Source organism: Copadichromis virginalis, linkage group LG23 (assembly GCF_057382275.1).
Source record: "Copadichromis virginalis isolate Kocher_CV1m ecotype Utaka linkage group LG23, C_Virginalis_male_GT1.1, whole genome shotgun sequence".
Classification (NCBI taxonomy): Eukaryota; Metazoa; Chordata; class Actinopteri; order Cichliformes; family Cichlidae; genus Copadichromis; species Copadichromis virginalis.
The window spans coordinates 22,030,501-22,102,589 of NC_140639.1; the positions used below are offsets into that span (position 1 = coordinate 22,030,501).

A 72,089-nucleotide genomic window follows, 5' to 3' on the forward strand; every position below is an offset into this window, starting at 1 on the left:
GCAGGAGGTGAGCTGGCTTCAAACAAATGATGAACGCACAGAGATGTGGTGCGGAATGTGCCCACTCTAGCGGACAAAAACAGTGCTTTTTACATGGACGCAAACGCGCGTTGCAACTTCTTATATGGTGCGTGTCTTTTATTTTGACAGCGAATGCGCACATGCGGACCACTTATGTGCACCCGTGTAAATAACATAATGTTCTGCCGGGTGTGTTGTTGGTTTTCTCTCAATTTCTGAGTCGACAAGCGCCTTTGTTACTGGGACCAGTCATTTTAAGAAAGGCCCCCATTAGAACCCATGAGAAATGCAAGAAATGCATTATTGCTCAGTCTGCAATATCTTTTCCAGAACAAACACCAATTGCAAATAACATACTAAAAATAAACCTGAAAAATCTGTTTAGAACAGTGTACTACGTAGCAAAGAGTGAATTACCATTGGCAAAATTTAGCAGTCTTTGCAAACTTCAAAAAGCAAATTGTCATGGTCCTGGGCCATGTGGGCCCAGTATTCTCAGTTCCTTGTATTTTTGTATTTCGTTCCTTATTTAGGTCATGTTTCCTGAGTTGTCCTGTTATGTTGTTCCTTATTTGACTTCCCCTTGTGACTCTTATCCCCTGTGTGCCCCTCTATGTATCTGTGAGCCCTCATCTCCTCTCGTGTTTCATTTCCATGTTTCCCCAGCCCACTATGCCCGTGCTCTCTCTCTCCTCCTGTTTGCACCTCTGTGTACTTCCTGTTTTACTTTGACAGTCTCCCGTCAGTGTTGTTTACTCCTGCCATGTCTTGTTATGTTTATCTGTGTCAGCTGTGTTCCCATGTGTGGCCACTTCCCCTGATCATCCCTCTTGTGTATTTAGTCTCTGTGTTTCAGGTAGTCTGTGTCGCGTCGTCTGTGTTCCCACCCTCCATGTTTCCATGCCCGGTCTGTTGTATTCATAGCCTTACCTTAGTTCATTCCCAGTTTAGGTTTCTGTTTAGTTATTGCGTTTGAGCTGCCCTTATTCTTGTTTGTTTCTCTTGCGTTACCAGCCACAATAAAAGGCTCGCTTTTGTTTAAAGTTTACTCCCGTGTCACTCGTGTCTGCACCTGAGTCCTCCACGCACTCTCCACACGGTCTGCCCCGGCGGTCCGTGACAGTACGACGCGACCATGCCGGACCCAGCGACACAAGGACTGGAGATTAGGAGGCTGTGGAGGTAATGGATTTCGACCTCGAGGAGCGGCAGAGCGCCGCATGCGCGCAACTGGAGGAGGAGCTACGGGGGAAGCCAGGGCTCGCTCCTCACTACGGTGAGATTTTCCGCGGGACACGCCTGGCCTTTGGGGGCCCTCGGAGTTGCCAGGAGCTCCCGCCTGACGCTCCGCCAACACTCGCCTCCTCAGCCTCTGCGTCACCGCAGGAGGCTCCACTTTCCACGTTAACGGGGCCCACGGCCAAGAAAAAACGGCGTTCGCGTCGTCACCGCATCACCCGATGCTCGGAGGTGAGTGAACCTGTTCTGTCAAGCCAAGTTTCCTCTGAGCGGGCGGCATGTGAAGTAACTACAGACTTAGCCGGTGATATGGCTAGCAATGAGCTATTCACCAAGCCACAGGCTAGGGACAGTCCTTCTCAGCCGATCATGACTGCTTCACTCAATCCTGCAGGGACCACAAAATCTACACATAGACTGAAAGAGACTTCCACTGATTCTCAGGGTAATAGTGTGAGTAGTGGGGTGAAGGTGTTTCCTTTTGTGTCTTTTACCATGTCTGAGGTTCCATCCAAGTCTGAGCTATCTGTTTCTGAGCCTGACCTCAAGAACTGTGTTTCCTCAGCTCCTAGTCCAGCCAGGGGCCTACATAACTGTTTGTCCTGCATCTGCTGTTGGACTCCCAGGTGTGCCTATCCGGCACCCTGCGGCGACACCACCGCTTCACGTCACGTTAGCTGGAGGGTCCGAGGGGCCCGTTCAGCCTCCTGTCTCCGCTGGAGGGTCCGAGGGGCCCGTTCAGCCTCCTGTCTCCGCTGGAGGGTCCGAGGGGCCCGTTCAGCCTCCTGTCTCCGCTGGAGGGTCCGAGGGGCCCGTTCAGCCTCATGCCTCGTCAGCTGGAGGGCCCGAGGAGCCCATCCAGCCTCCTGTCTCCGCTGGAGGGTCCGAGGGGCCCGTTCAGCCTCCTGTCTCCGCTGGAGGGTCCGAGGGGCCCGTTCAGTCTCCTGTCTCCGCTGGAGGGTCCGAGGGGCCCGTTCAGCCTCATGCCTCGTCAGCTGGAGGGCCCGAGGAGCCTGTCCAGCCGCCACCTGCGGCCGCCTCGTCGTCGCCTGGTCCTGCTTCAGCCTGTGCTTCTGCTACGCCTGGTCCAGCCTCTGCTTCAGCGTCGCCTGGTCCAGCCTCTGCTTCAGCGTCGCCTGGGCCAGCCTCTGCTTCAGCGTCGCCTGGTCCTGTGCTCTCCAAGCCTCGGCCGGTATGCCTGACACTTGGGAGCCGCCGCTGCCTTCCGCGCGGCCGGCCCCCTGAACTGCTCCGTCGTCTCCTTCGCCGCCGCCGCTGCCTTCCGCGCGGCCGGCCTCCGGACCGGCTCTGTCACCTGTGCCACCCGCCTGGTCGGCCCCCCGACCGTGTGACCCGTGAACTCTTGTGCCTGTGGGCTCTGGGTCGGCCCCCTGAACTGTATTTGGACTGTGGTCATGTGCTCCTGTGTTTTCTGTTGTTTGTTTTGTTTCCCGTTCTGGTCCCTCCGTCCTGGTCCCCCGCCTCCCGCCCTGGGTGGGTTGTTTTCTGTTTTTGTTTTGTTTCTCGCGTTTGGGCTGTCGGGAGCCAGCCCTTTAGGGGGGGGGTGATGTCATGGTCCTGGGCCATGTGGGCCCAGTATTCTCAGTTCCTTGTATTTTTGTATTTCGTTCCTTATTTAGGTCATGTTTCCTGAGTTGTCCTGTTATGTTGTTCCTTATTTGACTTCCCCTTGTGACTCTTATCCCCTGTGTGCCCCTCTATGTATCTGTGAGCCCTCATCTCCCCTCGTGTTTCATTTCCATGTTTCCCCAGCCCACTATGCCCGTGCTCTCTCTCTCCTCCTGTTTGCACCTCTGTGTACTTCCTGTTTTACTTTGACAGTCTCCCGTCAGTGTTGTTTACTCCTGCCATGTCTTGTTATGTTTATCTGTGTCAGCTGTGTTCCCATGTGTGGCCACTTCCCCTGATCATCCCTCTTGTGTATTTAGTCTCTGTGTTTCAGGTAGTCTGTGTCGCGTCGTCTGTGTTCCCACCCTCCATGTTTCCATGCCCGGTCTGTTGTATTCATAGCCTTACCTTAGTTCATTCCCAGTTTAGGTTTCTGTTTAGTTATTGCTTTTGAGCTGCCCTTATTCTTGTTTGTTTCTCTTGCGTTACCAGCCACAATAAAAGGCTCGCTTTTGTTTAAAGTTTACTCCCGTGTCACTCGTGTCTGCACCTGAGTCCTCCACGCACTCTCCACACGGTCTGCCCCGGCGGTCCGTGACACAAATGGCCTAGGTCTTGGTTCCACTTGCCTCTTACCCGTGACTTCAGTGGAAATTTCAAATTCAGGATCTGACACAGACTGATTCATGTCCTACACAGTTCTTACAAGTTCATAGAAATTTCTGTTGAATTAGAACCAAGTATTTGAGTTGATTGTAATTTTTATACAATGTTGTGATTTGTGTTTCAACAATTTTTTGATTAATGTTTTGTTTCCGTTACCATATTATACATTAAAGTATAATATGGTAACGGAAACAAAACAGGAAACAAAACATCAATCAAAAAACTGCTGTCTTTTTTATTCAGGCTACTTAAATTTATTTTGGGCTACCAAAAACTGAAGAGTCCCTGTTCGAAGGGCTACCAGCGATTTTGAAATTTTGCGAGCCTTGTACTAATATAGCTCTGCAGATTTTTTTTTTTTTTCTTTTCTTTTAACCTATGTCGCCTCACCTTGAGGTTGGCAAATCTGTCTATCACATTTTGGTGGTCAAGTCTCTCAAGCATCTCTTTCTCAACTGACATCACAGCCAGATGCTGGAGTCTGCTTTGACCCATGGCCCTTCTCAGCCAGGTATGGAGCTGACTTAAGACACTAAAAGACCTCTCACAGCTACAGCTGGTAACTGGGTTTGTTAGGGCAACCTGAATAACAGTTTTCAGTCTGGGGAAGATCTGATTATCCAGAAGATTGTACAATGTTAACATATCTGGGATGGCACCAGCCTCACTCTTGAGCTTCAAAAAGTTTTTGGCAACCGTGACTTCCTCTGACTGAAGTTCAATATGGTAATGCAGTGCCAGGGCTGACAACCCAGTTTGTTTAGCAGATTCTGTATAGCAGCTTTAATATAGGGAGGACACAACTTACAGATTGTATGAGTAAAATTAGTTGTTGTTTTTTCTTTGCCAGTTTCTTTTTTGCCTGTTAGTATTTCCTGTCTGTTTCCTTACCTGGTTCTTCCTGACCTTGTACTTTCTCCTCATGTTCCCCTCTTTTCTCTCTCCATCTTTGGACTGACAATCATACACAAATAGATTGTATTCAATTAGATTAAAAAAAATTCTATTAAGATCACTAACAAGTCCTCTCTCAGTCTACTTTCAACCAAAAGGCAAATAACCAAACCACATGAACATCTAATAAAAGTTATAAATATTGAAACACTGATCCAACATTATTCTTTATTGACGGATCATTTGATTTTACACTTTTACCTGAATGTGGTTCCTGTTTTTGAAAAAACTTATATCCATTATGAACCTGGCTGTCTCTCTGTATACACACACACACACACACACCAGGAGTTATAAGGTTAATGGGCATCCAGTCAGTTAACAGGTTAGTACCTTGGGTTCAATATCGGCACATGGACATATGACAAAATAACCAGTTTCTCTCACTACATTTCAAACAGGACAGTGGTAACAACAGCAGGCTACGGACAATTTAAAGTTTTAGATTTTAAATAGGCTGTACACATTTCAATGGGAGCAACAGGACAGTCAGATGCCGCTGATTTTACTACAGAGTAGGACGGATTGTAGGGTAGCAAATATAGTCAAGAAAACGTTTTCAACACAGCAGGTTACCTGGGTGTAATGTTTTTCAGTTAAAAAGAAACATGGTCTGACTCCTACCTAACTATATAAAAAGTAACTGAAGGTTAAATGCAGCTAATATGTCCTGTTTTAAGCCAACCACTTACACCTCTGATCTGCTGCATCTCAGCCACCATCGCTCTGGCAGCAACGGCGCTAGAGCCAGAGAAGGGGAGAGCTGGAACAAACCATTTTGGGAGGGGGGGTATCTATACTTTTGTTGTTAAAATGTTACGTCTCAAACAAGTACTGAATGCTTTTTATATTGTCGATCTGTCGGAGTTTTCTCTGGTTCTCGGTATTATTGTAAGGTCTTTACCTTACATTATAAACTGCCTTGAGATAACTGTTTTTGTGATCTGGTGTGATAAAAATTAAATTTAACTGAAAACAGAATTCTAAGATAAAATACACGTTAGCTAGAGATGCCTGCAAAAAAGTCATCTGAACAATCATATATGAGATATTTGTGCTCTTCACTTCTGTTCTTCCTCCTCTTAATATTTGGTTCGATCAGGCAGAGCTGCAGAAACTGGAGCAGCAGAAGCAGCAGTCTGTTGATGAAATGAGGGACAGGAAGACGTACATGGAGAGAACGGTAGAGATGAAAAGAGCAAAAGAAGCAGCAAGAGCTGAAAAACATCACAGAAGAGCTGCAACGACTGCAGGATTCATGTAGTCGACTGCAAGAGCTGGAAAATAAACTGGCTGAAGTGGTGAGAATGCGCACACACACACGGATCATGATGTTTTTGAGGTTGTGAAATCGTCACAGGTTGATTTCTTTGATATTCTCTTTTTCTGGATCAGAGACTGGATATATCATGTGTGTCTCTTACACTAGATTGATCCTACTCTTTTACAGCTTGATGTATTTAACCACTGACTCTGTTACAGCTGCTTTGTATGAATCACAGTTCAAAAGCGTCCTTCTTTGTCTGACACTTGTCTCCTCTTGTGCCAGACACAGCCAGAACCTGCACACATCTGTCCTTTTTTCATGAATCAAGTTTAGAAAGTACTTAAAAAGTGATGAGATCTGGATTTCCTTCTCTGTAGAGAAACTTGAAGAGGTGGAAAGGAAAATTGATCAGCAGGCATCCAAACTCCAGGAAGTAAACCTGGACAACACATTTCAGCAGCTCAGTCAGGACAAACATGAAACTCAGGACCAGCTCGACACCAGTAAGACAACCAGCTCTGTTTCCAGCCCTGATTTTAACTCCGACCCTTGATTTCTCCCATGAAACCCATGACAATCCAAACTGTGTAAAAACTGGACTTACTTCATATCTTTTATATCTGCGTCTCTGCATTGCAGCATGATTTCCTTTCCTTTGGCCTTTTGTGTCCTTGCAGCTTACAGCACAATTGTGCGTAAACATAAACAGATCCAGGACCAGCAGGAGCAGATTCAGAGGCTGAAAAGTGCAGCGATAGAGATGAGAGACGAGCAGCTTCAGCTGATCAGAGACAAACAGAAGCAGCAGCACCTGGAGGAGCTGAGTGCAGAGATCACTGCTAGGATGGAGGCCTTAACCACAGAGATCAGGGTGCTGTTTATTTATTTATTATTATTATTCATTTACCTATTTTTATTTCTCTGTAAGTGGAAACAAATATTTAACGTTGCATTTTTTCCTCTGACTTTGTGGTCGAACAGGAGGGAAATGAAGAACTGTGCCCTCTATCAGCTGCTCTGGAGAAGCTGCAGCAGGAAAAGCAAAAGCTGGTGGAGCAGAAGAAGCAGAGAGAGGAAGAAGAGCAGAAGAAGGTGGATGCATACATGCTCTTTTAGTGGGAACGTGTCCTTCTTTCTATCTGCTGCACATTGTCAGGTTCCTTTGCTCATAACCAAAACCAATGAATCAACACAGTTCAAATAACACACAGTTATAAAATACATTTGCACGTAGAACCGTGTTTAACATAACATCATGTGTGCAATGTTCTTAGAGCATTTCTATCAAACAGAGTTGTGATTGTTTATGAGGTAACTGCTGTAACTGTTACTGACAGATTCGTAACACTGAGGAGAGACTGAAGGAAATCACTGCTTTGCAAAGAGACGTCACTAAATATGTTGATGAGGGAAGAGACAAATTCAAAGAGGTAACGTGATGATCGCTGCTGGATAAACTGGATTTGATGTTTCTGTTTAAACAAAGGAAGCACTGAAGCACCTTTCCTGAGTGTTTAGAGGGTTTCACCAGTTTCCTAACTAATATGCACTTCAGTTAGGACTATCTCACCACAACTGTATACATTTATTTTAAATGTGGACTGTAATCATGCTGATTTCTTATTTTTTTATACTATCTGTCTGCCAATGTTGCAGGACAAAGAGTCAGAGTATCGAGCAGCAATGACTCAGCTCCAAGAGGCTGAGAGGAATAAAGAGAGGATCAGCACAGAGATGGGAAACATCCAGCAGGACATAGACACTCAAAAGGTCGGTGTTTTGATTCAAACTTAGGGTTATTTACTCTCATTGCTGATGTCACACCCACCTTTGCATCTATTTAAAAGTTAAACCACAAACTGTATATACAAGATGGTTTTAGCCCCATGAAATCAGTCCAGAAGTGACTTAAACCTGCATTGCTTCTAATGAACAGCAGGGGGCGACTCTTTCCTGATTGAGTTTATCGTTTAAACCTTATTGAATAGAATCTTATTTGAAATATTTTTTGTAAATTATGGTCTTCATTAGGCTGATAAAGCAGGGAATGCATTAGGGCGGGTCTACCTTTTGATTGACAGGTCGCTGCTGTTTCTCAGCCAGATCCACAGCTTGCTCGTCACTCTTGCTTGTTGCTAAAAAAGGGAGATGCCAGGAGTTTAATAACTCTACTGAAGCCTTTAAAACTTTGATTTCTTTACTAAATCGTGACGTCACAGTGGCTACATTCATCTTTTATATACAGTCTATGAGGAAACTCTGGGCTCGTTGTCCTTTAATTGCAGAAAAACTTCTTCAACATCCAAATTCTTGTGAAGAATGTAGCATAAAAAAGTCTATTTTATTATCACACTGACACTTTGTGTGCTCACTGACTTCAATGCTGCCATTATTGAAATGTTCCTTAGGTCAAAGAGCGCTGCTTATGGGACAACCTGACCTTGAGAAAGCACGTTAATAAGCTGAAGAACATGGCGGCCAAACGTGAAGATCTAAGCTACATGCAAGTCTCGCTGCTTCAGCGGTGAGAGTGCTGCACTGTCAGCCCCAGCCTCTGCTAAAGCAGCAGTGTCACACCTCAAGTGGTAAAGATTACTCAGGGCCAAGTCAGACTCAGTTTTTTACCCTCATGTGTCTTTCTGTGTGTGTCCAGACAACATGAGGAAGAGGAAAGCAAGCTGGCCGAACTGAGGAGCGAGCGCAGTCGGGAGCAGGGCGCACAGAAACCCCTGGAGGAGCAGATACTGGAATACAGGTTTGTTACGCTGCTCTTTCTTCGGCTCTCACCATATCAGGTTAAAGCAGATTGCTGCACACCCTCAGCCTGCTTCTGCTGGACTTTTCTTCCTCTTAAGGGCTTTTTTCCTTGCTGTCACCAAATGCTGCACAAAGGGAATCGCTGGCTTTGCCTCTACAGTACTGCTAGGTTGTGTACTGGCTGCGATCCACCACCTTCTGCTCCACATTTAATCTGTCTGCCCACTTATTTTCATACCCAGTCACATTTTCTGCTAAGCAATCACTTCTACTTTGACACAGACATACAGCACTGTGCAAAAGTCTTGAGCCACCTGTCATTTCTTTATATTTTACTTCTAAGGAGCAAAGCTTGTGTAATGTGTTAACGTGCTCCGGAGCAACAGTGACCTTAAGGTCTTTCAGAGTGTTTCTTTGGACAGTGGCTCAAGACTTTTTCACAGGCCTGTACCTAAAATAAGATCATTTCAGTGATCGATGTTAAAACAACAATGAAATCAATAAAATTCCTTTGACTTTGTGCTCATGACTTAACCCTTCGGTTGTGTTCACCCCCCCCTTACTTTAGTGTTCCCAGTCAAAATTGACTGGTCAGTTTTAACAGCTCTTAAATTGACACAAGAAACATTTTTCACCACCAAATTCAGTTCAGTGGGTGGGTCAATGGGTCGTTCATTTTGTCATTCAGTGGCCCATTCAGGGGGTCAGAGGCCAACATGGGGGGGGTAGATTCCCATTCATTTTCTATGGTGGGCTTTTGACCGGGAACACCACAGATGTCACAAAGTTGATTAAAACACCAACGAAAGAGGTGCTCATCACTTTTATATGTTCAAGTGCATAGTGTGGAGGATGTCATAAGGCCTCCAGGCAATCGGATGTGTTATGACCCGGGTCATTTGTTGCGGTACAGTGTTGTTATTGTTTGTATTTGTATTCAGTGACGCTTGTTATGCAAGTTTCCAGGTGGAGGCCGCCCATTGGTGGAGGAAGGAAAGAGACCAGCTACAAAAGGGGTTGGACTGGGCCGGCGAGGAGACTTCCTGGTTTCCCGTGAGCTGTGTGTCTGGGGACTGTCGTGGCGTGTGACTGCACGGGGCTGCAATATAAATGTTGAGAAAGGGTTGTACCTGGGCTTGGTAGCTGTAGGGGTGGGAAGCCGTTTTCTTTTATTCCCCTCTTTTCTCCTGTTTCGGGTAGGGAGACAGGTTAGAGAATTGTGTTTTGTTTTGGAATCGTGGGAGGTAAGTTAGTTCTGTTTTTCTTTCTAGTGTGTTTTGTTTGTTGTTTTGGCATTGCCCACCCTGAAGCTCGCTACCTGTTCAGTAAATAAATTAACTAATCCTCGTCAATCTGCCGCGGTGTGATTTATTTTGTCGTTACTATGTATAGGGTTTATCTTTTTGTTGTGTTGCACCCCGGCCTTGGGCCGGTGTGTAACAGATGTAAAACACAATATTTATGAGTTTTTTAATTTGTAAACACGACAGGAAGGTTAAACACATTTCCCATAATTCATCGCTGTAACCCAGAGTACTTCGGGTATCTCAGGGTTATACGACATGATTCACACAATAAAGGCGACAATTTTCAGTATTCAACATCACATGTGAAACGTGTGCAAAACACTAGAAAAACTCTTCCTTCCACGCTGAGTGTGGAGCCTGGACAGAGCTGAGAAATTCCCTGATTCTCCCTGAAAGTTCACATGAGCACATGAAACAAGAGCCCTTCACTCACTTTCACTCATCTCTGATCTGAACCTTTGATCGCAGCAAACAGCTGGAGGAAGATCAGTACGGCAAAGCCGAGGAGCTCCACAGAAACAAGATGATTGAGATGAGAACCACACAGCTGCTCAGCAAAGACCTGAAACTCTACGAAGAGGCTCTAGATCAGTAAGTTTACCGCAGGTCGTCGCTTGATCATCAGTGTGGGACAGAAACCATGTGAAGGTCACCAGAGTTTCTGTTTCTCTGTTGCTTCCACAGAGCCATCGTGAAGTTCCACAGCATGAAGATGGATGAGATCAACCAGAACATCAGAGACCTGTGGCGCAGCACTTACAGGGGTCAAGGTGCATCTCACTGACTCCCTCAGACAAAAATCAGCTCAGTGATCGAAGACGTGCTTGTATCTATGAAACTACAGCAGAGTGTGATCCAGACGTCTCAGACACATTTTACACGTCTGATCACCAGAAAACTGCTCAGTGGGTAAATGTGAGTGTTTGGTCTTTACCTCGTGTCTCCTCTGCAGATATCGAGTACATCGAGATCAGGTCTGAGGTGGAGGAGAGGTCGGAGAGGCGGAGGAGCTACAACTACAGAGTAGTGATGATGAGAGGAGACGCAGACGTGAATATGAGAGGGCGCTGCAGTGCCGGTCAGAAGGTATTTAAAAGATTTTCTGTGTCAGCGCCTCCGTCACTTAAACTCTTGTTTAGTTGGATGGATTGATCCTGTGTGTGTTTAGGTGCTGGCATCCCTGATCATCCGGCTCGCTCTGGCAGAGGCCTTCTGTCTTGACTGTGGAATCCTGGCCCTGGATGAGCCCACCACCAACCTGGACCGGGAGAACATCGAGTCCCTGGCAGACGCTCTCGTAGAGTCAGTGCATGCAAACGATGTGTTACCCAGAGAAACCTGATGTTTGTTCAGCCTAAAGCCGAACCTCTGACTTTGTGACTTTCCCTAAAGCAGACGGTGTAAATAAAAGCTCACAGCTTCAAAGTACAAACTTATAATAAATGGATGAAAGATCTCAAAGATAGCCTGACAGGACAAACATTAAACACACTCCAGACCTTACAGAGTCGTAGCTTCATCTGTTGCATTATTCAGGCTGCTTCTTGAATCCTCTCCACTTCTCTGTCTCCTCTGTCCTCTCCAGGATCATCAGGACTCGCTCTCAGCAGCGCCACTTCCAGCTGCTGATCATCACTCATGACGAGGACTTTGTGCAGCTGCTGGTTCGGTCCGGGTGCATCCAGCACTTCTACCGCATCAGCAAGAACCAGGACCAGAACTCAAAGATCACAAAGCAGAGCACAGCCTTCCTCTCTGTGTGACACCTTGTACCTCAACAGCTATGAAATCACTTCATGGTTCACCCTCTCACACACAGCCACGTGAGCTGCTCGCCCGGCATCAAAATTTGATGAAATTTGGATTTGGCGTCTCAGCTGATGACACGTCAGCACGTGAAAGTCTGTGGACTAAAAGACACAACCTGTTCAGCGATCAGAGGCAGCTTCCTCTGAGGGGACAGAGTTCTCTTATGAATATTTTTATGGGACAAAGGTGTGAGTGGTGTGTGCTGTGATTTAGTTTTTTGTTTGTTTTTTAGATCTCCTCTGGTTCCTCTAAAGGGCACCCAGGACAGTTCTGAACATCAGCAGCTGTTATAGAGCCAGAGGTGACCTGCATGCATTAAATTATGTTAATGCATGCAGGAAATCCTTTTTCCTGTTAGGGTGGCTCAATTTTGTAGTTTATTTTTCTTTACTGTTAAATTTGTTTTCCCTACAAATATTTACTGCTGGACTTGGTAGAATAATGCACATTTGTCAGCACTCGCTCACATACGTATGTAGTACCATCGACACTCTATTCGGTGTTTCAGTATTCATGTCTTCTGTTAAAACAGGATGAAGAAACCTTTGTCTGAGAGGTTTTCATGGCAACAAAGATCTGTCTGCTCTTTGGTGAACGCTGTTTGGCTCATGCTGCAGGAGGTGCAGGTGTTTTTATAGGACAGCTGAGGGGTCTTTAAGACATGTTTGATCTGAATGTGACACATCACTTTATTCAGGTTTGTGAGAACATTTATTTATTTTATATTTAACCTCATCATAAATAATGTTGTATACAGCCTGTTTAACAACATAAAAAATATACTGCTATTAAAAAAACAAAGAAACTCATTGTTACTTAATCGGATCTGGTAATAAGATCATTATGAGAACAACGGCCCTCGAGCGGGAGAAGTAGGAACTACAAAAACAGTAAAGGTTTAGAAAAACAACACAAACACTACTTCCTGTTAGCGATTTTAGTGAAGGTTATTGTTTTCGACCAAAGTACTACAGCTTGGCTTTATCTGATACTGTTTTAAACATTAATGTGTGACGATGGGCTGAAGATGTTAATGTGTGAAAATGTTTTCTTTCAGCCGTCTAAGCTAGCTCTCGCTAACTGGCACAAGCTAACCCGAAGACAGTAGGATGACATTTGAAGCTGAGTTGTAACTACCACTAGCTAGCTTCAATGCTACCTCAGATTACTTTCTGTAGAAGTGTTAGTAAAGTTTAAAGAGTAAAACAGCCGCTGATCACGTGAACCACACCGCTGTATCCTCTTTGACTTTATGTCCGTGGATCATAAACTACAGGATTTTCCCTGCCCTCTAGTCCATCGGTCCCCAACCCTTTTTTGCGCCACGGACCGGTTTATGCCCGACAATTTTCATGGACCGGCCTTTAAGGTGTCGCGGATAAATACAACAAAATAAAACTAGTACCGGTACCGAAAAAAAGAAAATTTATTCATAATACACGTGAAAAGACCCAGGAAAACAGAGTAAACGATAAAAACGATAACAACATAACGCTGAAAACCGATAAAAACCCTGAAAACTACACATTTCACACCTGAGCCTCAACTCTCGCGGCCCGATACCGGTCCGAGGCCCAGGGCCGGGGTTGGGGACCGCTGCTCTAATGGACAACTGCATGTGTATAATCAAACTAGAGAAATTACATATGGAAATAACATCCGGTCTGACACTTCAAAATAAAAGGCCCCAATGTGGTTACGCGTTGTGACCACCAGAGGGCGGCATATATCAAACATACTGATTATAAAACTTACTGTAAAGTCTTAAAAAATGTTTGTTAAATGTTTAAAGGTAAGACAAAAGACACACAATTATTCAATTATGGATAAAAATACATTTATAAACCAATAACAGGTACTGTCTACAGGAGATATATATATATAGATATAGATATAGATATAGATATAGATATATAGATATATATATATAGATATATATATATAGATATATATAGAGATATATATCTCTATATATCTCTATATATATCTATATATATATATCTATATATATATATATCTATATATATATATATATATATCTATATATATATCTATATATATATATATATATATATATATATAGATATATATATATATATATATATAGATATATATATAGATATCTATATATAGATATATATAGATATATATATAGATATATATAGATATATAGATATATAGATATATATATAGATATATATATATATATATATAGATATATATATATATATATATATATATAGATATATATATATCTATATATATATATATATATCTATATCTATATATATATCTATATCTATATATATCTATATCTATATATATCTATATCTATATATATCTCAGAATACTTTATTGATCCCTGGGGGAAATGATTTTTTAATTAATTTAATTTATATAATACTAATATCCTACATAATCGCTGATGTGACTGAATTAATTTTTCTGTGTTGTTTAATTTTTCATGTGAAAAGATATCAAAAGTTGACCTTAATATCTATTTGATCATAAGCTGTTTTTTAAGACACACTCTTTCCAGATCACTTTTCTCATGGGCATTTTTTTTTTTTTTACTTTTCACTTCCAGCTACATTATGTTTGACATGTTTGGACACCTTCTTAGAAAAGCTTAAAGTGCTTCTTATCTTTAAGTCTACAAATTCCTAGTCTGCAGCTAATTGAGCTGAAAGTGTCATCTGGAGAGGCTGTCTTTCAGGGTTTATTGTTCTGATCCCTCAAACACAACTGATGGTGCGTTAAATTAAAAGAATTGGAATATTAAAATCAAGTGATCAGACTGATTTACTTCACTGCCAATTGTGCTAATATTTCTCACTGAAAAAAAAGCACCTGCAGCATGCTGCAGAGATTTCAGAGCTCATGTTGGAAGAGTGAGACATTTCTCCACTCCTGTCAGTTTATTTGTAATGTCAAATGAAGATGTGATTAAAAAGATCAAACCACCTGATTCTAAATGCGCTCAGTGGAGTTACAGATGACCTGGAAAATTTCTGGTAAGCTAACAGAAGACTATAAGGAGACAATGCAAAGACAGACAGCATAAATGTATGTGTGGTTGGAATGGGTCCAGTTTTGCTGCAGGCAACTGCAAGTGACAAAACTTCATCACCATCATCAATAAAGTATATTAACAGAAGTAGCCTAATTTGCTTTAGCTTGCCTCTCATTCTGGTTATTCGTTGTAGCAGGTCAGTAAAGTTTACACAGCTGATATCCAGATAAACACAGCTCATTTATGTTAGTATCAAATAAAGTAGGCTTCATGCCAACTATTGGGTACAAGCTGAAAATAAAAAATAAAAATAAAAAATGCTTTTCTGTTTGTTTTGTAATTTAAAAAAAAAAAACAACCCAAAAAAAACCAAACAAACAAAAAAACAAAACAAACAAAAAAAAAAAAACACATCTATGTTTCTGGCAACAGCATGTGGTTTCGCACTTTGACCACCAGAGGGCGGCGGTGGTCGCCAAACATGGGTGAAAAAAAAAACTGTCTGAAAATGTGTTCATGAATAAATGAAGAGGAAAAAGATACACACAATTGTGAATTAGGTTCAAAGTAAATTAATAAACAAATACATGACGACGACAACTATTATAGAAATAAAGATACTGAAGGTTGCCAAAAGAAAAGAAAAAAATCAGTAGAAAGTAGTGATGGCCCGCTTGAAGCTGACGCTCCGGAGCGTGTGTCGAAAAAAACAACACACTGGTTCAGAAGCACTGTCTCGAGGCTTGCTTCGTTTGGCAAAAGTCACGTGACCAGTGACGTCCGAAGCTTCATTACGCACGTAACTGCTTCGGTACCTGATTCAAACGGATATAAGGAAGTGAATCATCCACGGGATTCGTGGAGTGTGTTGATGGTGACAGAGAGCGAAGAGGTGATCATTCCACTGACAGATATGGAGCCAGCGAGGAAGAGAGGACGTTCTGGCGTGTGGGAATATTTTGAGTTGATTTTGCTCAATTCATTTTATCTGCCGAAGTGAAAAACTTGAAATGTCCAAAATCATGTTTTCATAATGTAAATATCATTACAGCATATGACTTTAGGAACACTTCCATGTGATTTAAAGCTGATGAAGACTACAACAATGTATTTGACACTATACGTACATTACATTGCTACACAGTTTAGAAAATCATTTTGTTTATTGTTTTTAGGTGATAGTCTGCAGGACCCAGGAATACCTGCATATCTACCAACTTGCAGTGTAGTTCCTGCACTCCACAGCCTCTTCTGTTCCATGCAAGTGGATTTTCTTCAGGGCAGGAGAAACTATTTCTAAGAAAAGAAACAGACTCAGCCAGCGCACAGTAACACTAATCCTCTTTTTAAATGTAAATAACAAAAGGGCTACCTTACATTGATCATGTTTTTACTTTGCAAGTTCTTGATTAGGGGTGGGTTTTGATTATCGCTTTTCTGATTACAATCCATGCTAAATTGAATAAAGTGATATTGATTCATTAAAATCCCGTGTCGATTTGTAAATTAACGTTATTATGCCTGAAACGCCAGCATCTCAGGTTAAACCTCACAACATGTCGTCAAACACCATGCAGCTAAAACAGTAACTGGGAGCAGGTTTACGGATTCTGCATACAAACGTAAACACAGAGCGCGGACCCGACGCGTCAGAGTCAGATTTTGATGTGTCGGCGGGTCCGCGCTGTGTTTGCCTCTTTTTTTTTTTCGCTGGCTTCTGCAGCTGCAGGTTTCATAACTCTCTGTTTACATCTCTAATTAAGTCTCACATGTGTCAGCTTTCTTTTAATAGATACGAAATTATGGATATATACTGTTAAATGATCAGAATTGTAATATTTCTGACTGAGGCAAAACTTTCCAGATTCCAATCAAATTGAATCGGATCCTGTATCGAATCAAAAATGATTCTACAAATCAGTGACGATGCAGCCGTACTCAGCTCCCTAAGCATTTTCCCTTTCCAGTTCACAATCAATCCCACCCCTAGGTCAAAAATATGTATAGGACAATTGGCCTCGTCTAATATTTTGTATGAACCTGTCCAGCTGTCCAGTGATTAAACGACAAGTAGATGAAGGCAGGACTTCACAGCAGGGGCATACTCCATAATGTGCTGTGCATTCTCATATGTATATTATATATATTGCTCAATTATTGTATTTACCAACATCAAGGAGTTATGAGCAAAGAAAGGCCACACCATAGTGCATGTTTAAATAGGGAAAGTTTATTGATCAAAATGTATTACGCAGATACGCATTACATTTTTTTCAGCCCCCCAATCGAGAAAACAAAACCAATTACATGTTCAAAGCAACGGAACGGTGGCCCAATATCAGAGAGAACTCCACTCTTGAGTGAGCAGTGATAATTGAGCAGTCCGTTTTATTTTGCAGATTCAAGCTGCTCTTCAAAGTTTTCACCACCAGATGTCACCGGAGAGGACTGTGTTGAAAAGCTTCGAGTAATGAACCGTTTTTCAATACAAGCTTCAGTGCTTCGGAAAGCTTCATTTGGCCATCACTAGTAGAAAGTAAGACTGAGTAAAATAAATTGACAATGGATGTTTGTGTCAGCATTTACAGTCTTTTGATTGGGTGGATGGTGAACAGTCTTTGGGTGAGGTAAAAGAAAAAAAGTCCATTTCGCTCATGGACGGATACTGCTGCTCCAAACGGGAAGAGCGACGGCGGCGTGAGCCTAGCTGCTCCCTAGCGGACACAGCTGAGCGGCCGAGCGGGAGAGCCTCCGCTGAGCCAAGGTGGGAGGCGGAGTCGCTGGGCATGGTGAAGTGGAAGAGCCGGAGAATAAAACAGCTGGCTTGCGAGCGAGGAGCGGGGCGGCGGGAGAGCGAGCGGGCGAAGCTTGGCCTTTGACGCCCACTCTCCGCGGCGAATGCTCCGATGTAGGTGAGGCAGCAGGTGGAGGACCGCGGGGTCTCCGAGGCCCGCCCAGAGCCAGACGAGTCCCCTCAAAGACGTGCTCCCTCTCTGAGCAGAGCCGCTGTTTCCACCTGAGCTTCTCCGCCCAAATGGAGAGGGCTGCGTCCTGCCGCTCGAATAGGTCCGAGTCCGCTGGGTCATACACGTGTCTTCGTGGCACGGGTCGTGTCATTCTGTCAGGGGTTGTCGTGTACGGAGGCGAGGAAGAGACGAACCAAACGCACGACTCACGGTGCAGAATGATGATGATTTATTAGAGCGAGTGAGTGAACAGAGCAGGGACGGCAGGACTGACTGAAAGACTGAACGGCTGGCTGAACAACGGAATGTAGACGGGAAGGACAACATCAACATCAATGACGCGAAGATGAACGGATGGAACTGAGGACTTAAATACAGGCTGGGTGATGAATGTTTAGAAACCGGTGAGTACGCAGCTGAACTTAGTCTGACTAATGATACATGGAAATAACTGGAACACAATACACAGGCGGTACGCTGGCACAGAAAACGAGAAAACTGAATGTGGGAAATAAATTGAACATGAGAAACCTGACAGTAGCACAAGGACAAAGTTCTGATGGTTGAATGGTTTGTGATTTTGTTATGGACTGAAATATTGTTACCACCTAAATCTGGAAAATATGTGCTCATAATGTAATGTGTGTGTGATAGATCTAGAAGCACATCCATTAGAAACGATTGCTGAATGAGGATCTCTATAAAAGAGTTTGGTTGTTGGTACATCCAGTGAGGCTTTGAGGACCTGTGGTTAATGGACTTAATGACAATAAAGTTGTCTTTGTGTTATCCTAGCATGCCTGGATCTGTTTCTGCCTTGTGATAGTCTGGTTGAAGAAGATAATGTGAGGTTATAGTATAAACTGACTGTGGTTGCTGTCCATGGTGCTCACCAAGGGCTGCAATGATGCTATTTATATTACTGATTATTGCCATAAATTATTTTTGCACTTAAAATGTGTGTTTGAGGGAAAGGGAGAAAATGTGAGATTCTGTGTTTACTTAAGTAGAACGTGGCAGTAAAGGCCAGCAAAACGTCACAGTGTTTTTAAGTCTGAGACAGGGATATAGACTAGGGCTGCCACGATTAGTCGACTAGTCACGATTACGTCGACTATCAAAATCGTCGACGACTGATTTAATAGTCGACGCGTCATTTGAAGCTTTGTAAGATCCCAAAAGCAGGAATAAGTAGTAGGATTTAAGAGTGTAATAACGGACTGAAACAGAAGATGGCAGCACTGCATGTACAAGGATGCCAGCTGCCGTTAAACCCCGAAGAAGAAGAAACTGTGTCCCAGAATTCATAGCGCGGCCCAGCGCAGTTGTCAACAATGGCGGCAGCTAGTTAGTTTTAATATTACTCTTATTATTCTTTCTGGGTCACAAAATAAACGTTTAACATATTTTCAGGCGAGAATGTAGCTGTGTAAACCTCAAATATCTGCTCAGTTTATCAAGACACCACATATTTTCAAAAGCGCTCCGACGTTTTCGGAGGCGTCTGTTACCCACTAGCTCGATAGCTAGCCGGGGGCCATGAGAGCACCGGACTCCCGGCAGATCGTTTTCAAACCCACCGCCCTACTCAGGTTAAACATATACAAGTCACTTAGATAACTTAAAAATGTTATTGTTTGGCTTTTTTCAGTATTTTATTTGTTCCTGAGTAAATCGGCTGAGTTTATTAAACTCCACCGAAACAATCTGCACATTTAATTAGAATTCAATTAACTATCATCTTGTCTTTATTTTTAGTTAGCACAGACCTTAAACACTTAAAGCTGTAAGCTAATGATAGTTATATAAGAGCAGATGCTGCTGGTGCAATAAGCTGTACTTTTACGTTCAATGGATGATGATCTGATTAGTCGACTAATCGCAAAAATAATCGGTGACTAGTCGACTATCAAAATAATCGTTTGTGGCAGCCCTAATATAGACTAATATCACTCTTTCTAGCTACACACTTTACTGTGTGGGTGAGGTGTTAGTGTTTGTACACTCGACAGGAAACTTCTAACATGTGTCCACATTATTCTGCAGATTCTTTCCTTCGGCCACTGTTTAGGGGCTGAAATCAGCTTACAAAGAGCATTAGTTATGATTCTGCCATGAAATCAGGTTTGTTTCACTTCAGGTCTTTGAATAATTTTCCAGAATGTTAACCTTTCAGCCTGACATGCAATATGCTGTGTTGGTTACATGGCATCAGTGTAATGCAAATAAATGATTGTAAACAAAGGTTCTAAAAAATATAGAACTGAAAAGTTATTTAAAGTATAGCAAGAAGACTAAAGTAACAGTAAAAGTGAAAAATTCTACCTGTACAGGGGGCTTAAAGGTAAATTAGGGTCTTTCCTGTTGGTGCCCTTTGGTATGTGTGGTCAAACAATCCAAAAGCTTAATGCTCTGATGTTACACTGTCAAAGAGAAAATGATGTGGTGTGATCCTGGTTCCTCTGTGCGACTGTGCCAGCTGTACTGACACATCCGAGTCTGCTGGATCTTTTATCTAAATGAGACTGACATACTCGTTAAGTATTTCCTGAATGATACAATCTCCCCATCCCTCTCAAGCTGGCATTTTGTTTCTGTACAAATTTCCTGAATTACAGATACTGTATAATGACTGACTTTCTATAACTACAATCACTGAAACAGAATCACGTCGATTACAGACATCCAAACTTTTATTATTTATTCCCCCAGTCTATATGAAGCTCTACATTAATATGGTAAAAAAAAGTTACATTTAAAAACCTGAAATGCATTAAAGGATAAATTCTTGCACAGTGTTTTTGTATACTCCTGGAGCACTCAAAGCACTTTACACAACATGCCTCATCCACACATTCATACAGGCGCTTTCTCTGTGCTTAACTTGGGGTTAGCATTTTGCCTGAGGACATCCGACATGCAGGCTGGAGCAGCCAGGGATCAAACCAGCAACCTTTATATTAGTAGTTGACCTGCTCTACCCCGAGCTACAGCCACCCCTCATTATAAATGAGACAGAAAGAGGACAGAAAATGATCATTATCACATGTATCTCTTAACATGAAATACAAACTAAAAATGATTTACATGTTTATGATCATTTCTTCCAGTTATGTTAAAGTACCAAACACGGTTTTATCCTAATTGCTCACTTATTGCATCGTTAATCTGAGACATCATTATAGAGTCTCTCTACTTTGTCCTGTTGAAGCATGTAGACCAGAATAAATACCATTATCACAAAAGTACAAATAATAAATATGACCGACTCACTGCACTGATAAATGGTGATGGCTTCTGTGTTTTGTCTCAATAATAAAAATAACAGAATCACAATTATTACAGAAATATCAGATGTGTAAACATCAAGATGATCATCTGGCAAGTTTCAGCAAGGCCAGTATGCAGGACTCTCAGGTTTAACAGGTAAATATAAAAGTGGGCAGATTAATATGGAACGCCAGGACTGCCATAATGAATTAATTAAATACACCATTAAATAATTAATTAAATGTGGCAATAATTAATTAAAATTGGAATTAATTAATTAAATAATAGGTGAGGCAGCTTCCAGAGGAACAGCAGTTATGAAAATTATAATCATTTACCTGAGCTGTGAGATATAAGGCAAACACTGGAGAAGTTTCCTCAATTCACTCTCTTCATGTGACCTTTGAATGTGGAACACTGAAATCCATCTGCTGTCAGACGTTGCCTTTTCACATTGTAATTAGATGTGTAACTTTTACACTCAAGCCTGTTTTAGTCTCATAAGAGTACAGGTCCATGAGGAAATCACACCATGTGTGTTTAAGAGGACTGTTTTTGTATCTGCACACTGATGATAACAGCTCCAGTATCTTCTCTCCTGTCTGTTGTTCTCTCTCTGCTGCTGCACAGATAAGATTTGCAAAGAACCTGGTCTCTTCTGAAGGTTCTGATAACCGAGGAACAACACTGAAACAATGTGGATTGGAAAAAAAGAATAAATAAGCAATGATATACTTTTTATCAAAATCCTTGTTTTTCAGCAAAGTTGTAGTTAAAATGTTTTACTGAGAAGCCTGTCACAAAAAATTTATAAAATAATATATGCAAAAAAAAACCCATATATAGTATAACTATTTTGTTAATGAAAACAGATATCTGCTGCATTTTCTGTAAATTGTGAGTCTTATTGGATTCTTTAAAGTTTAGAAATTTTCTTCATTGGATTGAATTTATTTCAGCTGAGCACTACAAGGACTTACCTTTAACTGCATTATTCACATATTCTGATAAAAAAAAAAATATACTCTAATACAACTGGAAAACAAAAAGATTTCAATTTTAACACCAAAAGACTGGATAAAACAACAGTTACATACCTGAGTGAGTTGATGAATGGCAAAACCTTTAGTAGAGACTCACACAGACTCTGGCAGTCAGGAGTTTCTCTACAGGCAGACATTAACCATCTGGTTAACCATCTGGATGACTCCCACAGCTCTTTCAAACAGCTGTCTTTCACCTTTAACTGGAAGATGCAACTGATTTCCATCAAGGCTGAGTAAGGTTACAAAGTCCATCTGCTCTTCACTGAGAAGAAAAGTCACCCACAGCTGTCGAGGCAGAGGATCACACCTATGATTAAATAAAAGATAATTACAACATTCTTGAAACCATATTCAGAAAAAAGTTCAGAGCCTGGTACAACATAAATTTAAAAAAATTATCCAGTGATTTGAAACCTCATAAACGTATATCGTGTTCACAACAGAACTAACATTTAAACTGAGAATATGTCCTGCTTTAAGAAAAAATATTTTCTCATTTGGAATTAGACAGTAGCATGTCAACACTCAAATTTGGTAGAAATTAACAAAAGCCAGAAAAAGTAAATGTTGTAAATAAGAAACAGGTGGAGGAACATTTTCCAACTAATTATACAAACCGGATTCCAAAGAAGTTGGGACACCAAACAAATTGTGAATAAAAACTGAATGCAATGATGTGGAGATGGCAAATGTCAATATTTTATTTAGAATAGAACGTAGATGACAGATCAAAAGTTTAATCTGAGAAAATGTATCATTTGAAAGGAAAAATATGTTGATTCAAAATTTCACGGTGTCAACAAATCCCAAAAAAGTTGGGACAAGTAGCAATAAGAGGCTGGAAACAGTAAATTTGAGCATAACGAAGACCAATTAACAGTAATTAGGTTAATTGACAACATGATTGGGTATAAAAAGAGCTTCTCAGAGTGGCAGTGTCTCTCTGAAGCCAAGATGGGTAGAGGATCACCAATTCCCACAATGTAGCACAGAAAGATAGTGGAGCGATATCAGAAAGGTGTTACCCAGCAAAAGATTGCAAAGACTTTGCAGTTATCATCATCAACTGTGCATAATATCATCCGAAGATTCAGAGAATCTGGAAGAATCTCTGTGCTTAAGGGTCAAGAGCGTAAACCCATACTGGATGCCCGTAATCTCCGGGCCCTTAAACGACACTGCACCACAAACAGGAATGCTACTGTAAAGGAAATCACAGAATGGGCTCAGGAATACTTCCAGAAACCATTGTCAGTGAACACAATCCACCGTGCCATCCGCCGTTGCCAGCTGAAACTCTACAGTGCAACGAAGAAGCCATTTCTAAGCAAGATCCACAAGCTCAGGCGTTTTCACTGGGCCAGGGATCATTTAAAATGGAGTGTGGCAAAATGGAAGACTGTTCTGTGGTCAGACGAGTCACGATTCGAAGTTCTTTTTGGAAATGTGGGACGCCATGTCATCCGGACCAAAGAGGACAAGGACAATCCAAGTTGTTATCAACGCTCAGTTCAGAAGCCTGCATCTCTGATGGTATGGGGTTGCATGAGTGCGTGTGGCATGGGCAGCTTGCATGTCTGGAAAGGCACCATCAATGCATATGTTGTTCTAGAACAACATATGCTCCCATCCAGACGTCATCTCTTCCCAGGAAGACCCTGCATTTTTCAACAAGATAATGCCAGACCACATTCTGCATCAATCACAACATCATAGCTGGGTAGGAGAAGGATCCGGGTACTGAAATGGCCAGTCTGCAGTCCAGATCTTTCACCTATAGAGAACATTTGGCGCATCATAAAGAGGAAGGTGCGACAAAGGAGACCCAAGATGATTGAACAGTTAGTGTTGGGTCTAAACTCAGACCCCGCTGTATCCAAGACTTATTCCCATGAAAGAAAAGCAAGGCAACAGTGTTCGATCGATTTCTTGCGCAAGGGAGGCCTCTCGTCTGTGACCAGCACGTTGAAATGACCACACTGGTGGCCTCCTCTCGCCGCCTTTTATTGACAAACTTCAAACAAGTTTACAAAACACCTCCCCTTGCAACCCCCCTTTGGTTACAAAGACAAGGCACTGTATGTAAATGTATACACTGAGTGTGTGTGTGTGTGTGTGTGTGTGTGTGTGTGTGTGTGTGTGTGTTGGTCAAAGGGTCATAAAACCTAAAAGCAGGAACAACATCCTTGGTCATAAAGAGGGTAGTCTTCCCCCACACCCAATGTATGGTTTACCAAAGATAACACAGTGAAACCATACAAAGGGTAGGAAGCTCTACCAAACATCAAACAGATCTTCAAGTTAGGATGTATCTACAATAAAACCTCCCCCAGCACAGAGTGGCTGGAGAGGTGGTCAGGATCAAAGGAATGGCTTTGATCCTACTGCTTAAACTAAGACTATACAAATTTAAGAAACACAATGGCGACATTCAACAATTAGACTTAACATTTCCCTCCTTTTTGTCATTGTATACTTAAATTTCAACTTATGCACCCTTTGTTTGACAGTGTCAGTGTAGATTTCATTCATGCACAGTAAACTACATCCTATACATAAGCAAATCAGTATCAACAGTTCAAAAACAGGAATTAATATCTTCAAAAGAAGATGCCACCAAGGACCAGACGGTAACCAAGCTATCCAGCCTTGTGGCGGATCTACTCCTGTCGTGCAATTCATTATGTATTTCTTCAAGTACACAACTGAATGTCAAAGGTCAAACAAGAAGAATCATCATTCTCAAAAATCATATGTCTCTACAATCCAACTGTATACAGACATAGGTATTTAAACGCATCAGTTGACTTTATTGTTTGTCCATGTGGCTCTCAGCTAACTTCAAAGCTGCAGCAAGTAAACACCCTTCTTTATGACTCCTATCAACCCCCCAAATCTTCTCACTGTAGGCATCCTGTGGGGGTTAGAGTCAACTTGTGAATTATCTGCATTTACAACTCTTCTCCTGTCCTGTTGTCACCACAGAAAAAGCTTTGTAAAGGAAATTGGATCAAGCTGTTTTGATCTTCTTGGCTCAAAACCTCAAGTGTTCATGATGTAAATGTAGACAAAAGGCTTCTCTGTTTACATCCTTCTTGCAAAAGACAAAAAGAATAGGTGATGTTGCCATGTTCCATGGTTGATCTCCAACTTGGGCTAATCCATTGTCCTTCATACACATAGGCAATTGGCCTGTTTCCAGTTCGTTTAACTGTATAATGTCCTGCAACAAGTCATATTCTTTGAGTCAGATGAGCAGGTCTGTCTCACCAGAGCAGTTCACCTTCCCAGCTACTGGTGAATCAACCTTCCATTCAGGTTCAGAGCAGTTGAAAAGTTGGCAGTGTTCCTGGATGTATTGCTAAAGCAACCAAACAAACTGCCTCGCTCTCAGTGATGCTATAGGGCCACAGTCCAGAAGAATGTGTAGCCAGTGGCATCACAAGCATAACCATTGGTCTCATTCTTTATGTGAGCGGTTGTGTTCTTAAACTGCCACCAGTAGTTGTTGAAAACCCATGCGGGTACTGGGTGTGATTTGCTCTGTCCCAATGCGCTCCTGTCATCCCACTCAGGGTCCACAGGCACAAGAAGATGCACAGCACATTCCCAGCCATTCTGATGAGTACCTGTGGCTCAGTTGGTTTCTTCACCGGATTGAGACGAGGGGCCCTGGAGGCTTTCCCCCCCCTTTGTTCCCGGTCTTCCTGCCACTTACTCCGAGCTGGCCTGGATGTGTGTCACCTTCTTGCAGTGCGCTTGATATATCCAAGTGTTCCTTCCGGCAATCTTCACTGCTGTGGTCGTCGTCAGCAGCATCCGATATGGACCTTCCCACCATGGACTGGACCAGCACTTCCTCTCCATGGCCTTATCATCATCCAATCTCCAGACTTCAGGCTCTGCTCCTGCGAAGAAACAGAATCATCTGGCAGATCATTTGTTCTCATGACTACTTTACTTTTAAACATTTCAAGCATCTAATCCGCTAATATGCTCTCTCTTCTGCTTTTCTATCATCACTACAGAAGACTGGAACTCTAACTCTAACTCTAAATCCTCTAACATGTGTAATCTCAAAGAGTCAGACCATTCTCTGTTGGAGTAATCCTCATGTACTTATTCTATACAGTCTAACCATGTCCTGCCTGTCTTCCTAAATCTTAACTTTACTGTTCCATTAGTTCTCTCTGCAAAAAAGTTTTTTTTTTTTAAAGTATTTAATAATCCTAGAGTGAGTATAACGACTGCTCATCTCCCTCCTGTTTGAGACATGGTATAGCCAATGGCTCAAAATAGCAGCAGTCTTATACAAATTATTAGGCAGTACTGGTTTATCACACAGATAAAAAAAATCATCCTGCAAGCTTGCTCCCTCTGTAAGTCACAACTATTGTCCTGCAGTAGGTGAGTGGGCCTGCATGTCTGCTAATGCTGTACTGATAAAAGGTTAACACCATGTTTAACTAAAGCTGCCTCTTTTGCGATCTTATCTGCAAAAACTTTCCCTAATGCAACCGGATCTTTCCCTCACATGTGTGCTGCACATTTACAAACGGCAATTCCACTGGTTAATAACACTGCCTCCAGCAGATTTTGCAAGAGTTTGGTGTGTTCTGCAGGTTTCCCTGTTGAGGTTGTCATACCTCGTCTCACTCACTGCACTACAAAGAAATGTACAGTAGCAAATGCATACTGCCTACCAGTGTATATTGTCTCTCTACAGCTTTACACGCTTCCGTTAAAGCTAGCATCTCTGCTGCTCAAGCAAACATGAAACATGCTAGTTGTCCTACATAGATAACTCTCTCTCACTGTCAGCTACAGTAAAACCTGTTCTAGTCTGTCCCTCTGCTGTTATAAAACTCAAACCATCAGCAAACCAAACCTTTCCCTCAACGAGTGGCACATCTATTAAGTCATCCCTCGGCTTACACGTCTTCTCCTCGCGCTCTCTACACTCATGAGAAGTGCCCTCCTCCGTTGGCAAAAAGGGTTGGACAGATTCAGAATTCTGCACCACTTTATGGTAATATGTGTGGTTGTGAGAGTAACAGTAACATTAAAGACAAGTGTCTTGTAGGTGACAGAAATGTAAGTTTAGTCTGCAATAGTAAACATCTACCTCGTGTGGAACTAACAGTGTCAAAGGGTGAAATAAACTATTGAAACATTGTACAGCTTAAGCTGCTGCACATACTGGTCTCACGCATGGAGGTAAAGCACGAGCAACTAGAGCTAATCTTTTAGGATAGTAAGTTACTGGCTTCACTTGTGGAAAAAGTGCTGTTAGTTATTTTACAGTCACCTTGCATTTGTGCTGTTCACAGAACCACAAGTCCATCGCTGGACCTCCTCTGCGCTGTCACTTTTTGGAGCTTGGCACGCTCCCTCAGGTTCCATTTTGTGGGCGATCCTCTCAGTCACTCCTTCTCATCATGGCATCTCACGACATCTACAAATTGAAAAAATGACACTCCTCTCGCCACACGGCTTTCGCCATGTGTCAACTCCCCAATGAGACATGTACAAGAGTGTTGCACAGTCTCCCTAAAACAATCTCCAGGGTTTGTCCCTTGGAGCAGCTTCACTCCAAGCTGTAACCCTGTGTAAGAACATTAATCAGCACTTAAATGTTCAGCTTGTTTAGCTCCCAGCTCCTGTATCACAGAAAACAAAGTCTTAAATTTAAAACAACTTCACATTCGCAACCAACTGTAGATCATAAGAGTAATAAAGTATTCAGCATCACAGAGACAAGTATCATTGCAGGTTTATTCTAAACTCATTAAACTCCTACGTTTTCCCATAATTTATTCCAAATTATTTAACATCTCAATGTTATTCCACATTGTAATCAGTGAACTTCACTTATAGGCCATCAAAGCCTCATCTGAACATGGATGCACCACTTGCATAGGTTTAATACTTGTAAATAAACAGCTAATCACACAAATCACTGCAACAATAATAGTAAACATTGTTTAATGTTACTTCTGGACCCCACCTCTTGACGCATGGACACTCTCATGCGTCAACTCACCAAACCTGGATCCCTGCCTTAAAAACTGGCTCCACCAGGAGCCTGCATACTCACCATCATGGCCTGGAAAACAAGATCTGGAAGTAAAATCAAACTTCACACTTATAAACAAGTATATCACAAGGGTAACAAGCATTCAGCATCAGCAAGACAAGTGTCATGTGCAGGTTTTCTCAAATCATTAAATCACTATTGTTACCATAATTCGCCTCAAACATGGATCATCCCATGTGCTCAGTTAACATTAATGTAATCGGTGACTTCCCTTAAGCAAAGTCACTCCACTCATATATTATTATGGGTCCAAAAGTGGCCAGCAAATGAGCCCATAATAAACTATTCCATAAATATCGTAATCTCTTATTTGTTTTACTCATGTCACTTGTCCACTTCTGCTGAATGCTACATGCACTCTTAAAGAAAACAAAACCTGAAATAAAGAAACAAACATCCACCAGTTGTTCTGCTAAAAACCACATCATCAAATCACATGAAAAACTGCAATGCTGTAAGAAAAAATGCAAATGTTAGCGCTGCGCAGGTGTGTACACACTTTCTCACAGTAACTTCTGTGAGTACCACAAGCCCATGAATAACACACCTCTGATAGATTCACAAACATAAAAATGGCATTTAAAAGGTTAAACCATCACACAACCTCAGATGTTGCTATCATCTTTCTGCTCCTGTAACAGAGACACACACAGAGATACATCCACACCTTTGTCAAGTGGGGGTTGACTTCACACAATGGTGTTAAGTCAGTCAGTCAGTTCCCCATTTATTTTAAAATTCTTACTCATTCACTCAGTGATTCCTTCTTTTGCTAATTGTGGAAATTATCGTCGCATCCGTTTCCACGCTCAGCAAAACAACGTCATTTCAAAAAGAAAAATAATTTAGACTGGATTTCCTCGTTGAATCCTTTTGGACAGGAACTTGTTTCCTGATTGTCCCAAATAAGAGCCCATTTTAATTTTGGAGAAGCTCACTTTGCAACAGTTTTCTCGACGACGCTTCGATTCTAATCGTGCAGATCTGCTCAACAGAGATCATCAAACAAAACTTTCAGTGCACCATGAAAGTAACAAAATAAAAGAAAGAAAATAAAAGAAATCAAAGAAAATAATGGAAAGAAAGGCCTTGTTTAAGTCATGACACGTGTTCTTCATGCCAGGGGGATAAATCGTAACAACCCAATTGGCAGGTTCAACTTTAGTAATAAAGACAAATCAAACAGCCAGTTTAATCTCAAACATTCATCCAATCAGCCATACACACAACATACAGCATAACCCTGTTGTCTTAGCACATAATAAGTTTTAGTTCTCATGTAACTAAATGTGTGCCATGGTAAAACTTCTTCACACACCAGAAACTCACAATCAGCTCACTCAACTCACTCATTCAAGACCTCTCATCAGCATTCTGTTTCCTCCTCTATGATGCAACCATCTGTCCTCCTATAATATTCAGTCCACTAGTCTATGTATCACTTTCATCTTACTAGTGACTTGGACAAGATGACAAACAGAATCTCATGCTTAAGATGCTGTCTGGTCTCATGAGTATCATTGTTAGTATAGTTAATGCATTTTCAGTATGTTTTTGTGTTCATCTCTCACCACACTTCCATTATTCTCATCACTGCTTAAAACAACACACATCTCTCTCTGTTTTTTTTCTTTAACTGTACTTTTCTCCAAAACAGAAAATAGCATTACAGCTGTTTCAGACTGAGAAACACCAAACACTCTTCGTGCCATCATTCATCCACACAACTATTTTATTTCTTTTTGTCCACTGGGCAGGTGACATGCAGAATCACGTCTGCCCCAGCTGGATACCTTTCACACACACCATGACGTCAGACACTCTCACACTCGCGGAATTGATCAGGAGAAAAACTTTCTTCATCTTTTCTGTCTCCTCTCTTGCCTAGTCTGTCTTGGACTCAATGCTGCTCCTAATATGCCTCTAATCTCTCCTCCACTTCTACCTCTGCTCTCTCACGCTCTTCTCTGACTCTACTTTCTGCTAACATTCTTGCTCTTCCTAATGCTTTTCTACGGTGTTGTTCTAGAGTAGTTGCAGTGGATTGAGCTGTAGTTTCATCCTCAGGTTTCACAACTACTGCTTGCAATATTGCTCTTTTAACATTCTGTGCTTCTCTCCTCCTCTGAGCCTGCTCCAGCCACAACTTAGCAACTGCTAACTGCAATTACTTCCTCTGCTTCGCTTTACCTGTTTTACCTGCTACACTTACAGATATTCTTTCTACCAGCATTTTACACTTAACTTCCACTAATGTCCCTTCAAATCCACATTTCTTATACCAACAACCTACATACTGCGTGCTGCCTGGTAAAACTTTCTGCATAAATTTTACATCTCCTTCTAAGGCAGACTTACACATTTTATTCTCCATTACAAGACAACAATCAGCCACACTCACGCAGACCACGTCTGGCCCGCACACACACAACATAGGCCTATCGCTTGCGTCTGCACGCACAGCTAGCGCTCTCTGTTGAAAACTCTCAAACGCCCCATATGGCGGAGAATTCAACCTTCGGACACTCTCTAACGCCCCAAATGGCGGAGATTCCGGACTCTGAACCTAGGTTCTCTCCACGCCCCAAATGGCGGAGAACTCTCTACGCCCCAAACGGCGGAGAAGCCTGCGTCTCTCTCACGCGGCTAGCGCGCTCCCGGACTCACGTTTAACGCACAGCCCGTAGCCGCTCTCTATTGTTTTGGGTCCACGTGCGCTCTCGTGACCAGCGCTCCCCGGGACTCAAACGTTTCACGCAGAATCACGGTGACGCGTTTCTAGGATCCCACATTCATTCACGCGGTTATAGAGACGCTCTCTAAGGCCTTCTGTACTCACTGTTTGTTTACGTTCATGGGAAGAGTCTCTGGATCCCGTCAATCGTCATCCATCCCGAGGGGAGGTCAGGCGCAAACTTCCCGGCCTGGTGGCAAGCCAAAAACACCAGGGCTTTACGTCAATCATCCCAGACGTTGCGGTGGCGTCCTCTCCCTCTCCTCGGTGGATGCAATGTGTTAGGCTCCGGCTCCGAAGGACCAAATAAATGTTGGGTCTAAACTCAGACCCCGCTGTATCCAAGACTTATTCCCATGAAAGAAAAGCAAGGCAACAGTGTTCGATCGATTTCTTGCGCAAGGGAGGCCTCTCGTCTGTGACCAGCACGTTGAAATGACCACACTGGTGGCCTCCTCTCGCCGCCTTTTATTGACAAACTTCAAACAAGTTTACAAAACACCTCCCCTTGCAACCCCCCTTTGGTTACAAAGACAAGGCACTGTATGTAAATGTATACACTGAGTGTGTGTGTGTGTGTGTGTGTGTGTGTGTGTGTGTGTGTGTGTGTTGGTCAAAGGGTCATAAAACCTAAAAGCAGGAACAACATCCTTGGTCATAAAGAGGGTAGTCTTCCCCCACACCCAATGTATGGTTTACCAAAGATAACACAGTGAAACCATACAAAGGGTAGGAAGCTCTACCAAACATCAAACAGATCTTCAAGTTAGGATGTATCTACAATAAAACCTCCCCCAGCACAGAGTGGCTGGAGAGGTGGTCAGGATCAAAGGAATGGCTTTGATCCTACTGCTTAAACTAAGACTATACAAATTTAAGAAACACAATGGCGACATTCAACAATTAGACTTAACAGTTAGAGGCCTGTATTAGACAAGAATGGGAGAGCATTCCTATTTCTAAACTCAAGAAACTGGTCTCCTCGGTCCCCAGACGTCTGTTGAGTGTTGTAAGAAGAAGGGGAGATGCCACACAGTGGTGAAAATGGCCTTGTCCCAACTTTTTTGGGATTTGTTGACACCATGACATTTTGAATCACCATATTTTTTCCTTAAAATTATAACTTTTCTCAGTTTAATCTTTTGTTCCGTGATTTATGTTCTATTCTGAATAAAATATTGACATTTGCCATCTCCACATCATTGCGTTCAGTTTTTATTCACAATTTGTTTAGTGTCCCAGCTTTTTTGGAATCCGGTTTGTATTAAATAGAAAAACTGGCCCTATTCCAACTTTTTTATAATGCGTGGCTGCTACATTTCTCAACATTTGATATGTTATCTATGTTCTACTGAAACTGAAATCTGGGTTTATGCGATTCATAAATTATTGCATTTATGTACAATTCATGGTAAAAAGTGAATGGACTGATTGTTATATAGCGGAGCAGCTTAAGTGCTTCATACAACATGCCACATTCACCCATTCACACACATTCATACTCCGATGAATGCATCAGAGAGCAACTTGGTGGTTGGTATCTTGCCCAAGGATATTTGGCACGCAGACTGGGGGAACAAGGGATCAAACCACCAACATTCTAATTAGCAGTAAAGCTTTGTTCTCATACTTTGTTTATTAACTGTGATGTGACACTAAAATACAGTCATACCAATGGACATTTTCAAGGCATCCAAACGGCTGTCTCATTCCTTGTTCTGATATGATCACATCCTCGAGGTTCAGCCTTATTTTCCTTTCCTTTGACTGAGTGACCATATAGGCCACAGCACAGCAAGGGAAACGATCCAGACTGTCTCCACTGAGGTCAAGATGGTAGTCCAGTTTGTTTAGAAGGTAGATGCATGCTTCAGGACTCTGGGACTCATACAAGCACAGAACAGTATGTCAACATGGAGACCACTGTTGTCACGGTTCGCTTGAGGACTCACACGCAGGACTCAGAAGCAAAGTTGGTATTTATTACAGTTCCACCAGGTGTATATACAAATAGTGCAGGGGTAGTGCTATATACAAAGCGGTGACAGGGAAAAAGGCTCCGGGGAAATCCAGGTAGGGAAAAGACACTTGCTTCTCTTCAGACACTCTCCTCTCGTAACCAGTCTCTCTCCAAACACAGGGTCGGGTCCAGGGGACAGAAGAAAACACACGTTAGAGGTTTCGCGCCGGGAAACGAAAAGAGAACTTGCTCAGAGCTAGGCTGCACTGACACGAGTCACACACAACGATCCAGCGATGAGTAGAAGCCACTTCCTGGCTTAAATGCTGGCTGCACTGATGAGGCCCAGATGTTTTCTCGTCAGAGGGGCGTGGGCCGAAGTCGTGAACCCGCAGTGAGTTCCGCCCTGGCGAGAGAGCAAGAGAGAGAGCTCTACTAGTCAGTGGCCTGCTGATCCCCCTGGCCATGACAACTGTCCTCAGTATCAGCCTCTTCTTGCTCACACAGATGAGGAAGAAATGTGTTTATCAGCTCCTTGAAGAACCAGTTAGATGTATTCTTCAGGTCCTGATCTGGAATCAGATGCTTCATCAAACTTGGGCTCTTCTCATTCAACAGTCGACACATGAAGGGGATCAGATGTTTCATGTGTTTCTTCTCCTCTGTGAGGCACTGCTGAAAAACATCTCTGACTTTATCAGGATTCTTCAGGAGCCACAGTGCTGCAAAAAACTCCTGCACTGTGTAATGGAGGAATGCATATGTGGTTATTGTTTCAGTCACGGCCTCCTTAATGAGAAGTGGTTTCAGGAAGGACAGGACACAGATGTCTTTACAGGTCAGGTCTGTCAGGTTCAGGGTTTTTCTTTCAGCTGAAAGAAAAGCAACTTCAGCCAGAGACAGAATTTCTTCTCTCTTGGTTTTGATGAAGGAATTTAGATCTTTGTTCTTTGTTTTGCTGTTTATCTGAAGGCAGAATCGAACAATATTGATGTAGATCTCAGTTATTGTACATGGCTGTGGAGCATCTTTTGATGAAAAGCAAACAGCCACCATCAGTGCATACATGGGGACATGACAAAGAGTTACCAACTCCAAGTTGGTAGTCCCCAGAAAACAAATCTTCATCCTCATCATCTGGTCTGCATGTTATGATGATCTTTGCAAGAGGAAGTAGATCTTTTTTAAAAATTTTCTCCACCACTGATGAGCAGAGATCAGCAATTCCATCAAAAATGACTGTAATGTTGTCAGAGTACTTCTTTATATCCCGTAAGACCTCACTGTTGCCTTCATCTGGTTCACAAAACAAACCAAAAAGAAGTTCCTCCAAGTTTCTGGAATTCATGATATAAGATGTTTCCCTCATGTCAAAGTAAAACATGTAATAAAGCTCTTTGCTTTCTCTTTCTGCCCAGAATCTCAACATTTCACAAGTCAGTGCTGTCTTTCCAATTTCAGGTTTTCCAACCAAGAGAATGTTTTTATCCGTTTTCAGCAGCTCACTGGGAGAAATGTCTGATTTATCATCAGGGATGTATTTCCTCATCTTTTTAGGACGACTCATATTGCTTTTCTTTCTTTTTGATTTCTTTATTTTAGATGGAGAAACAGTCTCCTCTGTGTCGAATACAAGTGAGGTGTACAACAGATGAGGCTTTTTGTTTCCTCCAAACAGAGTTTTACTTGCTGCCCAAAACTCATTTGATATTTTTTTTTGCTTTTGACTTTAACTTTTGATATCCTTGGCACGGCCTGGGTCCTGAAAAAGTAAGAAAACAAATTTACTCTGAATTAAATGCAGTATAAAAAAACACACATATTTATACTGGGGAAGATTAATGTCATTTTAAAGAATAGGCACATCAAAGATATTAAAAATTTGATAGATTTTTAATCTAAATTTTGCTTCAGAATACCTTGTAAGTAATTTACATCCATTTGTGTATCTTCCTTGAAAGAAAAGCAGCTGATCCAGTGGTCCATGTCAAACTGCTTTTTTTTCTGAGTGAAAAGTAGGTCTCTCTAAAGTCCTCTTTCTTGTCATATTAATAATCTTGAGTAACACATAGCAGGCTGCTTCCCCTTTTCTTGTCACTGAGTCCAGTATTTTTCTGGTTTTATCGTAGTTGTCCCTCTCTGCCTGTATTTTGCTGACTTCTTCATCACCAAGAAATCCTTGCTGATAACAAATGTTAATTTAAACAATTAGTATACTTTTGATGTACTAGTTTTTTGCATTTCTCAATTACAGATACTGTACAGTCACGTGAAGGTTCATGAATGGTTTAAATCAGTTGCTGCTACATGCTTGACAGTCTTCTGCTGGGAAAAATTATGGGTGCAGAATTTCAAATGGGAGAACACCATAGTGGCACATCACTGTGGCTCATCCTCTGAAGTGAGCATATGCTTTTAATATTAATCAGGAGATAAGTGCTAATGTTTCCAAACTGGGCTGGTTTATCCTCTTCGTACTGGCTCGCAGTACGTTACACAGTAAATTTATTTAAAAGTCAGGAAGCCTGATAGGAAGCTAAAACTGAAAATCATCATAGACCTGCACTACACTGACAACAACTCTTTATTGTGGTAACAGAAGACTGTGTCTTCGAGGCTTGAGTTTTGCGAACCTATCAGGGACATTTTCAGGGTCAATATTATTCAAGTATTCCTTTTCAAATGATAATTTGTACAATTTTATTTTTTAATTCTACCAAAGAGCACTATTTAGATTCAGAAAAGTTTATATAACTATTTAGCCTCGTTGTGCAAACAAGTCTGCATAACTTAATAAATACTATTAAACCGATTCTTTGATCCCCATAATAGAACAGAGAAAACCCGACTCAGAGTGGTCAAAACATTAATATATTTATTCAATCATCTTCCGGAAGAGAGAGCCCTGCACACCCCAAAGGCAGTTGCAGAATCTCTAACATTCGAAGCTCCAGATGTGTCTCATACGTGTTATTTTAGTACTTCTGACGTCACACATGTCACTCATGACACACACAGTTTCATTACAAACAAACTCCTTCTACTCAGTTCCTCATTTCTTTGTGTGTCTCCACGTGTATCTGCCCTAAGTAAAGCTCGTCCTACAACCAACCAAGATGTGCTTGAGTGTTGCTGGGACTGTACACAGGGGCAAAGATGGGTCCTTTCCAAACCACAGCTGCAGATTTATGGGGGAAGGCAGCACATCATATGTCGCTCGGATGATGAAACTTAGCCTATTAGACGCCATTCCCCAGATTTCACTCCATGTGTGTGTCCTCTTTTCAATACTGTCCCAATTCATCCAGCAGCCCTGCTTGGCCAGCGTTACGGCTCTGGCATGTCTTACTGTTTCCTCCTGTCGACGCGCCTCCTCTACTATCATTTTTCGATGTTCGGTTACAAATGCCTGTTGCCACAGAGGTGTTACTGCTCCAAGTCAAAATTATTTTTGCCTTTATAGACAGGGAATGTTGACAAAAATTAGTGTAACAATATGGTAATTAAAATTTCATTCACTCATGAAAACATAGCGAAAGCTTATATTTAAATAAAAGTTGATAAACTCAAATTTACTTAAGTTGGAGTGCTTCCACTTACACTTTAACCTTCTGGGGTCGCTAAACGCCACATTAGTGACGTTTAGCGTGTTTGGAGGCTGTAGTTAGTGTGTTGTGTAGTTATTGTCTTGTATTGTGTGTCAGTTATACTGCTGAATTTCTCATTTGCTCTAAAAAAGCCATCAAAGGCAGATTCCAGTGTAAACGCTGTTCCCACATGGAAAACTGGACTGATGCCCCTCCTGTTGTCAGACCTGCAGGGTTTAGGCCTGTGGTGTTTTCCTCTGTCTTATACTGAACACAAACTACATTTTTTGGACTGGCACAAATAATTTGTGTGCCTTCTTATTTGATGCAGCACACCTGATTGTTCTGTAAATAGATTTAAATGGTTATATAAAAAACATCTGAGGACTTGGCTGCATTTTTATGTAAATAGTACCATATAACTTTGTTGTTTGCAAAACTTGTGCATAATTTTTAGAAATGTACAATTTCTATTTGCATTTCAAGTTATGAAAATGATTCGTTAAACATGTTTGTGGGTTTTACAGTAAAAAATATAACTTTTTTCTACTCGGATTTTAAATTTTTTATCTGAATTTAGATCAACTGTGCTAATATAGTATACCAAAATGAAAAAATAACTCAAATTTCAGATATTTGAGGTTGTGCTGAAAATAATGATACCAAACAAGGCAAGAAAAACATGTTTTAAAAGTGAAATATAGACATAAAATCAAAAGTAGTCAAAAATGGCCAATTATACCCTGGACCCCAGAGGGTTAAAAACTAAAAGGTATAACAATGTAGTTATGCAATGTGACCACGAGATGTTAAATATACTGATCACACAACTGTCACTGTAATGTCCTGAAAAATAAATTGAGAAAAATGAAACGCATAATTGTTTATTCATATATTTTATGAATAACTGACAAATGATAATAGTAAGAATCATACTGACCCCCCACCCCCCCAAAAAAGAACAACAAAGAAAACAAATGGATAATGGATATTTGTGTCAGCACTGAGCTCAGTCTCCACAGTGCTGCAGTCTCCCAGTCTTATTTTATAATTGAGTCCCAGAGTTATAGACATCAAATCTACAGGACGAATGAACATTGATGGTAAAATCCTCTGACTGTTTTGAGAGAACATGTATAAAAGTGAACAGGAGGTTGCATTTAGAGGTGATTTTTAAGGCCACGAGCTCTGGGAAAGACCTTTTCTGATGTAGAAATCTTATAACTCAAGTTTTTGAGTTCATCCATCATCCAGCCATGCTTCACAAAGTCCCAGGTGGTAGTAAAGGAATTTTCATTGATTACTGCTTATTATACTTGACTCTTTGAACCCTTAAGGTGACAGTAGTCTTTCCTCGGTGATGTAGAAATATAGATTAATAGGTTCATAGCTGAGCCATTTTTATTTATTCAGTCCATTTAGATCTTATTTAATATTACTAAATGAGGACAATGAAAGTGGAAAGTCGGTTGCAGATGGTAATTCTCCTCACTCAGTCTGCAGATAAATAAAAAAAATATGTGCATCTTACAAACTGTCAGAAAATATCATTTCTCGACATTGTATTAGTGTAGTATATTGGTAGAAATCTCCAAATTCTTGGTAAGATATTTACCTGAGCTGTGAGATGTAAGGCAGACACTGAAGGAAACTCAGTACTTCACTCTTTTCATGTGAGCAGCCTGTCAGCTCCACTTGTTTCTTCTCTGGTTGGAGTTTCAGCACTTCCAGGAGGATGGAGGTCTTTCTCTCTGAGAGGTTTATGAACCAGACTGCAGGAGCTGACTGGAAAACTGACTGTAATGATGGAAGGACACTCAAGCCTGTTTTCCTTCTAAATTTCACATGGGAGTACAGATCCAGCAGGAAATTACACTGATATTTCTTTAAAAGCTCATTCAAGTTTCCATTCCCAAAAGGGAATGTTCGATATGCGCACACTGATGATAACAGCTCCAATATCTTCTCTCCTGTCTGCTGTTCTCTCTCTGCTGCTGCACAGAACAGATTCCCAAAGAACTTTGTTGTGTCTTCATCTGATGTCTTAGTATCAACACTGGAACAATGAGAAGGAAACATTTAGTGATGATTTGATCTGAGCTGCATAAACACAACCACACACTACTGATGGACTCCATCTTGTCCATGTGTGTCCTGTATATAATGAAAGTCCATTTTCAAGCCATCTTCCATCAGAGCAGCTGAACATTGTTTTTAGACTGTTACTGACTCACAACACAAACACTAATCCTGTGTGTGAAATCACTGCGTACTGAACTGTAACTGTCTTTTTATTTACTGTCTGGCTTTAGAGAGTAAAACACTAAAATACAAGGAATATAGAAACATACAGAGTGGAACAAAAACATCTACACTTCATAACTAAATATAAAATTCTTTTTGCTTTTTTTTTTTTCAAATGTCTGTCAATTTAAAGGCAAAAACCAACAGAATGATTCAAACGAACATATAGAAGAAGAAATAAAATAAACTATGTATGTCCCCACACTGATAAAGGTGCAAAGTGTAAATATACTACTAAAGACAATTAGACCTACACACATTTTTTTTTATGCGATGGGCTGTACTCATCGCATATAATCAACTGTGCTACAACATATTTACCTGAGCTGTGAGATATAAGGCAGACACTGCAGGAAACTCCTCACTTCACTCTCATCATGTGAGCAGCCTGTCAGCTTCACTTGTTTCTTCTCTGGTTGGTGTTTCAGCACTTCCAGGAGGATGGAGGTCTTTCTCTTTGAAAGGTTTATGGACCAGACTGCAGGAGTGGACTGGAAAACTGACTGTAATGATGGAAGGACACTCAAGCCTGTTTTAGTCTCATAAGAGTACAGGTCCATGAGGAAATCACACCATTTGCCTTTGAGAGGAAATCCTTTATATCTGCACACTGATGATAACAGCTCCAGTATCTTCTCTCCTGTCCTCTGTTCTCTCTCTGCTGCTGCACGGAACAGATTCCCAAAGAACCTGACTGCTTCATCTAACTTCCATGGAATAACTCTGGAACAATAAGAAGAAAACATTTAGTTATGGGTTGATCTGAGCTACATAAATACAACCACACACTCCATCTTGTCCATGTGTAAATGTTCTCATGAGTGCGACTGATGTGTAAAGTGTTCAAAATATCCGTTAGATAACTGGTTATCCATGATCTCAAGTCGGAGAATGTGGATGTGGTGAAGATGGGGACAATTCTTTTTTTTCTTTTTTTTTGGCGGGGGGCAAAGAATTTTCAGGGGATGAAGTCCTGGGTAAGAGACCATACAAACAGCAATTCGGAAAACCCCTGTGAGTAGAAGATTTAACGAATAGTTCATCCCGCGGAAAGGAAAGTGCCTGGTGGCCTGGCCTTAGACCAGGCACAGCCCAAAGAAGGGACATTGCCCCCCCCCCCCCTTCCTGTAGGCCCACCACCTGCAGGAGTCACCGTAAGGGTCAGGTGAATGGTAAAAATGGTAAATGGCCTGCATTTGTATAGCGCTTTTCTAGTCCCTAAGGACCCCAAAGCGCTTCACACTACATTCAGTCATTCACACACTGGTGAAGTGCGTACTGGGTGATGGCCAGGGGTAGAGACAGATCTGCTGCCATATACTCTGGATACTTGGGTGAAGAAAAGTGCTAAGCTGTCAACTGATCACCACCTGGTGGTGAGTTGAATCAGGGGGAGGATGCTGGACAGACCTAGTACACCTAAACCTATGGTGAGGGTGTGCTGAGAACGCTTGGCAGAGGCCCCGGTCCACAAGAGCTTCAACTCATACCTCTGGCAGAGCTTTAACACCATTCCTAGGGAAACTGAGGACATTGAGTCCGAACGGACTCAGCACCTCCATGTTCAACACCTCCATTGCGAAGGCACTGCACTGAGTGGAGCCATGAGATGGTTGGTGCATACTGAACTGTAAATGTGATTTTATTTGCCTGACTTTAGAGAGTAAAACACTAAAAAAACAACAATATAAAAAACATACAGAGTGGAACAACAACATCTACACTTGATTTCTTGTAAAACAGCAGCTTTACTTTGCTCCTGAGATAACGCAGGTGGAAATCACACTTATTATACACTAAATCTGGAGGTGGAGACTGATAAAATGAGATTACCTGAAGTGCCTAAATGCTATGCTTTATATTAATAAGTGTCAAATAATCATATAGTGTAGTATTGAATGGTCGTGGCCCTGATAATAAAGGGATTGGACTACATGTCCTTTAGTGTTAGAATGTTGGAGACTCTCACCCACGCTTGTCTGTAGAAGTTGATAACAGGGAACCATCTGCCAGTGGAAATTTACTAGAAGGGAGTAGTGCAAGGTCGAAGCTTTGCTGGAGCTGAGAAAAAATGTTTTCCAGCTAATAGACAATAACCTATGAGTACGCTATGCAATGTGACTACTGAATGCTTGTGTAACAGTTGTTTAGACTAGAGTGGGACAGCCTGTAATAAAACTGTTGAGCGCATACCGCCATTTCAAGATCCCCGGCAGAGGGTCATGCAAGACTCATCTCCCTTTTAGAAGTGTTTTGTAAGACAATAAAAGTGTGAAATGGTCTACTGAGCAGTGTGTTGTCTTCCATCAGATGCCTATGAGGAATCAAAAGAACTCGGTGAAGTGTTGATATTTAAGTAGACAAAAATTAGTAACAAGTCTCTGCTGTGTGAAATCATTCTCTGTCATTGTGGCGGAGGTGTGGTTCCTGGCTCAGCTGCAGGGGAGGGGTGGTGCCAGAAAGACTGGAGGGAGAAGTGCATGTTATTAAACTAATGAGGTTTTCTCCCTTATATAGTGAAGCGAGGAGTGTGTGTGTGCTGGAGACCAGCTGAAAAGTTGAACCAGGTGTTGAACTGGAGGACTGTAAAAGAAGCACTACTCTCACCAATAAAATAAACACACGAGTATGTTGGTTCATGGTCCTTTCCACAGTCATATTTTTGGTTTCATGATGCTCCAACTGTTTTCAGATTAGAGCCCAGATAAATGTCACACAGTTCCAGTAGCAGACACATCTCTACATCAACTATTCAGAGGAAACTGTTTTAATCAGACCTTTATGGTCAAATAGCTACTAAAAAAACACTACTAAGGAAAAGCAACAAGCAGAAAAGATTTGTTTTGGTCAAGAAACACAAGGAATGGACATCTGTGCTGTGATCTGATGAGTCCAAATTTGAGATCTTTGGTTTCACCTGATGTGTTTTTGTGCAACGCAGAAAGGTAAACAGTTGGTCTCTACATGCATGAATCCCACCGTGAGCCATGGAGGAGGAGTTGTGATGGTGTGGGGGTGCTTTGCTGATGACACTGTACGAGATTTATTCAAAACTGAAGGGACACTGAATCAGCATGGCTACCATAGCATCCTGCAGTGACATGCCATCCCATCTGGTTTGTATTTAGTTGGACCATCATTTATTTTTCAATAGGACAATGACCCCAAACACACCTCTAGACTGCATAAGGGTATGTGACCAAGAAGGAGAGTGACAGAGTGCTGCACCAGACAGCCTGGCCTCCAAAGTCACCTGACCTAAACCAAATTCATATGGTTTGGGATGAGATGGACAGCAGAGTAAAGGCAACAGGGCCAACAAGTGCCCAGCATCTCTGGAAACTCTTTCAACACTGTTGGAAAACCATTTCAGATGACTACCTCATTAGGGCTCATCAAGACAAAGCCAAGAGTGTGCAAAGCAGTAAGCAAAGCAAAAATCTAAGATATAAAACATGTTTTGAGTTATTTCACACGATTACTACATAATTCCATATGTGTTCCTTCATAGTTTTCATGTCTTCAGTGAGAATCTACAATATAAATAGTTATTAAAAAAAACAATTAAATCAGAAGGCGTGTTCCAACATTGTAGTTGTAGAGATGCACTCATCCAAGGGATGCATGCACTTTCATATCATGAGAGATTCAAGCTGTTGAACTGAGCTCTGGTAAAACGCTGAGTAGTCCCTGCCCTCTTTAGTCTAGAATATGAGGTGTCCATGAATTAATAATTTTATTTTTTTATTTTGTTTTAAAAAAGCCTCAAATTTGGATTCCTCAGACCACAGAACAGTTTTCCACTTTGCATCAGTCCATTTAAAAAGCTTTTGCCCAGAGAAGATGGCAGTGTTTCTGGATCATGTACAGGGGATTGTGAGTACAAGAAAACAATTATTAGAATATAATGTGATAAATTTGCTTAGATAAGAGGGTCCAGTAGTAGATCAGAGGAATAGGGAAGGATTTGTCTGTGTGTTTCAGTTTGTGCTTAACTGTAGGCTTGAGAGTGTGTAATTGTGTACAGGGAAAGGAATTTATGGACACCGGGTGTCTGCCTGTCATAAAAGAAGACAGGAAGCTACAGTTGGGGATGCTGATGCTTGTACCTTTAATAAAAGCTCATAGAAGTAGGTTTGCAGGAGACTCTCCACATGCTTATCTGTAAATGTAAGACAACAAGAGGCCAATGGCCCAGTGGATGCAAAGTGGGGGTCTCAGTGTTTGTAATCTGTTAACTCTGTTTTGTATGTTTTGTAGAGGAATTTGGTGTAGCTTGGGTGAGGAGATTATTTTTATGACCGGCAGGAAGTCACATACACAGAGACACATACACACAGGTACCCACACGCACACTCACTCATGTGCACTCACACATACACACTCGCGATGGCGGTCACACTTTTCTCCTCTCCTCCTTTCCCTTATCTTCCCTGCTTAGCCTCTTATGTCCTTGTCTTTTCTTGTGTTTTTTGTATTACTTTTCCCTGAAACACTCTCTTACAGTCTGTTCTCTAAAACCTAAAAGAGAATGATGGATTTGATCAACTGGTCTCTGAATGCTATTGACAGCCTTTTCTCAACGAGAAGTCTGGGCTCGGGAGAGCCCGAGTGCCCTGGAGGTACTTTCCCTGCCGGATACACGATGGACGGGTGGCATAACTGGAGGGTCGTGTGCCTGGCGGGACTGTCGATCGAGGACGCTGAAGATATCTACCTATTCGGAATCATGATAACAGGGTTCTGGCTGATCGGAGCTGGCTTGGCCCTGGCTTGTCGAAGAATTAAGGAAGCGGAACCGGCTGTTCAAACCCCCACAAGGCTGCCAACTGCGATTGAAATGATGAGACGAGGTGCGCAAGTTTGATAACATCATGCAGAAGCTCACGGCTCTCCAACGGGTAGCTGTGGCTACAATGTAGCTTGTCATCACCAGTGTGTGAATGGGTGGATGACTGGATGTGTAAAGTGCATTGGGGTCCTTAGGGACCAGAGGTGGGTAGTAACGAGTTAAATTTACTCCGTTACATTTACTTGAGTAAGTTTTTGAAAAAAATGTACTTTTAAAGTACCTTTTTTGCACGATACTTTTTACTTTTACTTGAGTACATTTGTGAAGAAGAAACTGTACTTTTACTCCGCTACATTTGCAAAATTTGACTCGTTACTTTTTAAAAAATAATTAGTTTAACACATTAGATAACATGCTGCCAGTGGAGCTTCCGGTAAGTTTTTTTTACCAATCAGATGTGGCCATGCAGTCACATGACCAGTTTGAAACTGTGGCGGGCAGAGCGGCCCCAGTGTTTCAAAGTGGCGGACACACGGAAAGAAGAAACATTAAAAACATGGCAGAGCCAGTCGTCTACGCTAGAGCTGAAGAGGATGAACACCCTTGGCCTCACATACAAAGAATGTTTCGCTTAAAAGCAGTACAAAAGAACAGCTATGTCTTCAGTGTCGGTGTCTTCAGTGAGAGCCAAAACAATAACTTTTCAGCGTGAAAAAACTCAGCTCGTGTAACCTGAGGAAACGGTAAGTTTTCTCTAAATGTCTTTTTAGCTGTGGTTAGCTGGATGTCAGTCTTATGTTACAGCAGCTGTGTCGAGCTCGAGCTGCGAGTCATGTTTGCGGCGCTACGTTGTAGTGAGATAAGTTTGTGGGTGTTTTGTGCAGCTTCGGCTGTCCTTTTTAACTGCTCGCTGGTTAGCTAGCGTGAGCTATAAGCTAACAGCTAGCATGGTTAATGACGCTGGAGTTCAACGCGCATGCAAACAGCTCGTCTCTACTGCTTTAACTGTTAAAACAGAAGGCAATACTGCGGGTGACAGGGTTTATTATGTGAAACAGTAGCTTGTTTAGTTTAAACAGTCTGCATTAAGCTGGGAAAACACTGCGATTTATTTCAGTCACGTTATTCAGCTCCTGCTCAAACTGTACAATTGAATCTCAGGGGTTAGAAGTTCATAGGTCACGATGCAGGGTCTCACACTATACGGCCTGATGCTCTGATGCGACCTGAGTGCTCAAACTGTGCATTCATAACATGAAGCTTACCATACAAAATCTGTCTCTCGCTCTCCCTCTCTCTGTCTCTCACTCACACAGGCACACACACCACCACCGTCAACTTTGCTAAATTACTAACGAAAAACATTGAGCAGCAATGTCCATCCAACTCTTTTCATGGTTGTTGTAGTCGTGATAATTTTGTGAGGCCACATTGAAAAGCCTTGGATACGGAAGCGTAGAGCTGCCACCGGGGCAAAAGAAAAATAGAAAAGTGAAAAGTATATTGTTCTAACAATATACCTTTCACGTTTGAACAATATAATATCACGTTATTACAATATACATAATTATCACGTTTGTACAATATAAATATTATATAGGCTACATCGCAGCTCCAGTCACGCTTGCATCACCGTCTTTCTCGTCTTTTCCCAAAGTAACAGCCAAACAGGAGGATCTATTTGCTAGCACTGCTTAGCCTTGCACACATTCTTATTTTAAACTTAATCTGGAATTCATTGCAAACTGTTTGTGCGGGATATGAATAACAAGATTTTGTTTTTCTACAAGAGTTAGTAAAAACATCTCCAGTGTGATCAAATCTTCTTGCCAAACATCCACAGCTTGGCGGTGTATACAGCACTATAATGACCAGACCTAATTCTTTTGAAAACCATACATCTTTCCACAGGTCTCAACTTCATCAGACATCACCTAGACTCAGAGCTGGATGAGGCCAGCACAAACAGCGGCCTAACCAACGAAGATGATGGATCCATGGGGTCAGGAAAGCCAGAAGCAGAGCTGGAGAGGTACCTTTCATGACCATTCATTGGAGGTATGGATCTATTGCATGGCTTTCCTCACATCAAGAAGCTGTCCATCAAAATCAATACAGCTCTTCCTGCATCTGGAGCTTGTGAAGGACTTCTCAGTCATGCAGGACTCCTGTTCACTGCTGAACAGTTAGAGCTTCACAGAAAGAACCTTGAGAGCAAACTGCTGCTGAAGCGTAATCATCACTTCACTGAGTAAAGAAATGGCACATTTTTGCTAAATATGCAGAAATAAATGCACACCCATACAATTTTATGGTAAACTGAGCTGCCTTGTATGAACATACGTTGAAGATGCCTCGTTCTAATGTTTTCTCTGAGACTGCTGCCATTTGGAACAAAAATGAATATAAAGTTTACAGCATATCTTGTCACTGAAAATTGTTTGCACTGTTTATATATTTATATTATTTACTGTAGGCATTGGTAAAAAAAAGCTTTATGTTGAGGAAAAATGAAATCTGGAAATTAGAATTGTTGTGCCTTATTTTGTTGATGATTTTACATATATTCCTTTTGAAAATACTAAAATTTGCATATTTATTTATTTTTGTTTGTCTGATAGCATTTATTTAAAAAGTAAATCGGACATTTCAAACAGTTACTCGCTACTTGAGTAGTCTTTTCACCAAGTACTTTTTTACTCTTACTCGAGTAACTTTTTTGAAGACTACTTTTCACTTTTACTTAAGTAATAATATTTTAAAGTAATGCTACTCTTACTTGAGTACAATTTTTGGATACTCGACCCACCTCCCTAATAGGGACTAATAAAGCGCTATACAAATACAGGCCATTTACCATGGCTTCCAGATGTGTTTGTAGTTCTGCAAACTTTGACCCCCACAGAGTCGAGCTTTTCAGTTCAATCAGCTGCATGTCCAGCCAGTTAATGCGAGACAAATCCAGCTGCTCATTAAAGCTTTCTGGTTTGATCAGAAAAGAAAACATTGGTCCATACACCTGAAAGTCCCGAAAACACATTGTGAATTCTGTCTCGAGTCTACGGATGTATCCGTGTATTTCCGTGGTGCTGATGCTGCGCTGAGCGGAAAGCTCCTGAAGCTTCTGAAATGTCGGAATGTGGAAAGCTAAAAACGTCCCTCTCACTGGTAGGCTAAGTTATTTTTAGCCAATTACAAGTTCAATCTGGGAGTTGGGGTTGTTTTATCTAAGATACTGTCATTAAGAAGCGGCACAACTAATGTGTCTATGCGAGCTGATTTGCGATGTGCACCACTGGCCCGGCCATTTATTTATTTTTAATGCACTTCTCACTGTGTGTTGTGCCCAGGGCTGGACTGGGACAAAAAAATCGGCCCGGGCATTTTGACTAGAGACCAGCCCACCAGGTATTATAGGAAAAGCCATAAAGCCTTTGAATGAAAACAGACACTGTTGTGATAGTGATGTACACTGTCTTGTTGGTATATATGTATGATTTCTATACATTTTACGTCAGATAAAAACTTTGGTTGTAAGATTCAGATAATTATTTAATAAAAGCTAGACATTTTAAATGAGAATAAGAAAGAAAAATATTTCTTTGTACCCCCCTTTTCCCTGTTAATGCCCTACCTGCCCCCCTGGCAAAACTTTGCTAGACCCGCCCCTGCACAGTTACCAGCTGTCAGCTACATAGAAAAATATCCTGGTGTTATTTGTCTCTCAGAAACAGTTCATAACTTCCCTTCAACTCATTCATGTCACCTAAAAGGTAAACCTGTTTCTCCATCACCTGTTCAGCTCTGATGATTCAGTAAGGACATCTCCTGGTTTCATCCTCATGTTTCCCTCTCACAACATAACAAAACCGATATCATGACCAGCAGCTTTACAGCTGTGGCTCCAGCAAACATCAGCTGATACTAGAAATTAATATTAAATAAATTCTAACAAAAGCTGATCGAGCTTAAACATGCTGCTGTTGTTTAGCGCAACATCCGCCGGTTTACTCTTTCTGGTGCAAAGTGGGCGATAAACAAACAAGAGAGAAAAGCCGATCAGCTGATCACTGATCAGTTTCATGATTGAAGTAGCAACAGGAGAGGGAGGGGGAGAGAATGAGAGAAGAAAAGACAGCTGTGCAGCGTAAAGACACAGAATAACTCCAGCTTTGTGTCTTTTTCCATTCTAGCTGAAGTACGGGAGAAACTGTTCCTTTTCAGCTCAATACGAAACGCGTAATATTTTCTCTGAATACGGGACGATTCCGTCTTTTTAAGGGGCGGTTGGCAACTCAAATAATTAACCTTATGAATAAAGTTCACTATCAGTAACATCAAAGCACCCACCCAGCTGTATAGAAACTCCGTCGTAGTACGAGTAATTGTAACTGACTGTAAAAAGTTAGCACAACGAAAATAAACTGCACCTAAACTTGGTTTATATCTGACCCAGATAGACTGCAGGTCATAACTTCTTACCTGAAGTTCAGTTCATCTGACACTCGACCACCTCGGGTCTCTCCTTCTGCCTCCCCTTTCCCTCATCCACCTGCTGGCATCTGTGGAAGCTCCACCATAGTCACCACCAAACAACTGAGCTATTTTACACATCTGCCAGCATCTGGCCAATCTTTCATTGTTTATACTGTTACTACAAAAAAAAAACAAAAAAAAAAAAAAAAGATTGGCCCATAAAAACGAAAAATCACCGTCTGTAGCATGACAGCTATGGTCGTGCCATCAGTTAAACACTTCGTGTGCCACAGCTGGCACGGGTGCCCAGGGTTGCCGACCCCTGCTTTAGAAAGCTTCCCAAACTGTGGCTACTTTATCTGTGGAACCCATATTAATTTCAAAGAAAAATTTAAGATAATTTTTTAGCTCCTCACTAAAACATTTATTTTGCTACAAAATCGTATTAAGCCTCAAGCAAACCCCCCTTTGTTCTATCCATGTTTAAATCAATTTGCAATTCTACCATGGCATGATCACTAATGGCAATGGCACCAATCTCACAATCTGCAACTGAATCTAACAAAGACTGATATTAAGGCTAAATCTATCCTTGAATACGTTTTATAACAATTAGAGTAAAAGGTATATTTCCTTGGACTAGGATGAACTAACCTCCAAATGTCTACAAGGCTAAACTTGTCCGGAACTGTTTTTATCATTTAAGAAACATTTCTAAACTCAGACTACTGGTGTCAAAGGCAGAACTTGAGATGATTATTCATGCTTTTATCTCTTCTCATTTGGATTATTGTAACGGTCTTTTTACTTGTCTCAACAAATCAGCTCTGGATCGCCTTCAGTCTGTACAGAATGCAGCGGCAAGACTTTTAACTGGTACAAACAAGAGGTCACACATTACTCCAGTTTTGGCTTCTCTTCATTGGTTGCCAGTAAATTTTAGGGTTCATTTAAAAATTTTAGTTGTAACTTCTAGCGCTCTGCACGGTGAAACTCCCCAGTATATCTCTGACCTGTTGAAACCTCATGCTTCATCCCGAGCACTTAGGTCTTCAGGTCAGAGGCTACTGGTGGTCCCACGTACTAGGTTTAAAACACGTGGGGATCGGGCTTTTCAGGCACTGGCACCTAGGCTGTGGAACTCCCTGCCGTTGTCTTTACGCTGTCTATACTCTACTGACTCCTTTAAAAAGCAGCTGAAGACATTTTTATACAAACAGGCTTTTAATTCATTTTAACTTGTATGTCTGATCTTATTGTGAAGCACTTTGTGATTTTTATCTGTGAAATGTGCTATATAAATCAATTTTACTTACTTACTTACTTAAGATCCTCCATCAGTAATTGAATAGTCTCTGTCCCTTAGTGTAGACCTGCCCCTGGGTTTGCTCTTATTAATTATCCCATTCATCAACTAGTTGAAATTTCTGGTCAATATTACCTGCCCCTTATGATCATGTTAATTCCGTGAAAAAAATCTGGTTCTTCTTTATTAGGTGCATAAATATGTCACAATCCTGGGTCTTTTGACCCAGCGTTGTGAGTTTTAGTTTATGTTTAAGCCCTTCAGGTTTTCTAAGTTCACTTTTTTATCATGCCTACGTTGTTGTGGTTCTTTGTTATTAGATCCCCCTTGTGTCTTCCACCCCTGTTAAGTCTCCCTTGCCTTTCATGTGTTTCATGTCTGTGTCTTACGTTGTGAAGTTCAGGTTGTCACGTCTGAGTCTTATGTTTCCTGTTTTATTTTGAAGTGGTCTTGTGTTCCTGTGTTCATCGTGTTTAGTTTTACTCTTCCACTGTGACATTGTTATGTTCATGTGTGTCAGCTGTTCCCCCATGTGTTCCCACTTCTCTCATTAGCTTCCTGTGTGTATTTAGTCTGTGCCTTCTCATTCAGTCTTTGTCGGATTGTCTGCATTGTTCCCATTCCATGTCCTGCATTCAGGTTTTCATATAGCAGCATCATCATCGCCATGTTTAGAGTTTGTTTGTTTTTCTACTTGCAAGGGTTTTTCATGGTTCATGTTTCCTTTCTAGTTTACCCAGTTTAGGTTATTGCTTAAGTTTGCGTTGTTTTCGCCCTTTCATTTTGTACTGTTCTTTCTGCTTCAATAAACAGTTCATAATCAGTTAAGTTTGAGTTTTAGAATGTCTTCACCTGGGTCCACTCCTCACACTCCACGCAGTTTGCCTCTGCAAACTGTGACAGAACGATCCGACCATTACATGGACCCAGCAGACAGTGAGCTGTATGAGTGCCAGGAAGCGGCATCGCCCAGCTGGAGGAGGAGCTCTGCTGGAAGCCGTGGCGCGCTCCGGATTTTGAGCACATATTCCGCGGAACTCGGCTGGCTTTTGGAGGTGCCCGAAGTTGCCAAAAGCCTCCGCCTGTTGCCCCGCTCACACCCAAGCCTCGGCCGCTTCAGGTGGGAGTGCTTCGTTTTTCTTCTGATGCTCACGTTCCAGCCTCTGCATTGCCATCCCGCACGTCAGAGGCTCAGCTGTACGCCCTGTCAGCTTCCTCATCTCAGAGGACGCAACGCTCACGCCGCCATCACGTTTCACCTGCTGAGCAACTCCCGGTGGTGAGTTATAATGACTGCTTTTCACACATTCCACCTGAAGCCAAAACTGAAAAGAACAATAAACTCACCCCAGACACTGTTGGAATCTCCCTTTTGGATGTGAGCCCATCCAGCAGTGTTCCTCGTGTTCTGGAGGCTTAGGAGAACTAGTTCGGCTTAATGCTTATCCACCACAAACTTCATTACAACAACCACCACTACATCCTCTGCTCCAGTCTCGAGCTCTGTCAGCTCTGCTACCTGCTCAGGCATCAGTTCTGTTTCCAGTTCAGTCATTAGCTCTTTCACCAGTTCAGTCAGTTGCTCAGTCACTTCCATCCTCTGCTGGAAGCTCCAGTGAGCTTATTCAGCCAGAAGGGGACCGCATCTCTCTAATAAATTCCGGACAGACTGTTTGCACTACACAACCCCAGCCATTGCATCCTAAGCCGCCTGTGTGCCCTGTGCAGCTTCAGTTAACGTCCCTTCATCCAGAGGTCTCTGTACCTGCTGGCTCTGTGTCTGTCTCTTCAGCTGGGCATTCAGGAGAACCGCACCAGCTGCCTGTTCCTGCTGGAGGCCCGGGAGAGCCCCTCCAGCAACCTTCCTCTTTAGCTGGGGGTTCAGGAGAACCGCACCAGCCTTATGCCTCGTCAGCTGGAGGGCCCGAGGAGCCCGTCCAGCCACCTTCTGTTCCACCACCTGCGGCTTCCACGCCGTTGCCTGCAGCGCCACCGCCTGGTCCTACCTCGCCTGGTCCTGCCTTGCCTGCGGTTGCCAAGCCACCGCCTCGTTCACATCCAGCTCAGCCTGCTAAATGTCGTCTACGCCTGGTTTGGCGTCAGCAGCCGCTGACTGGACTTCTTCGCCGGCGCAGCCGGCCTCCTGACCTGCTTCGTCGCCACCACTGGCTCGCGGTCAGCCCCCTGAGCTGTTCAGTCATGGACTGTTGAGCCAATGGCCCCCTGGTCGGCCCCCTGAACTGTATAATCTCCTGTGCAGCCATCCTCCGGGTTGGCCTCCTGAGTGGTGCTTTTGGACTTTCTTCACCTGGAGTCATGGTTACCACCTGAAATGTTTATAGACTGTTTCCTCTGCTCCAGTGCCTTTCATGGACTTTTTTGTGATTTCCAGGTTTTCTTGTGGACATTTTGTTTTATTCGTCGGTTCAGGTTTTCATATAGCCTCATCATCATCACCATGTTTAGAGTTTGTTTGTTTTTCTACTTGCCAGAGTTTTTCATGGTTCATGTTTCCTTTCTAGTTTACCCAGTTTAGGTTATTGCTTAAGTTTGCGTTGTTTTCGCCCTTTCATTTTGTACTGTTCGTTCTGCTTCAATAAACAGTTCATAATCCGTTAAGTTTGAGTTTTAGAATATCTGCACCTGGGTCCACTCACACTCCACGCAGTTTGCCTCAGCAAACTGTGACAAAATATTACACAAAACTGTTCGAACCCCATTAATTAAAGTTTCCAAGCATATAATGCACCCTTCTTTATCATTATATTTTTTCAGCAACACAAAGCTTAATTTTTTTTATTCATAAGGATCAAAACACCATTTTGTTTACTTGAATATTAACTATGAAAAACAGTGCCCACACAGTCTCTTAACTTTTTTGCCTCTTCCTCTCCTGCAATGTGAGTTTCCTGAACAAATGCTATATCTGTATTTTTAGAGTTTAAGTCTGTCAGAACCTTCCTCCTTTTAATTGGGTCCCCACATCCTTTTATGTTCCACGATATTATTTTAACATACCTGTTCGTCTCTTTCTAACAAAAATGGGAGAAGGACACTCCCTGTGCGCTTTACAACCCTGGCCCAAGCCATAAATGTTACAAAACACAAATGTATACAAAGGCACTTAATATTACAAAACCCACCTGGTTCAATCAAACTAGCTAACTAGACGCTTCTTCACCAGGTTGAATGCTTTTCTCTTCTCTGCCAGCTCCCGTGTAACATCCTCAAAGAAGGAAAGTTTAGCACCTTGCCAGTTGATCCCCCATTTCTTTCTGGCGAACTGTAGTACTTTTTCCCATGCAGATGAATGTAGAAAGCGGACATATATCACCCTGGGGGGCTCGTTAGATTCCGGCATTGATACAGGGGAACGATGCACATGTTCAATTTCAAATTCACTTCTCACAAGCTCTAGTGCTTTGGCCAGAATTTCATCACATATTTATCCACTTTCCCAGGTTCCTCCACACCTTCTTTAATTCCAATAATCCGTACATTATTTCTCCTACTACGGTTTTCAGGATCCTCCATTGGTGACTACAACACCTCCAACCTCTTCTCTAATTTGTCTGCTTTCGCCTCAGTAAGCACGCTGGCATCTTCCATGTCTGATATAGGTTGTTCCGCCTCTCCCAACCTCACTTTTATTTATTCCACTGAATATTTTAGTTCTTTAGTCGGGTCTTTAATAGTGGTGACATCTTTTGCTACGACCTGAAGAGTAGCATTCATTTTCTTAATTTTCTCAAAAATGTCCTTTTTGTTCTCGTTCCGCGTACCTTCCTCCCCTGCTACTGGAGACGCATCATCAGATGCAGTTGTGTTTTCGGGCGGTTCCGGAGTGAGGCTAATGCTAGCTTGCTTCTTCCTCGTGGTGGCTCCCTTGAAAAAGTTTTCTTTGTTATTACTAGCCATTTTTCAAAGGCTGTAACCCTAGACAAACTTCAACGTCAACAAGGGATGTCAAACTTATGACTATAACTGAAGTGTATGTCTCCAAATTCAGAACTAGGGCTAGGTATTGTCACTGATTTCTAGAATCGATTTAATTCTGATTCACAAGGTCCCGAATCGATTGGATTCGATTCGAATCAGGGAAATTTTGCCTCAGACAGTCAGAAATATTATAATTTTGATCACTTATCAGTACATACCTATATTGTTATGTCTATAAAAATAAACCTGACACTTGTGAGACTTTATCAATGGTGTAAGCATCACAGCACATGCCTTTGTGTCAAAGTAACTGAGGATAAAACACAGAAAAACATGAAGGAGATTTTCCTGATCTGGGTTTTTATTGCAGATGACCTTAAAAAAATTGTGCAGTCAAAAATGAAGTGAAGCAGAGCAAAGTTGCAGAGGTTTGATTAGAGACACAGCTAAGCATTTTGCAATTTTGCATTATTTTTAAACGTTTAAATTTGTTCAGTATTGAACAGCAGAAATTAGGCTTTCTTGTCAGAAGAAGTTAAAAAATAAAAAAAACAAAGCAGCGGCCAACACCGTAGACTGGTGGGTAATAAGTAGGGGTGGGTTCTGATTATCGATTTAGAGAGAGAGCGAGAGAGAGAGAGAGAGAGCTCTACATGAAGTGTGATTTTTATCGTGGTGGAAGCAAAACAGCAAAAGTAAGAGGAAATTCGTGACGATGTTTATGTGAAGCGAAATGTGAAGCGTAGTTTGGATCGTCTTTGGCTGCTGGTTCAGTCGATATTGTTTGGAGAGAGATAAAACCTGCAGCTTCAGAATCCAGCGCAAAAAGGATGTAAACACAAAGCGCCCGCCGACGCTTCAAAATCAGTGAGCTGTCGGCTTTCAGCCCCGATAACGTGTCCGTGTCTGCGTACGTGCCGTCGGGTGAGAAAGGCGACAGCTCACTGATTCGGATGCGTTGAGTCCGCGTTTTATGTTACGTCTTTGTGCAGAATCCGTGTACCTGCTCTCATATACTGTTTTAGCTGTTTGGTGGTTGTAGAAATTTTGTGAGGTTTAACCTGAGATACTGGCGTTTCAGGCAAAATAAATATATATTTAAAAATCAATTCAGGATTTTATTGAATCAATATCACGTTATCCAAGCCAGAATCGATTTTAATCAAAAAATCAATCATCAAAACCCACCCCTATTCAGAACATTAATCAACAGGCTTTAGGAGCTCCTCTAGTGTGCGGCCATCTTTCTCTGTGGTCCCACGTGACTCCCCATGACGGTTTTTAAATGCAGCATCACCTGACAGAACAAAGATCATGGGAATCTAATATTCATATTCTCTTGTAAACAGAGATTTCTCCTGATTCTCAGAATCTTTTGATAATGTTATGTACTGATTGGTGAAACACTGCCCATCTTTACTTCTGAGAAACTCTTTTTATACCCAATCGTGTTACTGATCTGTTGCAAAATGTTCCTCCACGTGTTACTTTTTAGTTTCACTTACTTCTGTTGACCCCTTCATAACTTTTTTGAAATTTGTTGCTGTCGTCAAATTAAAAATAGTTTAATAATTTTCTTTAAATTGAATGTTTTAAGAGTTTCAACATTTTTTTTTTACACACGTTTTTATAAACTGTTATGAATAAATTAATGGTATTTGAGAAGTGGAAAGTTTTGTCTGAAAGTGGGGCTGGGTCTAAAGTGTACTAGGAATGCAATCTTGGTGAAAATTCTCCTGAGTCTAACAAACCTGCTACATAAGGGATTACAGTGTTGTTCTGTTTATCATTCTTTTTCTCCCTCATTGGGGTCTAACCTTTTTTCCTACCAATCTTTGCTTATTTGATGAACTTTGTGTTCCAGAGGGTAGTGGGAATCAAAGAGTTGGTATTGGTCTGCATGTGGGTTTCCAGTAAACGTCAAAGCTGAGGTTTTCATTCTCCGCAATGTGCACAACACAGTCCAGAAATGGCAAACTATTATCCTTTGTATCTTCCTTGGTGAACTTTATGTTTCTATCCACTGAGTTGATGTGAGCAGTGAAGGATTCCACGTCTTAGGTTTTGATTTTGACCCAGGTGTCATCAACATATCTATACCAGTGGCTAGGTGCTGTCCCTTTGAAAGAGCCAAGAGCTTTACTTTCCACTTCCTTATCGGGCGATCGTGGCTCAAGAGTTGGGAGTTCGCCTTGTAATCGGAAGGTTGCCGGTTCGAGCCCCGGCTTGGACAGTCTCGATCGTTGTGTCCTTGGGCAAGACACTTCACCCGTTGCCTACTTGTGGTGGTCAGAGGGCCCGGTGGCGCCAGTGTCCGGCAGCCTCGCCTCTGTCAGTGCGCCCCAGGGTGGCTGTGGCTACAATGTAGCTTGCCATCACCAGTGTGTGAATGGGTGGATGACTGGATATGTAAAGCACTTTGGGGTCCTTAGGGACTAGTAAAGCGCTATATAAATACAGGCCATTTACCATTCCTCCATGTAAAGGTTAGCTGCAATGGGTGACACTGGGGAGCCCATGGTACATCCATTTTTTTGTTTGTACAAAAATATGTGGTGGTAAGGCAGAGGTTTAACAATATGCAAGTTTGATCAGGGATAAAACTGGTTCTGTTTTCGAAGGAGCTTTCTTGCTGTAGTTGTTTTCTGACTCCACTGCCTCAATTGTAGGTTTACAAGTGAAAAGTGACACCACATCAAGGACAAAATAGTTCCACCTGGATTCAGTGCAAGTTTGCAGAACATGTTAGTGAAGAAGGTAGAGTGTTTGATGTGAGGGACACTGTTCCCTACAAGTGGAGCTAAGATGATGGCAATGCACCAGGTGAATTTATACTGCTAAAAATGGGAATGAGTGGGACCCATTGTGAGAGTCCCACTCAGACAACTTGTGTACATCTGCACCTCGGGAGAAACGTCACTCTTTTGAGGATACCAGTGTTCACATTTTGACCAGAGAAAACAGATGGTTTGAAAGAGGAGTGAAAGACGCAAATATATGCACTGTGAACGAACATCTTTGAACAGAAGGCGTGACTTATTGGACCAACTGTCAACCACCTACAATGCAGTCTTGAGATTCCTTTCCAGGTGCTTCTCTCCGACTCACACCATGCGTCAGGCAATCTTAATAGGTCCGATGATAGGATGGTAAAAGGTCTCGCAGTGGTTTCACCCCAAAAATCTGGTGGTAATGACCCATGCATTTTTCACTCCTTGGTTCATGTGATTAGGCAATTGACTAATAGTGGGTCAATGACCAATTACTAAGGGTTAGCCCCCATCAGGGTTTAACCCTTGTGCCCTCCTTAAAATGTGCACCTTTTCAACACCTTTGTGTACAAAAAGGTACACAAACAAAATCTGCCATAAAATCCTCATTCAACAATATTTCTTTCAGCTTTTTTTTTCATAAATGAATTAACCAACTTGAGCCCTTTTCAAAATGATCAAACATTAAATTGTGAAATGTACTCTTTAAATACCAGTTAAACATTTGAATTATTAAGTATTTATTGAAAAAATTTACAAAAAAACTAAATACAGTGGTCTCTCGTTTATCGCGGGAGTTACGTTCTAAAAATAACCCGCGATAGGTGAAATCTGTGAACTTTATTCTTTACAATTATTATAGATGTTTTAAGACTGTAAAACCCCTCACTACACACTTTAGGCTGTTCTCTCAGACAGGCATGAATATTTTCACACTTTTCTCTCTTGTTTAAACACTCCCGAAGTTCAAACCTTTGTAGAAAAATAAGTCCAGTATTATAGAATGAAACCAAAGAGCAAACCCTGTTTTCAGGTCCCAAACATTGGAATAGAGTATATAAATAGTATGGAGATGGGGCATTGGTGGTGATTAGACTCTTGGACATGTCCAAGATGAGCAACAAAAGTGATTTGATTGCATTATTATTTTTGGTGTAGTGCCACATACCATGTATACAAAATTGTACACACACAAAATCTGCAATAAAATCCTCATACAACAATATTTTTTTCTACTTTCTTTTTCATAAATCACTTAATCAAAATGATCACACTTTAAATTATTTTCAGGAATTTATCCTTTAAATGCCAGTTTAAACTAAAGAAAAAAAACCCTCACAAAAGTCTAAATAAATAGTATGGGAATGGGGCATTGGTGGTGATTAAAGTCAGAACAAGAACAAGACATAACCAAAGCACTTTTCTTTTTGTAAGCGCTTACTATCTAACATTCACAGACATTCATACTCAAATGGATGGATTAGACAGCAACATTTTGCCCAAGAACTTTCCAATTAGCAGATGCCCTGCTCTACCACCAGAGCTACAGCCACCTCATAGTAATGATCTCTCCATCTTAGTCTGTGAGCGGAAAAAGTCTCTTGCATGTGAGGGGAAACATCTTCAAAAGACATTAAGTCGCATTCTTTTCAAGCTCTTAAAACTACCGATGACCTTGATGACTAAGAACCTGCACACCCTTTTTTTTGGGGAATTGGGGTACTCGGTCAACTGTACTAAGAAAAACAAATTTTTAAAATATTTACCTGAGCTGTGAGATATAAGGCAGACACTCCAGGAAACTCCTCGCTTCACTCTCTTCATGTGAGCAGACTGTCAGCTTCACTTGTTTCTTCTCTGGTTGGAGTTTCAGCACTTCCAGGAGGATGGAGGTCTTTCTCTCTGAGAGGTTTATGGACCAGACTGCAGGAGCTGACTGGAAAACTGACTGTAATGATGGAAGGACACTCAAGCCTGTTTTCCTTCTAAATTTCACATGGGAGTACAGATCCAGCAGGAAATTACACTGATATTTCTTTAAAAGCTCATTCAAGTTTCCATTCCCAAAAGGGAATGTTCGATATGTGCACACTGATGATAACAGCTCCAGTATCTTCTCTCCTGTCTGCTGTTCTCTCTCTGCTGCTGCACAGAACAGATTCCCAAAGAACTTTGTTGTGTCTTCATCTGATGTCTTAGAATCAACACTGGAACAATAAGAAGGAAACATTTAGTTATGATTTGATCTGAACGGCATAAAGAACAACCACACACTACTGATGGACTCCATGTGTGTCCTGTATATAATGAAAGTCAATTTTAAAGCCAACTTCCACCAGAGGAGCTGAACATTGTTTTTAGACTGTTACTGACTCACAACACAAACACCAATCCTATGTGTGAAATCACTTCATACTGAACTGCAAGTTTCTTTTGACTACAAACACAGGGCTGAATACAAAACTAATTTTCCAATTAAAAACACAAAAAGCAGTCGAAAATATCAAACAAATAAATAACAAATGATACATAACGATCACCCAATGTTAAAAAAGTAACCATGTGAAAATAATAGTTGGAAATATGGAAATATCAAAGGAATATTCACGATAGCATGAAAAAAACACAATGGATGTTAAAAAAAAACAAAACAAACCCTCATATATTTCTTTGTTTAAAAGGAGGGACTGTTAGAATGAATTGTTAAATGCTGTCATTATTGTACTTAAATTTATAATTCTTGTTTCAAACTGCATGATCAAAGACATTCTTTGTTTCTATTGTTTTCTTTAGCCTGTTGAATGGTGAAGGGGGCTATAGTGTTAACTGCAGTCACATTCTATGTAAGGAATGTGACTTCCTGCCCTTTGTGGGCTCACCTGTGTTTGTATATGGCAAAACGTTAGGGGAAGCTAAGCCATATACAGGGGTGAGGGGAGATGATGCCTTTGTGATCACCAGGAAGACAACACACACACGCTCACACATACACAGGGCTTTTAACTTTTACGGCAGACCACATGAGGTTTACAATGGGGGTCGTGTTATTTCAATAAAAAGGCTACAAGCGTAAACTGGGATCGAAGTCGTCTGAGGTCGAGGGCAAAGAGGTTGCTCTGAGATCCTCCCCTTGCTAGCAAGTAAAAATCAGTTAAACTGTTTGTCTTGCTTTGTTCACAGGAATAAGTCTGAACCAGCGGGCCTGCTCAGCGCAGACCCAACAGAGATGTTCTCTTATGCAATCATGTTAAGTAGAATTCATTTACCTGAGCTGTGAGATATAAGGCAGACACTGCAGGAAACTCCTCGCTTCACTCTCTTCATGTGAGCAGCCTGTCAGCTTCACTTGTTTCTTCTCTGGTTGGAGTTTGAGCACTTCCAGGAGGATGGAGGTCTTTCTCTGTGAGATGTTTATGGACCAGACTGCAGGAACTGACTGGAAAACTGACTGTAATGATGGAAGGACACTCAAGCCTGTTTTTGTGTCGTAAGCGTATAGGTCCATCGAGAAATCACACCATTTCTCTTTAAGAGGGAGTCTTCTGTATGTGAACACTGATGATAACAGCTCCAGTATCTTCTCTCCTGTCTGCTGTTCTCTCTCTGCTGCTGCGCAGAAAAGATTCCCACAGAACCTGATTTCTTCATCTGATCTCTCAGCAACAACACTGTGGAACAATAAGGAGGAAACATTTAGTGATGATTTGTTTTTTGCTAGATAAATACAACCACACAATCCTGATGGATCAGCTGTTGAATACAGTCATTGTTTCAAGAATTGTTTGGAGCCATAATCACACATGTTACTGGTTCTGGTTCAGAACGCTCAACTCACTACCACCAAAGGACTGATAAACATAAACACTTTTACAATACTTACCAAAAGACAATAATAACAACGCAAACTTCCACAAATGCACTACAAACTTGACCTTGGAACAATATGTTTATTTGCACAGCTCAGTCACATGGTTACTGGATACTAGGGGTGCAACGATATTCGTATCGATATTGAACCATTCGATACAGTGCTTTCGGTTCGGTACGCATATGTATCGAACAATACAACATTTGTAATTTATTTTATCAACTTTCCTTCTGACGATGCTGTCTGTGTTGAGCGCTCAGTGAATCTGCGTTCGACTACTCCGCCTAGGCTGCACTGTCGAGCGCAGATCCACTGAGCGCTCAACACAGACAGCATCGTCAGAAGGAAGAGCGCAGGGCAAGCTAGCGAGACAGAAGTTAAGCTCTCCTTGCAACATGGACCTCCCCCACCCTCATTCAGATCTGGCGTTTGGAATTATTTTGGTTTTCATGTGACGTATGACCCTGAAGGTAAGCGAGTCATGGACTAAAGTAAAACAGTATGTTGGATGTGCCATGCAATGCTCAATTACATGGGTGGGAACTAGTGTGTTAGCGCAGTTAGCTCGTTAACGTGTTGGCCGTCTAGCCCCATGCACGGGGCGATCGGCGGTAGCTCGTTAACGGAGATTTGCCGTGTTGTGGCGTTAAGGTCATTTCAACGAGATTAACCTGAAAGCACTAGTGGGAACACAACGAATATGACTGCACATTTACGCCGACATCATCCTAGTGCAAAGACAAGGCAAGGCAAGGCAAATTTATTTGTATAGCACAATTCAACAACAAGGTGATTCAAAGTGCTTTACAGAGACATTAGAAACAAAAACAAATAAAAAGCATGATTTAAAATAGATTAAAACAAGCAAACAAACAAACTAACTAAACACACACATTTCACACCTGTTCGCGCGATCTGAACCCTTATCGTAAGGGGAGCTACCAGTCCTTCTGTGGACGAGCTACTTTCTATTTTAAATTCCCTGAATTTCAAATACTCTCTAGACCCAGTCTAGACCCAGCTGGGGAGCTACCCAGAGCTCTAAACCCACTTAACAACCAAACAAACAAACAAACAAAACAGTATATAAAATCAAAACAGATAAAATCAGAACAGTAGATAAAATCAGTAGTTAATGTAAGTTTTGAAATTTAAGCTTAACAAACAAACAAAACAGTATATAAAATCAAAACAGATAAAATCAGAAATAGATAAGATCAGTAGTTAGTGTAAGTTTTGAAATTTAAGCTTAAAAGTGTGGATTTGGTGCTTTATTCAAATGCAGCTGAGAACAGGTGAGTCTTCAACCTGGATTTAAATAAACTGAGTGTTTCAGCTGATCTGAGGCTTTCTGGGAGTTTGTTCCAGATATAAGGAGCATAAAAGCTGAATGTAGCTTCTCCGTGTCTGGTTCTGACTCTGGGAACTGATAAAAGACCGGATCCAGATGACCTGAGGGATCTGGAAGGTTCATACTGGGTCAGGAGGTCACTGATGTATTTTGGTCCTAAACCATTCAGAGCTTTATAGGCCAGCATCAGAACTTTAAAGTCTATCCTCTGACGGACAGGCAGCCAGTGTAAAGACCTCAGAGCTGGACTGATGTGGTCCACAGTAGCATGCTTGTTGACAAAAACAACAAGCATGCTACTAACTTTAGCCGAGTCATTTAGACAGCTGTTAGCACATGATTCTCCTTATGCTGCTGAGAATATAGCCCAGAAGAAGCGGATAGTATAGCTTTTATTTTGGAAAGAGACATTTCTCTGTAATAAACTCTCTTTTCCAAAGATGAGTGATTCCTCAATCAGATACCGGGCTCGCAATATCGCTAGCCCGACGTCCTGGGGCTAGCGATTTTTCCAGTCGGGCTACCAAAATCTATCTCTGCCCTGCCCGTCGGGCTATTGTAGGAAGGAAAAATATATGTCAATGCTTTTGCATTCTTTCGGAAATGTAGCTGGGTAATTATGTCATTGGCATCGGTGAGCCACTGTCAATATGTGACATATTGAAATCGCGTTTGAATTTGCGCTTGTTTTTTTGCTTTCACTTTGCAATCGTGCGAACTGTGTATAGAGAGCGACAGCACTGATCTGTGAGTGATGATAATTTGTGCACCAATTCCTCTGACATCGTCTTATTAATCGTTAGCTTACTATGCAAACATGACAAGTGAAATCTCCCGCAGCAAGCTTAAACATGTCAGAGGTTGATCGCGCAGAGAATCGCTGAGCTTATGTGAGTGCGTGTGTAAAAGCATTTCAGTTCTGCTGAGCCAAATAAGACAGGTCAGGGTGAAGAAGTGACAGCCAAAGAAAAGCTTACCACAAAACGGAGAAGTTATGACAAATCAGACTATAAGGCAAAAAGAAAGTGCAGCTTTATGGTTTCATGGACAAAATAATTTCTGTGGCTGCAATATGACGAGCTAAATAACCAGGGCTGCACATAAGTGGTCCGCAGGTGCGCATTCGCTGTCAAAATAAAAAACACGCACAAGGGTTAGGGTTAAATTTAAAAACTGTACTTTTGAGTTAAAATATATATTTATAATTTTAATAAATGACAAATTAAAAAGGCATGAACATTTTTTTTGTATCGAAAAAATATCGAACCGTGACACCAAAGTATCAAACCGAACCGAACCGTGAATTTTGTGTATCGTTGCACCCCTACTGAATACATCTACATTTACTATATTTGCACATTTTGCATCTTACACATGTCTTCGTCCTGTCCAGTCTATAATATCCTGAGCATAACTTGAACCTGGTATTCAATATCAACATCGCACTTTACTGTATTAAAGTGCGGTCGGGGGGGGGGGTTCCATCTCGCTGCAGGGCAACCTGCTAGTGACAAATAAAAGCTGTTTCATTATTAGCACATGATCACTTTGTATTGTTTGTTGTCCTGTCTTTGTTTACTGTACATAGATAAAGTTAGTATTAGTACCTTTTTATCTTTTTAATTTAACTTTAATTTAGTGAGTTAATATTTATTTGTAATTTCTAGTTTTATATCTCTTGTAGATATATTTTGATGTTATTATTATTATTATTATTATTATTATTATTATAATAATAATAATAATAATAATAATAATAATAATAGATTGCAGGGCAGCACGGTGGCACGGTGGTTAGCACTGTTGCCGCGCAGCAAGAAGGTCCTGAGTTCAATTCCACCATCAGGCCGGGGTCTTTCTGTGTGGAGTTTGCATGTTCTCCCCGTGTTTGCGTGGGTTCTCTCCGGGTACTCTGGCTTCCTCCCACCATCCAAAGACATGCAACTTGTGGGGATAGGTTAATTGGATAATCCAAATTGCCACTAGGTGTGAATGTGCGCGTGAATGTGAGTGTGAATGGTTGTCTGTCCCCCGCGACCCTGAAAAGGATAAGCGGAAGCGGATGGATGGACGGATGGATAATAGATTGCATTTATATAGCACTTTTCAAGGCACCCAAAGCGCTTTCCAATTCCACTATTCATTCACTCTCACATTCACACACTGGTGGAGGCAGCTACAGTTGTAGCTACAGCTGCCCTGGGGCAGACTGACAGAAGCGAGGCTGCCATATCGCGCCATCGGCACCAACACCAGATATTCTTATAAATGCACCATGGGGGGCTTGGGGTGAAACCGCATTTCGATATGCAATGTGTATATTGTTGTATTAACAATAAAGATCTTGAATCTTCTGACTTTTGATAACTTTCCTAGTTCTATAGAATTATATGACAAATTGGCTCTCTTCTCCCTCACTGTGTCATGAGTACACAATTTCCCAATGTGATCACTGTTTCAGTTCATCATAGATATAGCATGTAGTTTATTTTATAAATTATGAGCATTTTTATATTATCCAGGATGTACTCATTCTTCAACAACTTCTCAATCTGTAAATGTTTTCATCATCACCATCTTGGTGATGATAAAAAGTTAATTAAAGGCATAACTTTACCAACCAATGGGCGATGTTACAGTGATTACATCAATCTTTTATACTGTCAGTCATGTCCACATACATGTTATGTCTTGTAGTTTACTTCCATTGCTAAAGCAAAAGCAAAACCAAACACATTGCTCCCTCTTTGCTATTAGTGGAAAAATACACCACATCAGCCCCAAAATTATATGGCACCACGTGGCATTTGGTTGCTGAAGGTAAGGCAGAAGTGGTGGGAGTGATGGCAAAAGCGAGAACACCGATATCAACAGCGAATTTTGAGATATGTGAGATCTTTCATTTATTTGACCTTTTGTATGTTGGAAGTATGTTTTTTTGTTTGTTTCATGTGTCAGAACAATGAGGCGATTACTGAATGCCATAGATGGTGCCAAAAAGCAACCAAAAGCATACTGTGGGGTGACACAGATTGTGTGTTTTGTCATTTTGGTAGCGCAAGTTCGGCTCAAAGATTGGACGCAAGACTATGGTGAGAGACAGATGAACCAATCCACAAATATTATTCAAATGAGACAAGCATGACATGAGAAAATTGCCCCTTTTCTCTCTGTCATGCCTGTGACGGAGGCGCTTCGCAATCCTATTACAAAATGGCTTAAAAAATGGGACCCGAAGGTGATATTGATGTACTTTACGGTGAGCATACCAGGAAGTTGCGATATATATCTATGTTTTTTGGTGTGTGCAGTGCTTAAATTGAGATCAGGAGTTAAAAGGAGAGGGAGTTAAAAAAAAGTGTGGTCACAATGGCAGGTTAAAGAAAATATTTCAGCAGCACTTTTGTGCACCTCACACTCTAACCTCACTCTAGCTCTGCTATACACCTCAATAGGGAGGAATTTGAGAGATTTTTTGTGACATTTTTGGTAATAATTGAAAAACTGAAGCAGGTACTGTGATTAGTTTTGTAGGCACGCTCATGCTGGTCAACTTGGTGTGGCAACGATGTACAATGGGCAAACGGTGTGGGAGAAAAACTAGCCTAAAGGAACTGAGAGCAGCAGAAAATGAGAGAGACAGGTCTCTCCATTCAAAGTCAATATGACTATATCAACAGAAAAAGTGGAATATTTCAGAAACTACAAAATATTAAAAATCTGACTAGAAGCACACAGTCCACAAATGAGCCAGTGGTTCTGAGGTATAAATTGTGTCTCTACGACAAACGAGTGAGATTAGATAGCCGATGAAGAGGTAGAATTAGGGCTGCTTGATTATGGCAAAAATGATAATCACGATTATTTTCACTGAAATTGAGATCACGATTATTTGACGATATTTATTTAACCCTTTAAGACCTACTATAGAACCAAGTCCACCAGAGCTTATATATATATATTTTTTTTACATGCTGTAGTGCCATTTGTGGGAGCATTTCAAGTTGCTATACATCAATACAACTGTTATAGCCCATATTTTAATAATATGTATGCATTAAGTCCATAGTAATTACATAAATTGCAAAAAAAGTGCAATAAACTACAAAAAAAATTGAAAATCGCTTTTGTTTTGTTTACATATATTTCTACTTGGAGAAATTTAAGAGGTTTATCCCTCAAAACTTTAAATACAATAAAGTTGCAAAAAATAGTTTCCCACCACAGGAAATTTATTTTGAGTGTCTTCATAGTTTTATTTCGGAGATACAGCAATTTTTATATACTGCAGGAAAAACAAAAAACAATCCTATGATGCAAATTTGCAAAGAAAACAGCAGGTGCATCATTTCACTGTGGGAAGTGTTACGAACAGCTGATAGGAACGGCAAAGCGTGTTTCTGGAATATTATGTTTTTGTTCCTGCAAGCGCTTTTTATGCAATTTTTGCAAAGCTATATGTGGAACGAAACCGTGACCGAGGACAAGCTGATTGCATAAGATGTAAGTACAACTCCTCCGGTTTCATATGCAAAACAAATTATTGCGCTAGCTTACATGGTTCAGGTTCTACAGGGATTTAAAAATAGTTACGCAAAACGGAGCGTGCTGCTCTGACCGGCTTTAAAGGGTTAACAATGACTTTAAAAAAATAATATAAAATGGTGTGCAACACCACTGAAGGTTTTTTTTTTTACCTCTCTTTTCAACCAACGGCAGTCACTCTCCAAATAACTTCTGCTTAGCTTTCCGAGCTTCCCTCGGGTCCTCTTAATCAGCGGTCTCCAACCTTTTTTGCGCCACGGGCCGGTTTATGCCCGACAATATTTTCACGGACCGGCCTTTAAGGTGTCGCGGATAAATGAGGGAGGGGCTAATAATCGGCTCAGTCATTTTTAATGATCGTTGAAAGCCCAGATCGTAATCGTGATTAAAATTCGATTAATTGAGCAGCCCTAGGTAGAATAATAATAATAATTTTAAGAATGGCCAATGACAATAACAAAAACTGGGATTGTTGTTTTCCCCTTCATTTTAGGTCATCACTTACAACTACAGTTCGGTTCATATATATATATATATATATATTTGGACACTGACATAAGCTTTGTTTATTTACTGTTCACTGACACATATTCCAATTATAGGTATATAATGGACATAATGTGAAGACAACCATAATGTGAATTTGAGTGTCCACATTAAAATTGGATGATAGTATTAGGAGTTTCCAATCCTTAAAATGGTCCACCCTCTTTGTAAAAGGACCAAAAGTAATTGGACAATTGACTCAAAGGCTATTTTATGGGCAGGTGGGGCCAATATCTTCATTATGTCATTATCAATTAAGCAAATTTTTTTTTTTAAAAATGTCCTGGAGTTGTTTTGAGGTATGGTGTTTGCATTTGGAAGACTTTGCTGTGAACAGACAACATGCGGTCAAAGGAGCTCTCCACAGACGTGAAACAAGCCATCCTTAAGGTGCGTAAAAAGAAAAATCCCATTCAAGAAATTGCTACAATATTGGGGGTGGCAAAATCTACAGTTTGGTATATCCTGAGAGAGAAAGAGAAAAGAAAGAAAGAAAGAAAGAAAGAAAGAAAGAAAGAAAGAAAGAAAGAAAGAAAGAAAGAAAGACCTTTAACAAACGCATTTATTAATATCAAAATTTAATAATATAAACAAACACTCACAAAGTCACCATCACAAAAATAGCCCCCAAAAACCAGACACACTTAGATTCACCTGTAGTTATCAAAACAAATACACCGAATAATAATATAATTCTAAAAGTGTAAAACAAGAGTAACATCCTCCCTCAATGAACATAAAACATTTCGAATACACCACAAATCTATAAACATCTGTAGATTACAAGTAGCGCTATAAAAAGCATGCTCCATTTTCAATCTCGATGCAACGAACCCCGTAAAACTAAGTACTGCATCAGTCCAACTCTGTCCAAGCATTTTATTTTTCCTTGTTTTTGAAATTGCTAACTTAGCCATACCAAGAAGGAAACTGATTAAGAGTCTTCTTTTTTAAAGCTCTGTACTTAAGACTAAAAACAAAAACAGCCATAGAAAAACGCTCACCCAGGGCTTCCACCCAGTCCTGCAATAAACTAAACAGGCTTTTTAACCTTACACAAGACAATGGTAAAATGGTAAATGGCCTGTATTTATATGCGCCTTACTAGTCCCTAAGGACCCCAAAGCGCTTTACATATCCAGTCATCCACCCATTCACACACACATTCACACACTGGTGATGGCAAGCTACATTGTAACCACAGCCACCCTGGGGCGCACTGACAGAGGCAAGGCTGCCGGACACTGGCGCCACCGGGCCCTCTGACCACCATCAGTAGGCAACGGGTGAAGTGTCTTGCCCAAGGACACAACGACCGAGACTATCCAAGCCGGGGCTCGAACCGGCAACCTTCCGATTACAAGGCGAACTCCCAACTCTTGAACCACGATCGCCCCAAAACAAAAACAAGTGTTCCAGCAACTCCTGTTGACAAAGGAGATTGCAAAGAAAAGCGTCTGGACTTCTTTAAGTTGCTTGAAGACGTTTCACCTCTCATCCGAGAAGCTTCTTCAGTTCTAAGGTCAAATGGTGGAGAGTCTCAGATTTAAACCTAGTGGGAGTATCCCCCCACAGAGGGACAAAAGGACCCCCTGATGATCCTCTACCTAATCACATGAGCCAAGGTGTGAAAACTGGTGTGGGTCTCAATCAGCCAGGGTTTCAGGTGAGCTCATTGTAAAACCTGGCCCCACCTTATCATGCAAATTCCTGAGGTCAGATGGCCCAGGATGTGAGTGGGCATTAAGGCATCTGGGGAGGAAACTGAAAACTGGATTATAAATGGCAGACAGTTGGTGTCGTAAACCCCCGCCTCTGTTCAAAGATGGTCGCTCACAGTGGACATAGATGGCTTCTTTCACTCCTCTTTCAAACCATCTGTCCTCTCTGTCCAAAATGTGAACATTGGCATCCTCGAAAGAGTGACTTTTATCCTTAAGATGCAGATGGACTGCTGAGTCTTGTCCTGTGGAGGTGGCTCTTCTATGTTGTGCCATGCGCTTGTGAAGTGGCAGAGCCATTGCAGGGGGGGCGAGGTATTTAAAGGGAAACCCCCCCCCCCAAAAAAAACCCCAGCTTGGACACTGCTAGCATAATGGACAGGTTTTTGACGGGGCTCCCACGCAAACGCAAAGCAGGAGATGAAGCATAGCTGAATATGTTTCCAAACCAACTTCATTCTAAGCCAAAGACTAGAAAATATGGTGAAGCATATCTTCCCTTTGGCTTCACCTGCACAAGTGCCAAGGTAGGTCTCCCCTGCATACAGGGAGTGGCAAATGAGTATTTTGTCCACATCATCCTCTTCATGCATGTTGTCTTACTCCAAGCTGTATAGGCTCAAAAGCCTACTACCAATTAAGCATATTAGGCGATGTGCATCTCTGTAATGAGAAGGGGTGTGGTCTAATGACATCAACACCCTATATCAGGTGTGCATAATTATTAGGCAACGTCCTTTCCTTTGGCAAAATGGGTCAAAAGAAGGACTTGACAGGCTCAGAAAAGTCAAAAATAGTGAGATATCTTGCAGAGGGATGCAGCAGTCTCAAAATTGCAAAGCTTCTGAAGCGTGATCATCGAACAATCAAGCGTTTCATTCAAAATAGTCAACAGGGTCGCAAGAAGCGTGTGGAAAAACCAAGGCGCAAAATAACTGCCCATGAACTGAGAAAAGTCAAGCGTGCAGCTGCCAAGATGCCACTTGCCACCAGTTTGGCCATATTTCAGAGCTGCAACATCACTGGAGTGCCCAAAAGCACAAGGTGTGCAATACTCAGAGACATGGCCAAGGTAAGAAAGGCTGAAAGACGACCACCACTGAACAAGACACACAAGCTGAAACGTCAAGACTGGGCCAAGAAATATCTCAAGACTGATTTTTCTAAGGTTTTATGGACTGATGAAATGAGAGTGAGTCTTGATGGGCCAGATGGATGGGCCCGTGGCTGGATTGGTAAAGGGCAGAGAGCTCCAGTCCGACTCAGACGCCAGCAAGGTGGAGGTGGAGTACTGGTTTGGGCTGGTATCATCAAAGATGAGCTTGTGGGGCCTTTTCGGGTTGAGGATGGAGTCAAGCTCAACTCCCAGTCCTACTGCCAGTTTCTGGAAGACACCTTCTTCAAGCAGTGGTACAGGAAGAAGTCTGCATCCTTCAAGAAAAACATGATTTTCATGCAGGACAATGCTCCATCACACGCGTCCAGGTACTCCACAGCGTGGCTGGCAAGAAAGGGTATAAAAGAAGAAAAACTAATGACATGGCCACCTTGTTCACCTGATCTGAACCCCATTGAGAACCTGTCGTCCATCATCAAATGTGAGATTTACAAGGAGGGAAAACAGTACACCTCTCTGAACAGTGTCTGGGAGGCTGTGGTTGCTGCTGCACGCAATGTTGATGGTGAACAGATCAAAACACTGACAGAATCCATGGATGGCAGGCTTTTGAGTGTCCTTGCAAAGAAAGGTGGCTATATTGGTCGCTGATTTGTTTTTGAATGTCAGAAATGTATATTTGTGAATGTGGAGATGTTATATTGGTTTCACTGGTAAAAATAAATAATTGCAATGGGTATATATTTGTTTTTTGTTAAGTTGCCTAATAATTTTGCACAGTAATAGTCACCTGCACACACAGATATCCCCCTAAAATAGCTAAAACTACAAACAAACTAAAAACTACTTCCAAAAACATTAAGTTTTGATGTTAATGAGTTTTTTGGGTTCATTGAGAACATGGTTGTTGTTCAATAATAAAATTATTCCTCAAAAATACAACTTGCCTAATAATTATGCACACCTGATATAGGGTGTTGATGTCATTAGACCACACCCCTTCTCATTCCAGCGATGCACATCACCTAATATGCTTAATTGGTAGTAGGCTTTCGAGCCTATACAGCTTGGAGTAAGACAACATGCATGAAGAGGATGATGTGGACAAAATACTCATTTGCCTAATAATTCTGCACTCCCTGTAATGTCAGGCACGAACATTTTTCTTGTAAAACAAAGGGGGGCCTGGAACCACTGTTGTAGGTGATGACAGCAAACAATCCTGTACAAAAAAAACTCATTGTGAAACAACTGTTCCTCAAAAAGCCACAGGGCAGGTCTAGGGTTAGGATCAAGGAAAATCTTCCAAGCATCCAACACTGAATGATAAGCTCTGCTGTTTTAAGCAAAAACAACTGCTTATCCAGTCCAGGATATCCAGCTTTCTGAAGAAGCAGCTGAGCCAAGGGCAGCCAACAGTAACTACTTCCATAAAGCAGCTTCTGAGCAGTTTGTAATCTGAAGGCAGTGGTCTTGGCCATGATATCCAAAACTCCTTGACCTCCCTCTGACACGGGAAGAAGAGTACAGATGCCTTGAGCCAATGCTGCCCGGACCAGAAAAAATCCATAATGAGACGCTGAACATCTCTAACTAGCCCAGCAGGTGGAACCAACACTACAAGCCACTGTATGACAGCTGGGGTAGCAACCGTTTCCATTTAGACAACTTGGACTCAACCTTTTCCCGTACACCCTCCCAGTTCTTTTTCTAAAATTGTCCATTACCTATAAAAAGTCCCAGTGTCTTAATACCATTCTTTCCTCAGCACAAATTTCCTTGCAGGGTTTGACTGTTCTCTACATACCATTTACCCACTAATAAGACCTCGCTTTTGCCTCAGTTAACTTTGGCCGAAGAAGCCTTTTCATACAAAGATAAGCTCTCACTCAGTTCATTCACATCATGTTGATTACTAATAAAGATATTAACATCATCAGCATAAGCAGAAACAACTACCGAAGAACTGTGACCCATACCCGGTAAAGTACGACCTTTTAATTTTGCTCTCAATCTAAATAAGAGGTTCAATTGCTAAACTATATAGCTGACCTGAAATGGGACAACCCTGCCTAATACCTCTATGAATTGATACAGTGTTACTCAACCCACCTGCCACCTTCGCTACACAACTAGCATTGGTGTAAAATAATTTCACCCAAGAAAGAAAAACATTTCCCACACCAAATTCTTGCAAGGTTGAAAAAAGAAAAGTAGGATCTACACAATCAAATGCCTTCTCCTGATCAATAGAGATAATCCCCACACTTAGGTCATATGTCTCACAGACAGCAAACAATCTCTTCTTTTTGTTCAACCCACTGAATTAAAGTGGAAAATCTGCACTTCAAGTGCATCTGAGCTGTTTCATTTAAAATTATTTATGGTAATATACTGAACCAAAATTAGAAAAAAACTTTTCTCTGTTGAAATATTTATGGACCTAACTGTATTTGCATTTATGAAAAAGTCTGTGTTGGAATAAATGTGTCACCATATAGATCTGTCTGCATGCATGCCTGTATTTGAACATGTATACTGTAATATGAAAATTAGAACTTACCCCAACTAACATCACAACATTCCATACTATATAAAAAAATATAAATTAATCATGAAGTGAAACATTTATTTTACCTGAGCTGTGAGATATAAGGCAGACACTCCAGGAAACTCCTCACTTCACTCTCTTCATGTGAGCAGCCTGTCAGCTCCACGTGTTTCTTCTCTGGTTGGAGTTTCAGCACTTCCAGGAGGATGGAGGTCTTTCTCTCTGAGAGGTTTATGAACCAGACTGCAGGAGCTGACTGGAAAACTGACTGTAATGATGGAAGGACACTCAAGCCTGTTTTAGTCTCATAGTCCTTCACATGGGAGTACAGATCCAGCAGGAAATTGCACCATTTATCTTTAAAATTTAATCCTCTGTATATGCACACTGACAATAACAGCTCCAGTATCTTCTCTCCTGTCTGCTGTTCTCTCTCTGCTGCTGCACAGAAGAGATTCACAAAGAACCTGGTTTCTTCTG

General features: G+C 41.5%; 2 protein-coding genes and 1 pseudogene across 2 annotated transcripts in view; 1 reads left to right on the plus strand and 2 right to left on the minus strand.

Annotated features, from left to right (window-relative positions):
* Nucleotides 1–1,206: 1,206 nt before the first annotated feature.
* LOC146680821 (DNA repair protein RAD50-like) lies at nucleotides 1,207–13,519 on the plus strand. The gene is made up of 14 exons (XM_085447731.1): nucleotides 1,207–1,491; nucleotides 5,612–5,692; nucleotides 6,105–6,279; nucleotides 6,454–6,647; nucleotides 6,758–6,868; nucleotides 7,114–7,206; nucleotides 7,433–7,546; nucleotides 8,185–8,300; nucleotides 8,430–8,531; nucleotides 10,309–10,431; nucleotides 10,525–10,610; nucleotides 10,793–10,926; nucleotides 11,009–11,142; nucleotides 11,426–13,519. Exons 1-14 carry the CDS (start codon nucleotides 1,207–1,209, stop codon nucleotides 11,601–11,603), a joined length of 1,926 nt encoding a protein of 641 aa, XP_085303857.1. The 3' UTR covers nucleotides 11,604–13,519.
* Nucleotides 13,520–17,365: 3,846 nt separating this feature from the next.
* Nucleotides 17,366–40,203, minus strand: LOC146680822 (uncharacterized; annotated as a pseudogene).
* A 31,488-nt stretch (nucleotides 40,204–71,691) lies between these two features.
* Nucleotides 71,692–72,089, minus strand: part of LOC146680823 (uncharacterized) — a 12,539-nt gene continuing 12,141 nt past the window's right edge. The window contains exon 9 of the mRNA XM_085447735.1: nucleotides 71,692–71,983. Coding sequence (XP_085303861.1) covers nucleotides 71,692–71,983 — 292 coding nt within the window. The remainder of the gene's footprint in view (nucleotides 71,984–72,089) is intronic.

What these genes read in the sequence shown, in the direction of transcription:
- LOC146680821 (XM_085447731.1), top strand. Translation starts at nt 1,207, where the DNA reads ATGGATTTCGACCTCGAGGAGCGGCAGAGCGCCGCATGCGCGCAACTG. An exon ending in GAAGAGACAAATTCAAAGAG is followed by an intron (nt 7,207 to 7,432) that starts GTAACGTGATGA and finishes CCAATGTTGCAG; the next exon opens with GACAAAGAGTCAGAGTATCG. An exon ending in CAGCACTTACAGGGGTCAAG is followed by an intron (nt 10,611 to 10,792) that starts GTGCATCTCACT and finishes TCTCCTCTGCAG; the next exon opens with ATATCGAGTACATCGAGATC.